Raw genomic sequence first — 72,089 nt, forward strand, 5'->3', positions numbered from 1 at the left:
TGTTTTTTTTCTAGCTCTATTACAGCAGCTTGATTTGGCCCAATTAGGGTGTTTTTTTAATTTCATGCTTGCATGATGTAATGTTCTCTTGTGCTTTCCTCAATGAGTTCTTTCATCTTTGATAGAAGTCCTTTATTGCGAAAAAGAAAAATATGGGGGCTTGGAGGCAGAAATCGTGGAGGTAGACACAGGAGGTGGGGACAAGAGAAGAGGGGCATAGAGGCTAGGATGAAGGACAATCGAAAGGAAGGGAGTAAGGGGATAGAATTGATGGTAGGTGCATGCCGAGCAGTAGGGGGACGAGTAGCAGGAGTGATATTTGGACTCTTTGCAACTATAGAAGTCCAGTAATCATTATACATATAATGACAAATAGCAGAATCCAGGCCCTTCTTCTTGCAATTGTATATTCAAAGGGCCTTTGTTTTGCTAGAGCTTTCCCACATTGTTGCTTATCTAGGTAGGAATTTTTGAAGGTTTGGGTTGGTTCTTTGCCCTTTATCTTCTACATGATTTATTTCTCAATGTTATGTATTTTGGACTTTAGAATTGAAATCTGGATCCAAAGTCATTTTCTAATGTTTGAGAGACTTACGTGGGAGGTATGGATTCTTTTGTGACTTTTGTAGCTGATGTATCAACTCCTAACTGCAAAGGGAGTTGGACAAATGAAATCAGTACATTTCAAGCAGGAGAGCAAGCTACTTTGAGCATACTTTTTGCAGATGCTTTCAACAACCACCTGACCATGCAGACTAAACCACTCTCATTTTACCTATTTACCAAAGACCCACATGGTCGAAAGGATTACACAACAACACATACACAGCAGAAGACAGGGTATGAAATAATATCATTCCCTGCAACTTCTTCAGGAAACTTGTCACTTCACGTTGCAGATGCAGAAGACGTTGAAATCAGTGGCTCTCCCCTTTTCTTAACTGTTATTTCAGGTGCATTTAGTTTCCCATACAATATGTTTATTATGCTTATTCACAATAATGTAGAATATATTACGGAATATTGATAAGTTACATTAGTGAAATATATATTTTAGATAAAGAAAAAATGAATGGGATGTGTGTAATGTCATGCTTTACTCTATAAAAATTGAAGGAAATGCCTCACTCCCACACTCTAAGAGTGTTGCCACAAAACTTTTTTAGCTCATCTGGTCATGAATGCTTGGATCTGCAGCTTCTTCCCTGTCACTGTCACTCTCCCTCCCTGGTTCCTCCACTTCCCTCCTCCTCCCCACTCCCTGCCTCTCTCTTCTTTCACCACTGCCTCCCTCTTCTGCCCCTCCCTTCCTGCCCTTCACTTCCACCCCACTGCGTCTTCCCTCCTGCCGCTCCATCCCCCACTGCCCCCGTCCCCTCTGCCCCTCCCTTCCTCTGTCGCTGTCCCTGGCCCCCTGCTCCTCCCTTCTTCTGTCGCTGCCCTTGCCCCCAATCCCCTCCCTTCTCCAACTGCCCCTGCCCCCCTGCCTCTCTCTCCCCCTTAGCCCATCCATTCCCTCCTCTCTCTCCCCCCTTCCCCTCCCTTCCCTCCTCTCTCTCTTCTCATCCCCCCCCCCTTCCTGCCTCTCTCCCTTCTCAGCCCCTCTATTCATCTTGTTTCTTTCTCTCAAGGGACGGGGACACATCTTCAATTTGTTTGAATCAGCCTTCCACCCTCGATTGGAAAACGGATACCCATTCATCCAATCCTCATCCACTTCCATTGGCTGTGAGAACATGCATATTTTCCACCCTCGATTGGAAAATGGATACCCATTCATCCAATCCTCATCCACTTCCATTGGCTATGAGAACATGTGGCTTCAAAAGGATGTGGAGTTTGACAGCTCCACCACCCTCTTTGAATGCATCCATGGGTACCACCCATCCACGGCATAGGTTAGGGGCTTGATGCTTGTTGCCTTACCTTCAAATAGGTTCGAGCAATTGGGACAAGGTTTTTAAAGGTGGTTTTTGATACTCCTGGAAGGGCGAGCACACTGTTCAAGGAAAGCCCCTTGGCACTTGGTTCTAGAAAAATCTTATTCACACCCTTTACTTTGGGTTTTGTCCTTACGGAGGAAGAGGATAGATGGGTCAAAATACATCAAGCTGTGGTAACAAAAAATAGATATCTTATGATAAGAGATGTCCTCCAAGTAGCCACTGCACACGTGTCCACATCCCTGTGAAACGATGGTGATGTCGAAGAAGCGCTAGGCAGGAATGTCCCAAAAGATGTGTCGGTGAAGTCCATGGAGTAGCTAGATGGAGCACTCACATAGTGACTCTCAAAATGGATAAGGGAGACTCACCAATGTCAAAGTAGAGGCCGGAGGTGTTACAAACACTCAGAGAGTCGGAGCTCAGGAACCAAGGACAATCGGGTGGTAATCAAAGAAGTCGGGAAGTGTTTGGAGCTCACATCAAACTCGGAGCAGCTCTAATAGAATGTCGGGAAGAAGGAGCAAATGGTGGGCTGGAGCAGAGGTTGGAGCATAGGTCAACAATGAAGAGGATGGACAGCTCCACGTTAAGCTGGCTGCATCATGCTTGGGCTGTCAAATCATTGAGCTCCGGAACAAAATTCGCGCGCAGAAATAAATTTCGTCACTTCTTGTTGCGAGGGCTGTAACTTTTCACAGAAAATTCGGATTGCAATGATGTAGAAACGAAATTTGTAGTACTCGAGTTCCTCTATAACTTTGCTGAAGACACAAAACTGTGATTCTACTTCTAGCTTCGGATAGAAGCGTCACATCGTTCGCAAGCCATAGAAAGATGTAGCTGAAGGAAGGAGGAGAGGTGGCAGATCATGGCATGGAGAAGAGAGCTCAAGGAAGGAGAGAAGAGGGAATCCTTCCAAGGAGGAGGGGTTAGAGTAGCTTCATTGGCCTCCCTCACCTCAACCTCTTGGAAGCGAAAGGGAAAGAGAGAGCACGGCTAGGAACATGGCTATGATACCATCTGAAGAGACATGGCAGTAGGAGAATGCCAAGCTAACTAGGAATGGAATGGAAATATGGAAAGCATAATGGAATGGCAAAATGGAAAGAAAATGAAAGAACAAGTGCTAGACAATGATAACCAAAATACTCACATGTAGATAGCTTGATGTTGATTGATGTTTTTGGACAATAGACAAGTACAACCCTATATCGTGTGCCACTAGACTCTAGAAAGTCACAATGTCTATGGGATATCTCCCAATATGACACGTGGCATGTCTAGGACTCACTAGACTATAAAACCACACCTAGACCACCTAGAACACTCATTTTAGACTCACTTTGGCTTCATATTCCAACAAACACTTGTTGCACATCTTGCACTTGTTGCTGCTCATTGGGTTATGTTTAGAGTTGGTCTTCATCCACCATCTACAGATCGGAAGCCCCTTATCTTGTCCTTGGCCCTACTTTTTTTTTCAGACTTACATAAGTATGAAGAAAACCTGCAGAGCATGCTCAAAGCTGAACTACATCATGCAACGTATGAGAAAAAGCACACCGTAATAGGAGGAACAAAACAACCAAGGTTGAGGATGAAAATGCCATCTCAAGCCTGTAGTAGTCTCAGAGAAGAAGGGGGAGGCCCTCCATTCTCCAAAGAACGTAGACCTCCTAGCAGAAGCTCCCCAAGAAGACCCTTGCATGGTCGCCCAAAAGACCTGACCACACTTTGGCCATGGCCTGTGATGAGTTTCTTCAACTCTACCTCCAGATCCTGTAATTTCTTCTTCTTCTGTGCAGCCACCTTCCACCTCAGTACTATAGGCACCTCTTATTAATCAAGGGAAGAATGTGGCTTCTACCTCTGCAACTCTCTTGCAAGTAGGGATCTTAGGGACTCAGGTGCTATGTTTATTTTAGAGAAACTCCTCCTCTCCTTTGGATGGAGAGTTTGTGCCTTCCACCTTTAGTGACATTGTTCTTCCCCTTTCTACTGATAGAGCATCAACTTCCACAAGTGTGGAGTTTCTTTCCCTCCTTCTGTGGACTTTCCTCCTCCCTACTACTCCAGGAGATCTTCACAGGAGGGAGATGTTTCCATCCCTATGTCGGCGGCTAAGGTGTGTAGGAACTTTATAATGATATGGATATGTAGGACATAGAATAGTCTTCATTATTTTTCTATGTACTTGTGATTGGGTATAAATACCAGTACATTTACTTTCATTCTCGACCAAGTACAACTAAGTGCATTGCACTCCTACATTTGTGTTGCACTCACCTCTTGCTCTCTTGTACCTACATTTGGTATTAGAGAAGTGGTTGCTCTCTAGAGGCAAAATGTATCACCATTGCGGGGAAAATACACAGCCTCCCTAGGCATTTGAGAGCTCAACTCTCTCATTAGCATTGTGCACCTTATCACCTCTCCAGCCTGTTGCAACTCCTATTGCTGCCATTGGGGGCAAGTAATCTAGGTCTCGGAACGAGGAGATCCTTGTAGATGTTGTTTTTTAGCATGTTAGGGTTTTGGCTCATGTGGAGAGCCGTTTCTAAAGTATTTGTAGTGGGATCAGGGAAGTGGAAATGGATTGATATAGGAAACCATGAGAAGAGCCTCCCAATCTTGGTGTAGATAAGATCTTGCCAAGTTGCGATGTGTCGTGGGGATGCTTGAGGTGTGCCGACGGAGCTCCTCACTCTCGTGCTACTCCTTGTGGGAGCATTGCATAGTAAAGCCTTCACTCGAGTGCCTTCCGGATCATTGCAAGGGGGTTTCACCGAGAAGAAGGGGGTGAGAGGACGAGAGAGAGAGAGAGAGGAGAGAGGAAGGAAGGAAGGAAGGGGGATGGAGAAGGAGAAGAAGGGGAAGGGGAAGGGGAATCGTGGCAAACACCAAAGGCAAACAAAGAGAGCAAGAAAACCTCAATCTCAACACGAGCAAGAAGAGAGCTTGTATTTCCCAAAGGTTGCATTATAACAATGAAGACCAAAGTCAACCATTTGGCCTTTTATACGTCACCTTTTGAAGGGAGGGCCAACCCTATTCCTTATACCACTCTCTCTTTTTCGTTAGCTAACCCAGCCTCAGACTAAGCTGAGCCCCTCGCTCAGTTTGAGGTGTTAGTTCAAATAAAGGGGCTGCTGATTGCGTAGGTCTTTTTCAATATGGAGTTCCCAAAAATGAAGCTTTTCCCATCGACTCCAACCACCAAGAAGCCATCCTACGCCCCCATGGCATCGACGTCTTCTCCCTATGCTCTGACTTATCACAGATTTCAAAGTAAGCTTGATCCACACGAACAGATTTACTTTCTACAGCAAGAGCTCAGAGATGCAAAGCTCTGCATTGCTTCTTTGGAGAAGATAATTTCAGAAATGAAGAAGGAAGGCAGACAAGAGGTAATACAAGAAGTCCTACAGCAATGCAACACTGCGGCTCTGACACCACAGCTCATAGTCAAAGGTCCAAGAAATGGTCAACACTCAGCTCAAATCCATGGGACAGGAAATTACAGCAGCAATACACAACAAGATCAACAAATGTGATCTCTATACTGAGGTAAGAGAGCAGCAAAACATAGTAGTAACAAGAAGATTTTACGCATTGGAGGATTGCAAGACGGCTGTCTTAGCTGTTTTGGAATGGAAGAGGAAGAGGAACACATTGATGAGAGCAAGATCATTCAACTCAAGAAGGCAGTACCACAAGTCGATTGGGATGAGAATGACATAAGATTCATCACTCGAAAGGGTAACCAGGAACAGATTGACTTCAAAGAAAAAAGCTCAAGGGTCAAGATCCTTAGACAAACCATGGGCAAGCACTGATAAGAGATTTCAAACCTAAACCCAATGACTCTCAATCTTAAACTGATGTTTTTCAGATCACTCTTACAGAATACTTGAATATAGTTATATTATTCTATTATAATAATCTAGGGCTGAATTGTTATACTTCCCCATAGACTCTCAGTCTCTAACTAATGTTGTAGTTTTTTGTTGTGTGTATTTTGTCCCATAGACCCGTGTTGTACTCAAAGTTTATGGCGACCCACCAAGAGTCACACCTGGGTCACCTCATGGTCACCTCAGCAACATGCCAAGTTGTTAGACCTTGGTCATACCTAGTCGCAGTGTGTTCACATATGTTCACATCTTGGTCACTCTGGAATACTTGGACATGACTTGGACATGACTTGACTTGGACATGACTTGACATGAACATGACTTGACATGACTTGGACATGACTTGACCTGGACATGACTTGGGTATGACGGAAGCAATACATGACTGAAGAGTGCCAAACCTCAACCTCGACCCACCATGGTCAAAGTTGATGAGAGGGAAGTACTGGCGCAATGGTACACGGGATACACCTATTGGTGCACATGGGAAGCAGTCCAGCTGGAGCAAGCGCACATGCGGTACTCGTTGGTACACAGGGGAAGCAGTCCAACAGTTAAGAGGTATAGGTAGTGCACCGACCCTCGCAACCAACTAGTGTCAGGAGCGCATGGAATAGACAGGAGAACACATGGAACACGGGATTCACTGACCCAGAACAGGCTGGAGTGTTGCAGAAGACATCAAGGACAGAGCGGCCCACAAACGGTGGAATGGCTAAGGATGGCTAAGGATGCAAGAAGACATCCAATAGGAAGAAGGAGAGGAGATTGGAAGCGGGGGGTGGAGCAAAGGAGGAGAAGGTGAAGAGGGGGAAAGGGGAAAGGGAGACGGACATTCTGGCAGGGGCGAGAGGCGTGAGTGAAGGAGTGAGAGGCTAGAGTCAAGAGCTTGCCTCGTGTGTATCTTCTCGGGGCGTAAAATCCAATCCTCGTGTGTATTTTACGCTCTCCTTCCTTATACGCCCGTCCTTTGAAGCTCTCACATATCACAGTGTCATCACTGTATAAAGTGTTATTACCTCCACCTTGGATTTCCCATAGAGCAAATATTGTTTGGCATATGGATCGTCTAATGAAGTGGTGGAGAAAAAGGCTGCGTCTCCTTTGGCATTACAAAGTCCCTCTTCGACAACAGCTTTTCCTATGGCGAGTTCTCCTTGGCATTTTTCCATCCGGACAGTTACTCGCACACAGACATATTGCTTCAGCTGTTTGTCACAGATGCCAATACTCTACTGAATCAGTGCTTCACATTTTTTGGTTCTATCCAAATACTTGTGATCTCATTGCTCTCATCAGACAGAGGCTTCGACAGCGATTTCCTACTATTACTTTTGGCAAATTTTTCTAGTTGTTTGGTTTTCATCCACAGAGATAGGGTTTTGATTTATTTTTTGTATGGGTGTGCTATTGGACCCTATGGACTTTATGGATGGACAGAAATCATAGAGTCTTTGGTGATCCAATATTTTCATCCTTTCTTTTTTTCAAACGCTCTCTGCAACAATCATTCTACGATTGTCTTCAGACTCGTTTGATTGATCAGGATGTGTATACAGCTTATACTGAGATCTTTAGTTGAGTAGTAGCTACTTCGCTCTTGAAGTAACTATGAATGTAATTATTTTACAGCAATAAAAGATTTCTTCCCACAAAAAAAAGTGTATCTTCTCGGGGTGTATTAGTCATCTTGCTTTCTAATGAGTTATGCTACTCCCCATCTCTGCTCGCTACTCTAAAATCTCTTTCCGTTGTGTTCTCTTCCCCTCCTCTCCCTTCACCTGGTACAACGGACCTGTGTCATGTGGTTGAAGTTCTTTGTCGTTCATGTCGAGGGTTGGCTTTCATGATGTTGTTGCGCTTTGGTTTTCTTCTTGCTCACATCACTTCAGCACTTGTACTGCTTGCACATAGTTGACACCATCGACTAGCACTCGCCTACGTACCATCAATGACACTTATGGCATGTCTTACTCGCTTCTCGCACCAGTGGCCCTAGGCCTCCGGTAATACTTTCGGAAGTGTTAGGACCCCCCCCCCCCCTCAGACAACCCGCGAGATCTTCTAAGGACGTTAATCTCTCTCTCTCTCTCTCTCTCTCTCTCTCTCTCTCTCATTTCTTTGGATCACAGACCCCTTAGGGAAGACGATGTTCCTCATATTTCATATTTTACATTTTGTATCTAGGCATTTTTGGTACTCTATTTCATTTCATTTTGTATCTAGGATTTTTGTAGCCATTTTTGGCATCTTAGCTGTATTACGATGAGGCCACCTAGTTGGCGCATTGTTGATGATGTATTTCCCTTTCGGATGATTTTGTGTCCCATAGGCCATGTATGGCCTTCCGTGGACCTTTAAAATTTCTTTCTTTCTTTCTTTCTTTCTCTTTTGTTACAACCACATGGGCTCATATGGTGCCAAGGCATATGCTGAGTCTCACAACCCTCCCTCTGTCTTCAAATGGCTCTTGTGTTATCCATATATGGGATCCAAATGGCTCTTTGTGTTGTCCTTGCCAATTTGGGTGATCCTAGCAACTACTTCGGTGCTGAGCCATTTGAGACTCAAAACCCGCAGGACTACCTTGATCCTGAGCCATTTGTGGCTCAAAATCCGTAGGACTTGAGCGGGCCAGATCCATCAACATGCTCAATGGAAGTTAACATGCCTCCCTCCCTATTGCTGTGAGCTGTCGTCGGATCAACCATGTTGGAATATGTGAGTGGAGAGGATTGTCTAGAGGACTACGTTGTGGTCCAATTGCCGAGGGGTGATCTACGTGAAATAAGCTTGGTACTTCCAGAAGTGGGTGGCATGCATATCCTCGAATGTTCGAATGTGATGGCCATGGAGGTTGCGGACCCAAAGGTATAGGCATAAGTCCTGGAATTGGGAGGGACTGGTGTCGGGGTTAAAGATGATCTGGTTGTTAAGGTTATGTAGTTTGTCGTCAACAATGGGCCGACTATGGGTGGGGAGATCATGGAGAAGCAAGAGGATAAGGCGGTTGAAGTGTACCGCTACAACCACTGCGGGGTCGGAAATTGAGCCATAGGTATCGTTGAATGGCTGAAGGTGAAAGCAAAATCCTTCTTGGGTCATTTCCTTGGGGAAGTTGTACTTCAAGAATATTGGGATCTTTTTGTTGGAGCTCCCAGAATTAAGACCAAGTCCATCGTCTTTCCATGGGTATGTAGAGAGGATGGATCTACTGCTCGATATGTGTGCTACGATAGTAGTTCCACATTGCTCCTTTTTCAAAAAGGGGATGCGCCAACGGGGTTGAAGGCCAACTTCCGAGTTGGTGTGAGGAAAATGGGCACGTCTGGGGCTAAGTGGTAACCGCTGCATGTGCGCTTTGGGTTGGCTCGCCTCCATCCATTGAAGGACTGTGTGATAAACTAAGTGGGCAAACCTCCATTATCTCATACACGTGGAGAGTAGGGCCTTCAAGTTGGGCCTTCCAGTGATGCATAAGAGCATTGTCAGGTAAATCCTAGAAGGATTAGAGCTCGGGCCACCATTGGACATCTTCGGGTGGTGAGGAGGGGGGTGCTAGAGGGTCATCATCATCGACATTGGGCATGGGATTCTCCTCTGCATTCCCTGCTAGCAAAGGGTCGATGGGCATATGGAAAACTTTACTAGCCGCAGCAGTGTATTGAGAGCCTCGTCTAGGAGGTCGACATGAACGTTAGAGGAGATGGACTGGGAGGTCTCGCGCTATGCGGTGCTAGTGTTGGAGGCATTAGAGGAGTATTCGGATAGGTTTGTGCGGGAAAGAGGAGGCAGGATGGGATTGGCGGGTTGTTGAGGGGGTTGGGCGGGATCTTTAGGGGGTGGCTACGGAATTACTGTGGGGGGAGGGGGGTATGCCACATGAGTTGTTTCAAAATTTCTTACCAAGGACTCATGTGAGTCCTGGAGAGCTTGTAGCAACCCATTGCACAAAATGATGATGCCGAGGGGATGGTAGGCCGTGGAGCGATATGCAACTAAATGCCCTTGCATTTGAACTTCGGAAGCCCGGCCATAGGACTGCATCCAATTGATGTCGGCTTGTATACTATCAGGAGTACAAACCCATGGGCTTGACTACCATCATCATCCTGTGGATAATTGATGGACTCAGTGATTTTACTCGACACCATGTCCAGAAGTTCAGGAGAATGGGATGGGTGGCTAAGGTTTGAAGATTGGAGGGACGGATGAGGGATAGGCTGGCGGACTGAAGGTCTAGGGAGAAGTAAGACATGGCTAAAATGGGATGACAGTGGTCAGGATTGCGACGGAGGATGATTTGGAGTGTATTGGGCGGGAGTGGGGCGGTGAGATCGATGTGGAAGATGAGGTTTTGGACGCAGAGTACTTCGAAGTGCATCTGAAGTGTTTGGGGGACGGTGCATGGGGATAGGGTGTAGGTGGTGAGTTGTGCGGAGACCTCCCTGTACATTGTGAACTCTTGTTGCTCTCTGTCTTTCAGCATGGATTCCTCTAGGTGGCTAGAGATGCGAAGTTGCTCGTTGTCAGCTTGCATGGCAATGGTGAGGGCTCGCTCCTATGCGGATCTGTCGATCGGCGGATCCCCTCCCTGAGCCTAGTGTACTTGGTCCTCAGTCTATGCCCTTCGTTCTTCCATGGTACAGAGGCTGGATTCTGCCTTGTCTAGCTGGCCCATCATGGTTTGAACAAGGGATTCACTGGCAAAGAGCTCATCCTTGAGCTTTGTAAGATTGACCTCTAGCTCTTCGACCTTTGCCCTGTACTCCTCTACTCTGTTGAGGGCGGTTTGACCGGTAGATTGTGCGGCGACCATGAGCGTGTGGTTGTCGCAGACCCTGACTTGTGCTTGTAGTAAAGAGAGGACAGTTGGAAGGCGTGCTTCTGCCTCCGCTGCAAAATTGTGCACACTACCTGAGGGAGCTAGGCAATTGCATCTAGCAGTTGGAGCTCCATGTGGTCTGCCTATGATAGCTGTTCAATCGACATTTCACTATAGCCTCCAGGTGTTTGGTACTAAGGTGCACTGAAAAATTATAGGGCTTCTATGAGCCCGGCCCATGGAGAAGAGGAAGAGCCTGTGACAAATGAAGTGGGCTCTTGGGACTGTAGTGGTGTGGTGGCTGTAGTCTAGGGAGCAGAGGGGGTGGGGGGAATGCTTGTTGTCGTGGGGTGGAGACCAATATTTATAGTATCATCTCTGTGAAACTCTTCTACATCAATGGGGTCCTCGATGGTTGTCTTTCCTTTAGGGTGTCAGGTGGAGGCCTAGAGGCGTTATTGTCTCCTCAGGAACTTAATGGCCTTTGTATTTTTTTCCGCAGTGTTATCAAGTGGTTGTTCAGTGGAACGGCTGGAGGGGGTAGCGCTTGGATCACTTCTCAGCCGTTTGGGATTGGCCATCATCGTCTCTTCATCTGTTAGAGCAGGTCTTGTGGCTTCCTTGTCGGCTAGCCCTCCGATAGGCGGTTGTTGCCCCAACATATGGGAAAGTACGGGCATGTACAACATCAGGTTGCCCATGACATTACCATGTGTCTTTAGGTCTTCCCTCATCTGCGTGCAGAAATAATCTGCCCAGTTGGTGACCTGCGCTCTGCCAACCTTGCAAGGATGTTCGGCATTATCGATTGATGGTGGGCCATGTGTTTTACTTGGGTCAATCACTGGAACACTCTTGCTGATTTATCCAACGCGGGCACTATGGGGCTCGTGTAGATTCTTTTTGTGTGAGTACTTTTTTGCAATGATTGGGAGGCTGAAGGCAGAGCTCACCACATCCACATTTTGTAGTTCAGCTGCTGGGATGTCCGATTGCATTCTGATTGTCCCTAAGGGCGTGCTTTGGGATTCAGAAGGGCTGGTGGGCAATGGATTTGGGGGGTGGAGGCCGAGGTCCCTTCTGAATTCAAAGAATTTGTTATCGGGATCCATGGGGAAGAAAGAAGACAAGTGGGTAACAAATGAGTCGGTGGAGGAGGATGAGCTAAGGATATCCAAAGGATGGCTGGGAAGCAATATGGAAAGAGGCAAGAGGCTATGGAAATTCTGGCAAAAAATTGGTAGAGTTTGATTGTTTTTGCTAAGGTGACAATCCGGGGGGATAAGATGCCTTTCTATAGTTTTCAATATCCCAACGGCTAGGGGGATGGTGTTAAGGCGACGATTTGGTGGGATATGAGCAAGGCGACGATCCGGCAGGATAACTGTAAGGCGACGACTCGGTGGGATGGTTGTAAGGCGACGATCCGGCGAGATAGCGGTGAGGATCCGATGGGATAGCTGTAAGGCGACGGGTCGTCGGGTTGACAGTTGTCAGAGTTGTTGAGAGGGGAAAGAGGAAAAAATAAAGTGGGGGTTGCTGATGTAAGGGTGTTTCCTGGAGGGCAAACGGGGTGGATGGACTAGGTGATGCAGAGACTCGTGAGGTTAGAGTGCAAGGATGCAAAATGTGAAGAAAATACACAAAAATATATTGGCCGTATTCACCTAATTCTGACCGTGAATGTGAGTGGGTGCATTGGAATACCAAGGACTTGTGAGTTGCTAGTGCATGTGGGTGATATGCCTACCGTACAAACTCACCTAGACCTGGACTTGATGATTGCGCACCTTGGGGGGATCGATTATGTGGAATGCAATGGAGTTGAATGCCGAATAGTAGCATACCTAGTCATCAGCCAAGAAGAGCATGTGCTGAGTTTGTGCATCATCCTGGTTGTCAGGTGTGTATTGGAGCTACGGTGCTCACTTTGATGGACCTCTTTCGGAATAAGGCATGCGGGTTCTTATGTGGCTGTAACCAAAGCGGGTACAGGAAAGTTGCAATTTTTATAATTTGAAAATGGAGGATAGGATACAACACTCCTGAGCTGGTGCTCCTCCCCGTGAGCTACTGCCCCCCCTCTCCCTCTCTCAGCCAGCCCCCTCTCCCTCTCCCTCTCCCTCTCTCAGCCAGCCCCCTCTCCCTCTCCCTCGCTGCCCCCCCCTCTCCCCCCCTCGCTGCTCCTCCTCTCCCTCCCCTCTCGCCAGCCCCCTCTCCATCCTCCCTCACCCTCCCTCTCCCCTTCCTCCTCCCCGCCCTCCCTCTCCCCCCCCCGGCTACCCCCTACCTCTCCCTCCCCGCCCAACCTCTCCCCCACCCGTCAGCCCCCCCGCTCCCCTTCTCCTCCCCCGTCCCCTCCCCCGTCATCCCTGTCCCTCGCCAGCCCCCCCCGCTGCCCCTTTCTCCTCTCCCCTCCCCCGCTGCCCCCCTGGCTGCTGTCCCCTTCTCCTCCGCCCTCCCTCTCCCCCGCCAGCCCCCCCGCCCCCTTCTCCTCCCCCGCCCCCCTCCCTCGCCCTCCCTCTCCCCCCCTGCTGCTCTCCCCCTCCCCGCTGCCCCCTTCTCCTTTGCCCTCCCTCTTCCCCGCCAGCCCCCCTGCCCCCTTCTCCTCCCCCGCCCCCCTCCCTCCCCCTTGCTCTCCCCCCCCCCCCCCCCACCCGCTGCTCCCCCCCCCCAAGGTGACCCCCCCCGGGGGAAGGGAAAAAAAAAAACCTCCTCCCTCTCCCTCCCTGCCCCCTTCCTCCCTATCTCAGCTCCCCACGCCTCCCCCTCAGCCTACCTCTGTCTCCCCTCTCTTTCTCCTTCTTCCTGCCCCTCTCTTTCCCTTCCCTTCCCCTCTCTCCTACCCTCTCTTTCTCCTTCTTCCTGCGCCCTTGTTCAGGGCGTCTTGGGCAGTAGTTTCATGGACGGAGCCTTTTCAGTGTTGGAATCGGCCTTTTCACATCGATTGGCGAATGGATCCCCATTCAGCCAATCTCTGTCCACCTCCACCGGCCACGAGAACCATCACTTTTCGCCCGCATCTTTGGGTCACACCCTTCCAGATCACAGGCTAGAGACTGGATGCTGACAGCGTTACAAGCGACCTCGCCCCTCACCTCAGGGATATTCGACTTTTGGGACGTGGATTCTTCCAAGTGGTTTTCGACTCCCACGAGCCCACAGCCCTTGTTCTCAGAGCTAATCCCCTGGCTTTGGGTTCGAGGAGGATCTTTCTTTTTCCCTACGCCTTGGGCTTTGATCCGCCGGTCGAGGACGACAGGCAGGTCACATCACTGTTCATTAGGTTTCCTCGTCTTCCTCAGGTCTACCATCGACTGCTTGCCACTATCGGAGCCACATTCGGAGTGGTCACGGAGATCCCCTCCCTTCCTGGCATGCCTTCTTCCTTGGCAGAGGCAGTCAGTGCAAACGCGATGCCTCGTGTTCAGGTCATTGTCTCTGACCCTAACATCTCAGATGACCACATTATGCTTCAGTTTCTAGACGGCTCTCTCTTTCTACAGAGAGTCGAGATTTCAGGTAGATAGGACCAGTGCAGGATTGGCAGGACTCTTGGCCACTTTGCTAGAGACTGCCCAAGGAAGAGAAAAAGACCCAAGAGGTCTTCTGGTGCGGCTCCTTCACATACTACCACGACTGCACCTCCCAACACCTTGTACCACGCGCTCTAGGACCACCAAGAGCAACAGGGCACCCTGCTTCGCACACCCCAGGACCACCAGGGGCAGCAGGGTGCCCAATGCCCGCAGCACACCCAGTACCACGATTGAGAGCTATCAGAGCGGCTCCCTTACCTCAAGAGGAGACTTTTGATCCTGTTCAGACAGACGCCTTCCAAACTCCAGAGGTGGATGTTGGTGCAGCCCCAGACACTACAGTTCCACATCAGGAGGGGCCTTTAGATCCAACAGCCCCAGTCACTTTGGTCTCTGACCCCTTGGTTTCTGACCACGAGGGAACTACAGGTACTTCTTCCTCGCAGACTGTTCCTGCCACAGTCAGGACAACCGAGAAAGTGCAGGCGCAGATGAGGGCTCCTAATTCCTCTTAACCCAGCCACAGGCCTCCTCAACCCCGAGCTCCAGTTCTGCTGATAGAGGCCTGGCAGGTCCTTCTCCTCCATCTTCCATGAGTGTAGGTCTTCCTCGCACTCCTCGGCCAAACTTGCTTATCAGGAATTCTTTTTCGGCACTGGCAGATTCGGCGATTTTCATGGATGATGAGGAGTTTGTGCGCTCCACCTTAGGGGTCCCAGTCATTGGGATTCCTTCTGACAGGGCCTCCCTTTCAGCAGGTGTGGGGATCCTTTCACCTGTTGAGTTTCCTGCCCTGAGCAGGAGTGTTTCGGCCCAAGGGAAGTTGGTCTCCTCTACTAGGTCGGGTAAGCCTTTCCATCCAGCATCCTCCTGTCGATGAGGATAGTCAGCTGGAACATACAGGGCCTAGGTGGAGTTCCACACCGTCGCCGTAGGCAGCTGATCCGGAACCAGCTTCATCCACGCGTCACTGGAGGTTCTATTGATATTCTTTTTATCCATGAACACAAGCTGGATGCCAGTGATTGCTCTAAGTCTAGCAAACTGCTTTTAGGACATACCTTCTGGTCGCCTGCTATGGGCACAGGGGAGGTACTTGCATTTCGGTCTCTCTTTCTATTCTCCCCTTGGTTGCTGGTCATGGTATTATCTCCCCTTCTAGAGCTCAATGGATCATTATTTTGATTGGAGGGCGTAAGATTGATCTTCTCAATCTTTATGCTCCCAACAATAGAGGGGAGCAGATCTCCTTTTGGAAGGAGTTACTATCTTGGGCCCCCATTGCAGATTCTTGGATCATTGATGGCGACTTCAACATGGTTGAGTTGCCTTCAGACAAAAAGGGAGGCAGACAGGGTGGAATTCATTCTTTGGAGAGGGCAGCCTGGGATGCCTTTCTCTTTCAGCTCAGTGGCAGAGACACTTGGTTGGATGATGCCTTTCATATTATGCCACAGTCACTCCTATACTCTTGGTTGAACAGGAGAATACACATGCCCATTCGTGCACAAATTGACAGATTTTATGTAGACGATTGGGCACTTGATAGAGGAGGATCTGTATGCATTTCTACTGGGGTTTCCACCTCAGATCATTTTCCAATGGTGTTGCAGATTCTTGAGCCTCATCGGAGAGGACGCTCTACCAGTGTCAGGATTCCGGATGCTTTTTATGCAGAGGAGATCCTCACGGAGGATATTTTACAGATTTGGGTTTCTCACATACATGGTGGAGCTGTCCATCCATCTCAGGTAGCTACAACTTGATCCGGAATTAGTGACTATTATCATTCAGTCGCTGATTCTAGTAGACGTGAGATTCTCAGATGTGAGATTGGTATACGCCAGCAGTTAGCGTCCCTTCAAAGGGAAGAGTAGAAGAGGCCCACAGATGCTTGGATTCAGGAGCGCCTTGCTGCAGCAAGGGCTCATTTGCAGACATTGTTGGATCAGAGAGCAGAGTATGCCTTTCATGCACAGGAATCCTTTTGGATTCAGATGGGTGGCAGGGTCAAAAAACACTTTTTCTCTACTCATGGGCCCAGACATAGTAGAGATAGTGTTTCGCAGCTTGTTGACTTAGACGGGGTGTTACAGTCAGATCCTGATGCTGTCATGCGTGTAGCTTCAGATTTTTTTGCATCCCTTCTTACTGCACATCCACGCACATAGGCCATTGATGATGCCAGAGAGGTTATTTGGCAGTGTATCCCTGTATTGGTGACGGATGAGATGTATGTTTCTCTGGATGCACCTTTCACCAATGCAGAATTCAAGACTGCATTACTTGCCCTTCACAAGGGCAAGTGCCCAGGTTCAGATGGACTTACTCCCTCCTTTTTTATTACTTTTTGGGAGCAGATTGGTGATCACATTACATCAGCCCTGCAGGGCATGTGGGACTCTGGTGAGATGCCGGACTCACTCACAGATGGTCTTATTCATCTCATCCCAAAGGGGGGTAATAGGAATCTCGTGTCTCAATGGAGACCCATCTCTCTTTTGGGCACTTTTTACAAGATTCTGGCGAAGGCCATCAGTCTGCGACTACAGGTTTTTCTTCCAGATTTGTATCATGACACGCAGACAGGGTTTGTGCATGGCAGAAGTATTTTTGATAGTATTTTCTCATTTTGGGAGGCCTCAGAATGTGGGCCATGCAGAGCCGCCAGAGATTGGCCATTCTACTCTTGGACTTAGAGAAAGCTTATGACAGAGGAGACTGGGATTTCTTAGAGGGTACTCTATCTCGCTTAGGTTTTTCAGATGCATGGATTAGAGGAGTATCCTCTCTCTACAGATCAGCCCATAGCCAGTTGCTCATTGGGGGGGTAAGAGGGGACAGGTTTCAGATTTTCAGATCCGTCCGCCAAGGATGTCCTCTTGCCCCGTTTCTTTTTCTGTTTGTGGCGGAAGCTATGAGTATCTACATTAGATCTCAAGATGATATTTATGGGCTGAGGCTTCCTATCCGCCGGGAAGAAGAGCTCCTGGATAGTGAGTTGGCAGATGACACGGCTGTTTTTTTGGATGCCTCCCCCAGGACACTCACTTCCTTCCGAACAGCCTTGGATTTGTTTTGCACGGCTGCAGGTGCACACATTAATTGGCATAAATCCAGTGGTTTTTGGATTTGCGAGGATGACACCCTGGATTGGGGTAATGATATTGGCTTCACTTGGGTACAGAGGGGCTTCTCCGTCAGATATTTGGGCTGCCAGGTTGGGGTGGGCATCTCTCCCTCACAACAGTTTGTTGCTCGGGTGTTGGAAAGCATCAGAAGAAAGCTCCTTTTCTGGAGCTCAGCCAAACTTGACTTGGCCTCCAGGGTGGTGGTGGTTAACCAGGTTCTTCTGGCCATAGCATGGTTTGTATGCTCTTGTTGGTGCCACTCTAGGGATTGTATCACTCAACTTAAGAGGCCTGTACAAAACTTTTTATGGAGTGGTCTAGATGGCACAACTGATGTTACAGCCAGGGTGGCTTGGGAGACCTTGATTCTTCCTACAAGAGAAGGGGGTTTGAATATCATCGACCTATATCTACAGTGCAGAGCTTTACTCTGCAAGTTCGTTGTGAGAGGGCTTATGCCAGGACAAGAGCCTTGGAAGGATTTTTTTATCAGATGCATACAGTCTCACATGCCCACTTCAAGAGAGGATTGGACACACAGTACTAGATGGGTTTTCACCACAGCCCACCTCAGGTCTCCCTCTTCCCCTCTTATGGTTGCTATCCTGAAAGCATGGGCCAGCTTTAGGAGTACTCTTCGTAGGATTCCCCCATCCACCCGTGAAGAGATTGAAAGGCAGCCTATCATGTGGAATGACAGGATTTTGGATGAGCTTGGCAGACCACTTGGAGCTTCTCCTTACATGCAGTGGCCAAGATGGGATAGGGGCCCTGCATCTACAGTGGGAGCATGGAAAGCCTTCAGGAAGCTTCCTGCAGACCAACAGGCCCAGATGGTTCTTAATCTCAGAGGGAGTGCAGGGAGAGTCCAACAGATTGATGCAGCCTTGCCCTTGGATTGGGTGGACATAGATGACATGCCTATTACTTGCTCCACCTGGATGGGGGCATTTTCCAAATTGGGAGTTCCTTTACAGGTGATTGCTTTTCTTGACCCACATGAGGATGCCTTAGTATTTGATGTTTCTTCGGGGGGCAGGCTGTCCAGATCCACAGACGATATCTTGTTGGAGGTACCGTTTCAGCCAGTCAGGATAGTGGGCTTCATGGAGCATGGCTCTCTTTCACAGTGGTACTTGGATCTTGACCCGCTTCTCCTCGCCCTTGGCCCATGGAGTCTGTGGCTCTATGGAGGTGTCCCAATTAAGTTTTTGCAGTGAGACCCTGGGGAATGGGAATGGATAGATGAAGGGCACCGAGAGAAGGGCATCCCCTTCTTTCGTTACATGGTCAGTAATCCTAGGAAATTCCAGCTCAGCTCTAGGGGTTGGAAGCCTACCAGAGCTCCTCATTGGGAGAACTTTCAGATTTCTGTTGACTTGCACAGAATTTTTTGGTAGAGGCTCTGAAAATCCCACCGGAATAGAAAAATCACTCTCTTCTTTTGGCTTTTTATTCATGGTGGGATAGCAGTGAACCATTGGAGATCCAAGTTCGGAGCTAACCCTTCTTGCCCTCGCTGCCTTTCTGCTTTGGAGACAATACATCACTGCCTATGTTATTGCAGACAGGCGAGAATCATATGGAAGGGGATTGCAAGACTGTTCAGCACTTTTGTTCATCTACCTTTCTATATGACCTGGGGATCAGTGGCTTGGCTTACTCTTTCAATGCCCCAGGTATTTTTTGAGAGACTTGATTCCTCTTGGGCTCTTCACATCCGATGACACCTTGTGGAGTCGTGCTCTCTAGAGGATGTTCCGGCCACTCTTTTCAGGGCTACTCACTCCTTGGTCGACTCTCCATGGGAGATCCTAGCTAGCATTGCAGCATGGCACATTTGGAGAGCCAGGTGCACTGAGGCTTTGGAGGGTTCTCAGGTTCACCCTTCTCAGATCTTGGCCAGTACTTGGAAAGATACGATACACACTCTGATGGCCATTTGGGCGACCATGCAAGGATCATCTCGAGCAGCCTCCTCCAGGAGAGTTACTTTTCTCAAAGATTGGAGAGACTCTCCCTTCTTTGCTGAGACTTCTACAGGGTTGAGATGGCATTTTCAGCCTCAGCCTTGGTTTCTTTCTACCTCATTCCTCTTAGGTGTTTTTATTACATGCATAGCATGGTGTATTTCCGCATAGAGCCTACTCTAGTGGGTTTCTTTCTTACTTAATAGAAGTCTCTTTTTTGAAAAAAAAATAAAAAAGTGGGTATAGGTTCTTGTGGTACTGTGACCTTTGATTTGATGGGCGAGGTAGGTCCGGATGACACCGCGGGTGCTCCCCTGAGTAAGGTGACTTCTGATGGCGTGCGCACAAGCCTAGAGGAAGGTTCTTGTGTTGCTTTTAGGGGTCGATTTTAGGGGTCAGTTCTTGTGTTGCTTCCTTGATGACCTTGGTGGCCTTCTCATTGAGTTGCACTATATGCGGAATCGTGACATTCCCTGGGTTGGCAGAATTGTTCATCGTGTTGGGCTCGAGGCCAGGTTCTTGTGGGACTACCTTTGGAGTTAACGCAGGTCCTTGGGTCTCTACCCTACGAGTCCCAATGAGTTGAGAGTGTATATTCGACGTTGATGGAAACTTCAGAACCCAAATGTATCGCTCACCTTGATAGTAGCCTTGAGCTTCCAGGAGCCTTGTCACAATCCATCTTTTGTGAAACTTTTGCTTGTGGAGCGTGGAATACGTCCTTGCTGGCGAGGCGATTGGTGACATGTTTTCTGAAGGAATTGCATGTGTTGGCACTGAGCGTGGAGGGGTCTGAAAGCCTTCCACGACTATGGTCTTTCCAGGTTGTCCCCTTTTGAAGTGGCGTTGATGGCCTCATGCACTCGTTGTTTGTGGAATTTTTGGGTAGGGTCCTTGGCATTGGGTGTAGGAAGTAGAGGCGGGATAGTAGTTTGCGGCAAGGGTTTTTGCCTTTATCGAGATTAGGACTTTTGAGCTACATTTGTATGGATTTCCTTCTGAGGATTGGTGGACCAGGAGGCGCTGGAGGCCTCTAGAGCTTTGGAAGGGTTTTCGTTTAAAATTTCCTTGCCTCTTGCGGGTGGTCCTACTATGGGGGAAGTGGAATTAACTTTACAGGTCTGAATCATCGCGGTCCTTCCCTCGTTCACAAGAGTTGCGGTTCTAGCTCTCCAGTCAATTTGGTAGTTTACGGCATAGCACTAGGTCCTTTCCAATATCATCTGTTCGTCGATCATTTCTGTGGGAAGAACATAAAAACAAATCTCTACCACCTAGTGGGCAACAATTAGTTTCAAGTCTACATACCCCAATGTACTTAAGAGTTGACTGTTGATCGTTCGAACTGAAGCAACATTAAGGGTTAGTAGGGGGAAGCAGTCAATAAGCGAGCAAGAAAAAGTGAGCAAGCCCAAAAAAGCGAGTGACAATTAGTTAAAGTGATTGGAAAATCAAACAAGCAAAGAAAGAATCGAAGTTTTTTATAAAATAATTGCTTGAAGTATTAAGTATTCAAAAGAGTGGTTATGTGTCACATTTCTTGAAATTGAGCAGTCTAAAGTTAAGGACTATTGTAACATGACCCCATTTGGGTTTGGCAATTATCCTGGGGGGTCACTCATAAACTTGTAACATACCACTTTTGTGCATTGAGGGGTATTTTTTAGTGGGGGGACTTACATGTTGTTTGTGTGCATGAGGAGATTTATAAAATAGCAACTTAATGTAGTTTATATATGTGGATATTTTAAAATGTAAACACACAAAAAAGCACAGCTTTTATCCCTGGTAGTGATGCCAAAAATGTGTGGGTCAGACTCGACCCCTGGAAGAGAGAGCTGCTGCTCCTCCCCGTTCCCCTGCTGCTCCCCCTCCCTCAGCCCGTCTCTCTCTCCCCTCAGCCTGTCCCTCGCCCCCTCCCTGCTGCTCCCCCCCCTCCCTCCCTGCTGCTCTGCCCCTCCCCCTGCCTGTCCCTCGTTGCCTCCCCCTGCCCTTCCGCCCCCTCTCCCTGCTTCCGCCCCCTCCCCCCTGCTGTTCCGCCCCCTCTCCCTGCCTCCGCCCCCTCCCCCCTGCCTCCGCCCCCTCCCCCCTGTCCCGCCCCCTCCCTTGCTTGCCCCTCGCCTCCCCCCTGCTGTCCCGCCCCCTCCCTGCCTGCTCTCCCGCCCCCTCTCTTCCTCTCACTCCTGCCCTTCCCTTCTCTCCTTCCCCTCTCCTTCTTCTCCTCTCCTTTCCCTCTTAGCCCTCCCCTCCAACGCCCCCTCCCTCCCTCTCAGCTTGCCCCTCTCCCCTCTCAGCCCCAGCCCCTCTCCTCCTTCCCTCCCCTTCCCCCCTGCTTCCTCCTTGCCTCCTTTCCCCTCCCTTGCCCCCCACAGCTTTTTTGGAACGGAAGGAGCCTTTATTCTGTTCGAGTCGGCCTCCTCACCTTGATTGGCGATGGATACCCCGTCAGCCAATCCTACTCCATCTCCACCGGCCGCGAAAACTATCACTTTCTCTAAAGACGAGTTGCAGCAGCTCAAGAAGGATGTAGAGATTGAATGCTCTACCACATTGCTAGCACACATCTTCGGGTCTCACCCTTCCAGATCCCAAGCCAGAGACTGGATGCTTGCGGCTCTCCCCCCAGACCTCACTCCTCGATTGTTAGATGTTCGCCTTTTGAGACGAGGTTTTTTCCAGGTTGTTTTTGACACTCCAGAGGCTGCGAGCACTCTGTGCTCAAGGCCGAGTTTTTACATCTGGGACACAGGAAGATCTTCTTTGAAGCCTTTCACCTTGGTTTCGACCCAGTAGAGGCAGATAAGAAAATCTTCTCGCTCTTCATCAGGTTCCCCGGGCTTCCCCAGGTTTACCATCGACTTCTTTCTGTTATTGGGGAGCATTTTGGCGCAGTTGCTGAGATCCCACCCCTCCCTGGGTTGCCATTGACTGCAGCAGAGGCAACCAAGGCTGATGGGGTTCCTAGAGTTAGGGTCCTTTGCAAGGATCCTAACCTCAAGATGGACCACGTCATGATCCAGCGCCCGGATGGTTCCTTTTTTCGCCAGAGAGTGGAGATTTCAGGCAGGCAGGACCAGTGCAGGATTTGCAGGACCTCGGGACACTTTGTTAGGGATTGCCCCAGGACGAAGAAAAGGCCTAAGAAGCCCTCTGGTATAGCTACCGCCTCAGGGCATTGACAGGGGGGACAGGGGGGGGATTAGACCCGGCACTTGCCCCTCGACCTCAACAGAAGGGTGGTACAGGTCCAGCTCCTGCTCCTCGTTCTTCACGTGGCGGTCCTGCTCAGTCAGGTGGTGGTACAGGTCCAGTACCTATTCCTCGGCCTCGACAGGGGGGTGGTACAGGTCCTTCACCTGCTCCTCGATCCCCACCTCCCTCAGGCACACGCGACGCTTTACAGTGGGTTCCAGTACGTGTGCAGGTCCCTCCTTCAGTTCACGAGGGTACCTTAGTAGACTCTGCTTCACCTCGAGCTGTCCTTCCTGTCTCACCTTGCACAGTTCGAGACGCTGAAGCTTCGACCTCCTCCCCAGTTGCAGCTTCTTCCTTAGATCCAGCAGTGTCAGATGTTCCTCTTGAGGACGGAGAGATCTCCGCGGCTGGGCAGACACAGGGTAGAGAGCATTCCTCACTCCCTCCCTTGGATAGGGGGAAGGGGATAGCTTACACTATTGATCCTCTTCCCTCACAAGGGATCCTTCGTACTCCGGTGTCTGGATTGCTCCACAGGAACTCGTTTTCAGCCTTGGCAGAGAGTTCAGATTTCCCAGAGGAGGAGTTTGTGCCCGCTACTTTTGGGGAGCCAGTGGTTGGGTTTCCTATTGACAGGGCTTCTTCTTCAGGTGCCAGGATTCTTTCCCCTATTGACTTTCCACCACTGGGTTCCTTCTCTCCCTCCTCGAGCAGGAGGTCTTCCCCTATTGAGGGGTTTGTTTCCGCCACTAGGTCGGGTAAGGTGTTCCACTCTACATCCTCCCGTCGATGAGGATTATCAGTTGGAACATACAGGGCCTAGGTGGCGTCCCACATCGCCGCCGTAGACAGCTGATCCAGGATCAGCTTCATCCAGGTGTTACTGGGGGTCCCATTGATATATTATTTATTCAAGAGCACAAGCTGGATTATAGAGATTGTGCCAAGTCAAGCGAATTGCTTTCAGGCCATACTTTTTGGTCGCCTGCATTGGGCACTAGGGGAGGCACTTCTATTTGAGTTTTGCAGTCGGTTCTCCCCTTAGTTGTTGGGCACGGAGTCATTATCCCCTCTAGAGCTCAGTGGATTATTCTTTTGATTGGAGGGCGTAAGGTTGGCTTCCTCAACCTATATGCCTCCAACATTAGAGGGGAACGTGTCCTTATGTGGAAGACTTTGCTCTCCTGGGCCCCCATTGTGGATTCTTGGGTGATTGGAGGTGACTTTAACATGGTCGAGTTACCTTCAGACAAAAAAGGGGGTAGAGAAGGCGGACTTCACTCTTTGGAGAGAGCAGCTTGGGATGCCTTTCTTTTCCATTTCTGTGGCAGAGATACTTGGTGTGATGATGCCTTTCTTATTCAGCCACAGTCCCTCCTGTTCTCTTGGTCGAACAGGAGGCAACAGATGCCTATTCATGACGCATTGACAGATTTTATGTAGATGACTGGGCACTAGACAGAGGTGGATCGATATGAATTGCTGCGGGGGTTTCCACTTCAGACCACTTCCCTGTTGTTCAAGCTATCTCAGAGCCTCACTTGAGAGGTCAATCTGCCAGCATCAGGATTCCAGATGCCTTTTACACAGAGGAGGACCTAACGGAGGCAGCCCTACGGATATGGTTTGCTCATGTCCAGGGTGGGCAGCCACATCCATCACATTTAGCTGCTGCCCTCTCTGGTATTAGCGACTTTTATTGCTCAGTTGCTTCTACCAGGAGACGAGATATTCTCAGACGTGAGATTGGTGTTCGCCAGCAGTTAGCAGCTTTGCAGAGGGAAGAGCAGAAACGGCCTTCAGATGCTTGGATTCAGGAGCGCCTTGCTGCAGCGAGGGCTCATTATTGCTTGATCAGAGAGCAGAGTATGCCTTTCATGCACGGGAGTCCTTCTGGATTCAGATGGGTGGTAGAGTCAATAAACACTTTTTCTCTACTCTTGGCCCTAGACATAGTAGAGAGAGTGTATCTCAGCTTATTGACTCACATGGGGTTTTACAGACAGAGCCAGATGACGTCTTACGCATAGCTTCAGATTTCTATGCCACCCTCCTTACTGCTGATCCTGAGACACACGATATAGAGGATGCTAGACAGGCTATTTGGCAGAGTATCCCAGTGTTGGTGAATCCGGATATGCATGTTCTACTTGACGCACCTTTCACCAACACAGAGTTCAGGACTGCACTTTCAGCCCTTCACAAGGGCAAGTGCCCAGGTTTAGATGGCCTCACCCCGTCTTTTTTCATTGCATTTTGGGATATGATTGGAGACTATATTACTTCAGCCATGCAGGCCATTTGGGACTCTGGCGAGATGCCTGAGTCGCTTACAGAGGGCCTCATCCACCTTATCCCAAAAGGAGGTAGCAGAAATTTATTGTCCCAGTGGAGGCCTATCACACTTCTGGGGACTTGTTACAAGATTCTGGCCAAGGCTATCAGCCTCCGATTGCAGCCACTTCTCCCTGATCTTATTCATGACACTCAGACGGGATTTGTGCATGGCAGAAGTATTTTTGATAACATTTTTTCTTTCTAGGAAGCTTCAGAGTGGGCCATGCAGAGTGGCCAGAATCTTGCCATTCTATTGTTGGATTTTGAAAAAGCTTATGACAGAGTAGATTGGAGTTTTTTGGAGGGCACCCTTCTACGCTTTGGATTCACTGATGTTTGGATCAGAGGTGTTTCCTCTTTGTACAGATCAGCCCATAGCCAGGTACTTATTGGTGGGGTAAGGGGTGAGAGATTTCAGATTTCGAGATCAGTCCGTTAGGGATGCCCCCTTGCTCCTTTTCTTTTTTTATTCGTGGCCGAAGCTATGAGCATCTATGTTAGATCTCAAGCTGACATCTTTGGGCTGAGACTTCCCATCGGAAGAGAAGAGGAACTGCCTGACAGTGAGTTGGCTGATGACACAGCGATTTATTTGGATGCCTCTCCACACTGACTTCTTTCAGGACAGCATTGGATTTATTTTGCTTGGCGGCAGGGGCGCAGATAAATTGGCATAAATCCAATGGCTTTTGGATCAGTGATGAGGACACTCCAGTTTGGGGGCTTGACATAGGGTTCACTTGGGTTCAGAGGGGTGTGCCTATCAGGTATTTGGGCTGCCAGGTCGGCTTGGGTATTTCTACCATGCAGCAGTTTGCTCCCGTGTTGGAGAGCATAAGAAGGAAGCTTCTCTTTTGGAGCTCAGCCAAGCTGGATCTTGCCTCTAGAGTTGTGGTGGTCAACCAGGTCCTCCTGGCCACTGCCTGGTTTATTTGTTCATGTTGGTGCCGTTCTAGGGACTGCATCATTCAGCTCAGAAGACCGATCAGGAACTTTCTCTGGATTGGGCTTGATGGCACAGCAGATGCCTTAGCCATAGTGGCTTGGGAGACCCTCATCCTCCCTACACAGGATGGGGGTCTCAATATTATTGATCCAGATTTACAGTGCAGAGCTTTACTTTGCAAGATAGTGGTGCGAGGACTTATGCCAGGACAGGAACCGTGGAAGGACTTTCTTATCAGCAGCATACAGAGGTGCACACCTTCCTCAGGAGGAGACTCGATGAGCAGTGTTAGATGGATCTTCACCACAGCACACCTCAGATCACCTTCATCCCCTCTCATGGTTGCCATTCTGAAAGCTTGGGCTAGTTTCAGAAGCTCTCTTCGGAGGATTCCTCCTTCCTCCCGGGAAGAGATTGACAGGCAGCCCATCATGTGGAACGACAGTATTTTAGATGATCGTGGCAGACCACTGGGTGCCTCACTCTACATGCAGTGGGCCAGGTGGGAGAGGGGACCTGCTTCTTCTTTGGGATCTTTTTTTTTTTTTTTTTTTGGAAAAAAGAAGGGCTAATTATATTACTTCGAGACAAGGCATACAAGAGACTCAACAGCAATGCTGGAGCACAGGGATAACTCCCACCTGCGAAACTACAAGCCACATAGGGCCAAGCAAAAACTGTTGCAAAAAATGCAGTCAAACCAAAAACCCAAAAACTGGGTTTTCTGAAAACCAGTAAACCACGAAACCAAAAAAGCTACGGATCCCTGATGAAGTGAATCCTGGAAGTACTAGAAAGTCTTCGAGACAGTGAATCATCAACTGATATGACTCCTCTGAGTTAACATCCAACAATCGAGGCCGACCAATAATCCCTGATGAAGTGAATCCTGGAGATACTCGTAATCCTATCATGTATGGATCCCTCCTCCGCTGAGCTCCCGTCCATCGTGCCCGCCCGAGGATGCCAATAGGAAGAGACCTGCCAGCATGAGCAACCACCACCTGACGGGGGGCGAGTCCGCACTCCAGTAGCCCGCTCCACGCACCTGCAGGCCTCAACCCACATGGGGAGCCTCCTGGTACGACAAGAAGAAGTAGAGCCAAAGGAGAAGGGATCCCTGAGGAAGGAGTCGAGGGCCGCCGCCCTGTGGAAAAAGAAACTTCGAGAAAAACTCTGAGTCTTGAGAAGCTTGGAGACCCAAGCAGGGAAGCCACCAGCCGACGCGACCCCTCTGGGTTGTTGTCCAAGGGCCAGGTACATCCAGCTCCAGTGCACCACTCGCCGCCAGGAGATGCTGAGGGGACGAGGGCAGCACAACCACCACCACGGGGAGGGACGAACTGGACTGCTGGGGGATGGCCATGGCCGATGTCGCCAGGGCAAAGCTGCGAGGAGAACTCCAACTCCGGAAGAGCAGGAGAGTGCAGGGCAAACCTCCTTCCGCCAAAGAAATGCCACCGGGAAGGGAGAGACGCTTCCTGAAAGATGAACCTACTGCTGCTGTGAAGGTGCAAATGTGGAGGACCGCCAGGGCAAGGGAGACAGCTGAAGCCGAAGATACTCCCCTCCGAAGAAGTGCAAGGCCCCATGCCACAAGTGGCTCGACACCTCCAAAAGCCCGAACACCCCCGACCCAGACGCGTTCTACTCCACGGAGAGGGAGAAGGGTGCAAAAGACCAGCCTGGAAGACCACACTGCCACGGGAAGGGAGCCACCAACAAGCAGGCCAAGGCTGGGGATGCGCCATCCTGGGGAGGCTCACGGCTGGACCGGAGCAGGGGGGCAGCCAGTCAGCAGGGGAGCACTCAGCCAGTGGAGGGGGCGCGCAGCGAGGCGAGCAGGGCGGCGACCAAGGGGAGAGAAGGGTGGGAGTGGCAGGGCGGAGCCTAGGCAACGCGCGGGGCGAGGGCAGCAGAGGGCGGGGTGAAGGTCGCGTCTCGCACCGCACTACATCTTTGCTCTTCTTTGGGATCTTGGAAAGCTTTCCGTAGGCTTCCAGAGGAAACCAAGTCAAGGTTGACAGGACATCTCAGAGGGAGTGCAGGGAGGATCTTGCAGATTGAGACAGCCCTTCCAGAGGCTTGGATAGACACAGATGATATGCCTCTCACTTCCTCCACTTGGGCAGGTACTTTCTCGAGAGGCGGGGTTCCACTTCAGGTCTTAGCCTTCCGAGATGCACAGGAGGATGCTTTGGTTTTCAGTGTCCAGGATGGTGGCAGATTGCTCAGATCTACAGATGATATCTTGCTTGAGTCTGCTTTTCAGCCTATCAGGGTCGTAGGCCTTTTGATGCAGGGATCAGATTCAGAGTGGTTCTTAGACCCTGACCCCCAGTTACTCTCCACCGGGTCTTGGAGACTCTGGCTCTATGGAGGAGTTCCCATCAGGTATTTACAGTGGGACCCCGGAGAGTGGGAGTGGATTGACGCGGGGCATCGAGAGAAGACCATCCCCTTCTTTCGTTACACGGTCAGTAATGCCAGGAGATTTCAGCTCAGTAGTAGAGGCTGGAGACCCTCCAGAGTTCCTCATTGGGAGACTTTTGGTATTACTGTGGATCATCAGAGGTACTTCTGGAGGAGGCTCTAGAAATCCCACAGGAATAGAAAGAACACTATCTTCTTTTGGCTTTCTATTCATGGAGGGATTGCAGTGAACCTTTGGAGGTCCAGATTCGGAGCCGACCCTACTTGCCCTCGTTGCCTTTCTGCTTCGGAATCTATTCAGCATTGCTTATGGGATTGCAGACAGGCGAGATTGATTTTTTTTTTCATAAAAAAGACTTCTATTAAGTAAGAACAAAAACCCACGAGAGCAAGCTCAAAGCGGAATACATCATGAAATCATGAGGATAATAAAAAACCCCCTCAGAGTGAGGTGGAAAGAAACCAAGGCTGAGGCTGAAAGTGCCATCTCAACCCTGTAGTAGATTCAGAGAAGAAAGGAGAATCCTTCCATTCCCTGAAGAAAGAAGTCCTCCTAGCTGAGGCTGCACGGGAGTCCCCCTGCATACCCGTCCATACGGCCATCAGAGTGTGTACGATGTCTGTCCAGATATACTAGCCAATGTGTGCGAGGGATGAACCTGAGTACCCTCCATAGCCTCTGTGCATCTGGATCTCCAGATATGCCAGGCTGCTATGCTCGCTATAATCTCCCAAGAAGTGTCCATAGAGGCATGTACAGCTGTAAAAGGACGGTGTGGAACCACATCCAACGAGCAGAGCTCAACCCAATGACGTTGAACCGAAATGGCCCGGGAGGAGTCAAGTCCCTCATAGAAAACCTGAAGTCCTGTAAGAGAAAGCCAAGCCACCGAGCCCCAAGTCATAAAGAGTGGGGAATGGGCAAAGTGACTGAAGATCCTCGCTATCCCCATCCAAATCAATCTCGCCTGTCTGCAATCCCATAAGCAATGCTGAATAGACTCCGAAGCAGAAAGGCAACGAGGGCAAGTAGGGTCGGCTCCGAATCTGGACCTCCAAAGGTTCACTGCAATCCCTCCATGAATAGAAAGCCAAAAGAAGATAGTGATCTTTCTATTCCTGTGGGATTTCCAGAGCCTCCTCCAGAAGTACCTCTGCTGATCCGCAGTAATAGCAAAAGTCTCCCAATGAGGAACTCTGGAGGGTCTCCAGCCTCTACTACTGAGCTGAAATCTCCTGGCATTACTGACCGTGTAATGAAAGAAGGGGATGGTCTTCTCTCGATGCCCCGCGTCAATCCACTCCCACTCTCCGGGGTCCCACTGTAAATACCTGATGGGAACTCCTCCATAGAGCCAAAGTCTCCAAGACCCCGTGGAGAGTAACTGGGTCTAAGAACCACTCTGAATCTGATCCCTGCATCAAAAGGCCTACGACCCTGATAGGCTGAAAAGCAGACTCAAGCAATATATCATCTGTAGATCTGAGCAATCTGCCACCATCCTGGACACTGAAAACCAAAGCATCCTCCTGTGCATCTCGGAAGGCTAAGACCTGAAGTGGAACCCCGCCTCTCGAGAAAGTACCTGCCCAAGTGGAGGTAGTGAGAGGCATATCATCTGTGTCTATCCAAGCCTCTGGAAGGGCTGTCTCAATCTGCAAGATCCTCCCTGCACTCCCTCTGAGATGTCCTGTCAACCTTGACTTGGTTTCCTCTGGAAGCCTACGGAAGGCTTTCCAAGATCCCAAAGAAGAAGCAGGTCCCCTCTCCCACCTGGCCCACTGCATGTAGAGTGAGGCACCTAGTGGTCTGCCACGATCATCTAAAATACTGTCGTTCCACATGATGGGCTGCCTATCAATCTCTTCCCGGGAGGAAGGAGGAATCCTCTGAAGAGAGCTTCTGAAACTAGCCCAAGCTTTCAGAATGGCAACCATGAGAGGGGATGAAGGTGATCTGAGGTGTGCTGAGGTGAAGATCCATCTTACACTGCTCATCCAGTCTCCTCCTGAGGAAGGTGTGCACCTCTGTATGTTGCTGATAAGAAAGTCCTTCCACGGTTCCTGTCCTGGCATAAGTCCTCGCACCACTAACTTGCAAAGTAAGGCTCTGCACTGTAAATCTGGATCAATAATATTGAGACCCCCATCCTGTGTAGGGAGGATGAGGGTCTCCCAAGCCACTCTGGCTAAGGCATCTGCTGTGCCATCAAGCCCACTCCAGAGAAAGTTCCTGATCGGTCTTCTGAGCTGAATGATGCAGTCCCTAGAACGGCACCAACATGAACAAATAAACCAGGCCGTGGCCAAGAGGACCTGGTTGACCACCACAACTCTAGAGGCAAGATCCAGCTTGGCTGAGCTCCAAAAGAGAAGCTTCCTTCTGATGCTCTCCAACACGGGAGCAAACTGCTGCGTGGTAGAAATACCCAAGCCGAGACCTGGCAGCCCAAATACCTGATAGGCACACCCCTCTGAACCCAAGTGAACCCTATGTCAAGTCCCCAAACTGGAGTGTCCTCATCACTGATCCAAAAGCCATTGGATTTATGCCAATTTATCTGCGCCCCTGCCGCCAAGCAAAATAAATCCAATGCTGTCCTGAAAGAAGTCAATGTCTGTGGAGAGGCATCCAAATAAATCGTTGTGTCATCAGCCAACTCACTGTCAAGCAGCTCCTCTTCTCTTCTGATAGGAAGTCTCAGCCCAAAGATGTCAGCTTGAGATCTAACATAGATGCTCATATCTTCGGCCACGAATAAAAAAAGGAAAGGAGCAAGGGGGCATCCCTGACGGATCTCGAAATCTGAAATCTCTCACCCCTTACCCCACCAATAAGTACCTGGCTATGGGCTGATCTGTACAAAGAGGAAACACCTTTGATCCAAACATCAGTGAATCCAAAGCGTAGAAGGGTGCCCTCCAAAAAACTCCAATCTACTCTGTCATAAGCTTTTTCAAAATCCAACAGTAGAATGGCAAGATTCTGGCCACTCTGCATGGCCCACTCTGAAGCTTCCTAGAAAGAAAAAATGTTATTAAAAATACTTCTGCCATGCACAAATCCCGTCTGAGTGTCATGGATAAGATCAGGGATAAGTGGCTGCAATCAGAGGCTGATAGCCTTGGCCAGAATCTTGTAACAAGTACCCAGAAGTGTGATAGGCCTCCATTGGGACAATAAATTTCTGCTACCTCCTTTTGGGATAAGGTGGATGAGGCCCTCTGTAAGCGATTCAGGCATCTCGCCAGAGTCCCAAATGGCCTGCATGGCTGAAGTAATATAGTCTCCAATCATATCCCAAAATGCAATGAAAAAAGACGGGGTGAGGCCATCTAAACCTGGGCACTTGCCCTTGTGAAGGGCTGAAAGTGCAGTCCTGAACTCTGTGTTGGTGAAAGGTGCGTCAAGTAGAACATGCATATCCGAATTCACCAACACTGGGATACTCTGCCAAATAGCCTGTCTAGCATCCTCTATATCGTGTGTCTCAGGATCAGCAGTAAGGAGGGTGGCATAGAAATCTGAAGCTATGCGTAAGACGTCATCTGGCTCTGTCTGTAAAACCCCATGTGAGTCAATAAGCTGAGATACACTCTCTCTACTATGTCTAGGGCCAAGAGTAGAGAAAAAGTGTTTATTGACTCTACCACCCATCTGAATCCAGAAGGACTCCCGTGCATGAAAGGCATACTCTGCTCTCTGATCAAGCAATAACTGCAGATGAGCCCTCGCTGCAGCAAGGCGCTCCTGAATCCAAGCATCTGAAGGCCGTTTTTGCTCTTCCCTCTGCAAAGCTGCTAACTGCTGGCGAACACCAATCTCACGTCTGAGAATATCTCGTCTTCTGGTAGAAGCAACTGAGCAGTAAAAGTCGCTAATACCAGAGAGGGCAGCGGCTGAATGTGAAGGATGTGGCTGCCCTCCCTGGACATGAGCAAACCATATCCGTAGGGCTGCCTCTGTAAGGTCCTCCTCTGTGTAAAAGGCATCTGGAATCCTGATGCTGGCAGATCGGCCTCTCAAGTGAGGCTCTGAGATAGCCAGAACAACAGGGAAATGGTCTGAGGTGGAAACCCCCGCAGCAATGCATACCGATCCACCTCTGTCTAGTGCCCAGTCATCTACATAAAATCTGTCAATGCGTGCATGAATAGGCATCTGTTGCCTCCTGTTCGACCAAGAGAACAGGAGGGACTGTGGCTGAATAAGAAAGGCATCATCACACCAAGTATCTCTGCCACAGAAATGGAAAAGGAAGGCATCCCAAGCTGCTCTCTCCAAAGAGTGAAGTCCGCCTTCTCTACCCCCTTTTTTGTCTGAAGGTAACTCGACCATGTTAAAGTCACCTCCAATCACCCAAGAATCCACAATGGGGGCCCAGGAGAGCAAAGTCTTCCACATAAGGACACATTCCCCTCTAATGTTGGAGGCATATAGGTTGAGGAAACCAACCTGGCAGATCGGCCTCTCAAGTGAGGCTCTGAGATAGCCAGAACAACAGGGAAATGGTCTGAGGTGGAAACCCCCGCAGCAATGCATACCGATCCACCTCTGTCTAGTGCCCAGTCATCTACATAAAATCTGTCAATGCGTCATGAATAGGCATCTGTTGCCTCCTGTTCGACCAAGAGAACAGGAGGGACTGTGGCTGAATAAGAAAGGCATCATCACACCAAGTATCTCTGCCACAGAAATGGAAAAGGAAGGCATCCCAAGCTGCTCTCTCCAAAGAGTGAAGTCCGCCTTCTCTACCCCCTTTTTTGTCTGAAGGTAACTCGACCATGTTAAAGTCACCTCCAATCACCCAAGAATCCACAATGGGGGCCCAGGAGAGCAAAGTCTTCCACATAAGGACACGTTCCCCTCTAATGTTGGAGGCATATAGGTTGAGGAAACCAACCTTACGCCCTCCAATCAAAAGAATAATCCACTGAGCTCTAGAGGGGATAATGACTCCGTGCCCAACAACTAAGGGGAGAACCGACTGCGAAACTGAAATAGAAGTGCCTCCCCTAGTGCCCAATGCAGGCGACCAAAAAGTATGTCCTGAAAGCAACTTGCCTGACTTGGCACAATCTCTATAATCCAGCTTGTGCTCTTGAATAAATAATATATCAATGGGACCCCCAGTAACACCTGGATGAAGCTGATCCCGGATCAGCTGTCTACGGCGGCGATGTGGGACACCACCTAGGCCTTGTATGTTCCAACTGATAATCCTCATCGACGGGAGGATGTAGAGTGGAATACCTTACCTGACCTAGATTGATTTGGATGGGGATAGCCAGGATCTTCAGTCTTTTTATGACTTGGGGCTCGGTGGCTTGGCTTTCTCTTACAGGACCTCAGGTTTTCTATGAGGGACTTGACTCCTCTCGGGCCATTTCGGTTCGACGTCATCGGGTTGAGTTCTGCTCGTTGGATGTGGTTCCACACCGTCCTTTTACAGCTGTACATGCCTCTGTGGATACTTCTTGGGAGATTATAGCAGCCTGGCATATCTGGAGAGCCAGATGCACAGAGGCTATGGAGGGTACTCAGGTTCATCCCTCGCACACATTGGCTAGTATCTGGACAGACATCGTACACACTCTGATGGCCGTATGGACGGGTATGTAGGGGGACTCCCGTGCAGCCTCAGCTAGGAGGGCTTCTTTCTTCAGGGAATGGAAGGATTCTCCTTTCTTCTCTGAATCTACTACAGGGTTGAGATGGCATTTTCAGCCTCAGCCTTGGTTTCTTTCCACCTCACTCTGAGGGGTTTTTTATTATCCTCATGATTTCATGATGTATTCCGCTTTGAGCTTGCTCTCGTGGGTTTTTGTTCTTACTTAATAGAAGTCTTTTTCATGAAAAAAAAAAAAAAAAGTAAACACATACATGGGTTCAACCATTTACATGACAAAATGTAAATTGCAAGAATAGGGGTAATTTTTAATACATGGTTGCTTGCACATGCTTTATGGGTTTATGAAGAGTGATTCCCAGAGTGCAATTAAATGGTAGAGGATGTTAAATTTTGTTTTGTTTTTTTCCAAAATAGACAGTGTCTTCTCGCTCCCCATTATGGGAAACCTTGCTTTAAACTTGGTGCAAAAATTGGACAGAATCTCACAAAATTCATATTCTGATGCACACAATTTTTTTAGATGGTGCAAAAAGGCATGATATTGATCTAAATCATGCTTTGTCATTTGATTTGATATGTAACATTATGCCATTTATATTTGACAATAAAAAGATGTAGGGATGTTAAAAACTCATCTTTTGGGCCAAAAAAATCATATGTTGACATCTTGCAACGTGCTCCCTGTTTTGGCCCAAAAGAGGGCATTTTCACATCCTTGTATCTTTTGATTTAAAAGTCCAAACAGGGTCATGTTACATATCAAATCAAATGGCAAGGCGTACTTTAGATGATTATCATAACTTTGTGCACCATCTAGTAAAATCTAATGCACCAAAATATGAATTTGTGGTTAATTTGTTGCATTGGTTAGATTAGTGGGAGCTAAGAATAAATCATTAGGGAAGGATATTTTTCCAATAACAAAGAAACATGGGTTTCATTCCAAGAGTGAACAGAGTTAAAAAAGCTAAGCATTTACATATGCATGGAATCTAGACTAATCCATGCAAGGAGTCCTTGGAAACACCCCACTTGTGTGGAACGTTGAATTGATGATCTCAATGTTGAGATATCGAGCTCCACTCGCGATATGCCAGGGTGACCGTTGTGCATTTATGTCACCGACTTGTTAGCTACAGATGCGGTTGCTACACCGCCCACGAATAATAGCTGGATGACAGCTATCTTTATCTACTCTAGTTTGTGGCTCAGTTAGTATGCCACCTTAGTTAGTTGAGTTTGGTTTGAGACCCACATATAGGGTTCTTCTATTTTCTTTGTACTAGAGTTCTTTTGGCTTTCACAACTAAGAAGAGGAAAAAACTGTTTTCAGCCTCCACCTTTGTGTGTATTCCCCCATTGTGATTGTTAGAAAGCCTCAAGTGAGACTCCTTCCCTCTCTCCCACTATCTTCACTTGGTATCAGAGCCTTGTTCGTGGTAAGGAGCTCAAGAAAGCAAACCAAGTTCGCAGTGTCCTGGTAAGAGGACCAGTGTTGCTTTCCTTTTTCGAGTTTGGGAGCAAATCACTGCAGGTAGCACAGCCGGAAGTGCAAGAGTGTACTGTCTCAGATTGAGACGCCCTTCGCGGTGTGGCGAGAGGGCATTATATGCTGCGGGTGAGGGCGAAGCCCACGGTGACTTTATTTTTCTGATTCAAGGTCATTTCGGAGCCCATTTTGGAGGCGGAAGTTCTCCGCAGGCACTCAGAAAAAGGCCCTCTTTTTGCTGTGCGACCACTGTTCTATAGGTCGGTGAAAAGTTGCCGCAGAAATTGCATCGTATGCCTGTGCGTAGAGACATTGGGAGTTGCAGATTCATGCTTGTTGCCTGTTGATGCAAAATCGTCACTAGGAAGTGACTGTGTGGTGAAATACCACTTTCGTCAGTTTTGCAGATCTGCCCGTGTGAGGCAAAAGCTGTGTTTTTTGCAGTGACAGAATATTTTGCAGTGTTCTGTAATGGCATCTGATTCTCTTTCACAGATTGTCACTGAAAAGCTTCACAACAACAACTTCCAGGCATGGAAGTTTAGAATGACGAATTTCTTGATGGGAAAAGGCTATTGGGAGTTCATTACATGAAATGAAGGAGAACCTGTTCTTCCTAATGTTCCCAATCAACAAGAAATGCAGGCATTCAAAGGATGGCATGAGAGAGCCAGGAAAGTTATGTACTGGCTGTCTATCAGTATTTCGGACTCCATGATTGTGCATATTCAGGATGCAAGTACGCCAAAGGAGGCATGGGATACTTTGGCAAAAATGTACAGCACAAATACGCAAGCCAGGAAAATGCAGCTCAAGCAGGAGCTGCACAATGTGCAGAGAGAAAATATGAGCATCAATGACTACCACATGAAGGTGAAGAAAATTGCGGATGCACTTGCTTCCATTGGGTCGCCAGTGGATGATGACGATTTAGTTTCTATGACCTTGAATGGTCTAGGAAAGGATTATGCACAGTTCCGGACATCCATTGCCGTCCGTGAAAAATTTCCTGATTTTGAGGAGTTGATTGCTCTTCTAATTTCTGAAGAGCAGAGAAATGGTGGTGCATCTTCTTCAGGAGGAACTTCAAAAGAAACTGTCTTCTACTCAAATGCTAGAAGGGGTAGAGGCAGAGGTAGAGGAGGCCGATCTGGAGGCCGTGGTAGAAATCAGAATATGCAGCAAACGCAAGAAAACGAGTCCTATGCAGGAGGACGTGGTAACTCTAGAGGCAGGGGGAGCCAAAGAGGTCGTGGTGGATGGCAGAGAGGCCAAAATGCAAACAACAATGTTGAATGCTACTATTGTGGCAAAATGGGTCATATGGCTAAGGACTGCTATAAAAAGCAGAATGACATTATGAATGGAAAATTGCAGCAAGGCAATTATGCATCTTCTAGTAGGCAGGGTGATGACAGAAATGAGCATCTATTTATGGTGCAGCATATGACCAATTCTGTGACAAGTGCAGAGGAACAAAATGATGTGTGGTATGTTGACTCAGGTGCGTCAACCACATGACAGGTCATGCAGAATGGATGCAAGATGCAAGGAAAATGGAAAAGCCAGGATTTGTGGAGATTGGTGATGATATTGCACATCCTATAGTGCATATTGGCAAAATTCCTTTGTCTATGCAGGATGGGAAAAAGAAATACTTGTCTGATGTATTTCATGTCCCGAACATCACCAAGAACCTGGTTTCTGTTGGTCAGATGTTTGAGCAGGGCTTGCAGGTCAGATTTAATCCTCATGGATGCTTTGTTGAGGATATGAAAAATAATGGTTGCTTGATAGCAAAAGGAAAGAAGAAGGGCAGGATGTTTACGTTGGATGCGGACATGCCTGAATTGAGTGCAACAATGTTTGCACATGGGACCGGTGTAGTTGCAGATATTGATATCTGGCACAAACGCATTGGTCATGTTAATATACAGCGACTTAAATCAATGCAAGCCCAAAATATTGTTGCAGGATTGCCTAAATTCAAGGTTGCAGAAATGCACAAGGTTTGTGAAGCCTGTCAATTTGGGAAACAGGCAAGGAAACCTTTTCATAGGCATGTTCAAGAGAGTAAAAAGCCATTGGAATTAATCCACTCTGATGTGTGGACTACTAAAGCTGCATCTATTGGTGGCTGTCACTATTTTGTCACATTTATTGATGACTTCAGCAGAAAACTTTGGGTGTATTTTATGAAAAAGAAAAGTGAAGTGTTTGGGCACTTCAAAGCTTTCAAAGCTATGGTTGAAAAAGGAACAAGCCTGCAAATAAAATGCCTAAGGTCAGATGGAGGGGGAGAGTACCTCTCAAATGAGTTTGCAAGGTTGTTGCAGGAGCATGGTATAAAGCAGAAATATTCATGCAGTCATACCCCACAGCAAAATGGAATTGCAGAAAGGAAAAACAGGCATATTGGAGAGGTATCTCGGGCTATGCTAAATGAAAAAGATCTACCAGATTATTATTGGGCTGGACCAGTTGCTACAGCAGTTTATATAATGAACAGGACTCCCACTGTAGCAATACATGGCATGACGCCAGAGGAGATGTATACTGGTAGGAAACCAGATATTTCTCATTTGAAAATTTTTGGTTGCATTGCCTATGTCCATGTGCTAGATGAGTTGAGGTCCAAGTTGGATCCAAAAGCTGAGAAGTGTGTCTTTATTGGTTATTCTCTGCAGCAGAAAGGGTATAGATGCTATAACCCCTCTACTCGTAAGTTTACAGTGAGCAGAGATGTTGTTTTTGATGAGATGAGCAGCTGGTATAAACCAGTAAATGTGATGATTGATATAGATGCACAAAATGGTAATGTTGCACAGAATTCACAGCAGCAATCACAAAATATCAGTGGACCTGCAGTGTCCTCTAGTAGTGGTTCACATACCTCGCCATGGACAGGTAGATTGAGATCAGGAGAATCTCCTCAAAGCAATGAAGATAGTGGTACGCAGGTATCACGAAAAGGAAAAGAGAAGGTAGATCAGCCCATGTTTGATGTGAATGCAGGTCACTCTTATGTGGATGGTGAATCCAGTGGCTCAGAGCAGAGCATTGATGATGAGTTGGGTATTCCTTCTGTTGTTACACCTGGAGTAAGGAAGACCAGGGATGTTTTGAGAGCACCTGGAAGTGAGCCTATTTTGCGCAGGTCTACCAGGGTTAGGTATCCTGTGGATAGGCTGAAATATGATGGATTTATAGCCATTCACTATGCCTATATGGTCAAAGTGATACAGGAACCAGAACCCACTTCTTTTGAGCAAGCCATGGGAAATGAAAAATGGGAGAAAGCCATGGATGAAGAAATGGATGCCTTGGATGCAAATGCTACATGGGAATTGGTGCCTTTGCCTAAAGACAAGAATGCAATTGGCTGCAAGTGGGTTTATAAGATCAAGCACAATGCAGATGGTTGTGTGAATAGATACAAGGCAAGATTAGTTGTCAAGGGGTATGCACAGACATATGGCATTGATTATGAAGAAACTTTCAGTCCGGTTGCAAGGATGGCAACCGTAAGAGCAGCCATTGCTATGGCTGCATCAAAGGGATGGTCTTTACATCAGATGGATGTAAAGAATGCCTTCTTGCATGGTGATTTGCAAGAAGAGGTCTTTATGGAGCAGCCAGCAGGTTATGTTCATGCTATTCATCCTGAGTTTGTTTGCAGGTTGAAGAAAGCCTTGTATGGCTTGAAGCAAGCACCTAGAGCATGGTCTGACAAGATAGGACAGTATCTTGTCACTATTGGCTTTCAGATTTCCAAGGCAGATTTCTCACTCTATGTGAGAAAAACAGAGAAAGGGATTATGCTGCTGGTCGTTTATGTTGATGATTTGATCATCACAGGTGATAGTGATGAAGATATCCTTCATGTGAAAATGCTATTGAGGCAGAAGTTTGAGATGAAGGATTTGGGAGAGCTGCGTTATTTCTTGGGCATTGAGGTGATTAGATCACCAAGTGGGATACAGCTCTTGCAGAGGCAGTATGGACTGAACATGCTATCCAAATATGGGATGACAGGTTGTAAGCCTATTTCAGTTCCTTTGGAGCAGAATGTGAAGCTGAGCGCAGATGCAGGTGAGCTTCTGGAAGACCCTACTATGTATAGACGCATAGTAGGAAGTTTGATTTACATGACTATTACCAGGCCAGATTTGAGCTATGCTGTTGGGTTGGTAAGTGAGTTTATGCAGGCTCCAAGGAAACCGCATTTGGATGCGGCTAGACGCATACTCAGGTATGTGAAGTCCACATTGCAGTATGGACTATTTTATGAGGCTGGGGTTCAGATACAGTTGCATGGATACACTGATGCTGATTGGGCTGGTAGTATTTCTGATAGACGATCTATCAGTGGGTATGTGTTCTCTTTTGGGAGTGCTGCAGTCACTTGGAGCAGCAAGAAACAGCCTACAGTTGCCTTGTCAAGCACAGAGGCTGAGTATAGGGGTGCAGCAATGGCTGCATGTGAGGTAGCTTGGTTGCATAAGCTACTCTATGATATGCATCAGTGGGCCAGTTGTCATTTATTGTGACAACATGAGCAGTATACACTTGGTAAAGAACCCAGTCTTTCATGCTAGAACAAAGCACATTGAGGTGCATTATCACTATGTGCGGGAGAAAGTGTTACTAGGTCTTATTGATCTAGTTTATGTCAACATAGAGGATCAGGTAGCTGACATCTTCACAAAAGCATTAGGCGCAGAGAAGCTGCGCAAGTTCAGAGACCTGCTTGGTGTGCAGGAATTGGGATTGAGCTCGAGGGGGAGTGTTGAGATATCGAGCTCCACTCGCGATATGCCAGGGTGACCGTTGTGCATTTATGTCACCGACTTGTTAGCTACAGATGCGGTTGCTACACCGCCCACGAATAATAGCTGGATGACAGCTATCCTTATCTACTCTAGTTTGTGGCTCAGTTAGTATGCCACCTTAGTTAGTTGAGTTTGGTTTGAGACCCACATATAGGGTTCTTCTATTTTCTTTGTACTAGAGTTCTTTTGGCTTTCACAACTAAGAAGAGGAAAAAACTGTTTTCAGCCTCCACCTTTGTGTGTATTCCCCCATTGTGATTGTGAGAAAGCCTCTAGTGAGACTCCTTCCCTCTCTCCCACTATCTTCACTCTCAATTGCTCTAGTGAAAAGAGAGAACTTGATTGCAGTTACTGTAGGGTTTGTCTTCAATACAAACAATGAATTGGAAATTGAACATACAAACTATCTCATAGATGATGTGAAATTAGTGTTAATGGCTCAGAAAGTTATATGCATATTTAACCTTCTAGCATTGAGGAAACATATGGACTTTTGAATAACTTATTATTTTTTGCTACTGAAATGGGGGATTTATAAATCTTTTATTGTTTTTTATTGCTCACTTTTTTTGGCTCGCTCGCTTTTTGTCGCTCGCCTTTTGGTAATCCTCGGTTAGGGATACCTATAGCACTTCCCATACTTTGCGGGAGATGAAGTTATGGCTTGCTCCCGAATCTATGAGTGCCTCAATGCTTGTACTTGGGCCTTGCAATTGGACACTCAACCTAGCGGGATCTACTGTTAGTTCATCGGGCCTAGGTCTTGTATTGTTGGTTTAAACAAAGTAATTTCCTTTCATTGTCTGATTTTGGCATTACATGCCTTGGCTTCTTCGATGGTCCGACGCTGGATGGACAAAAGCAATAGAGCCTAATCCGCCTTCACAACTACCCTCATCCACATTTAAAGTAAGTGAACAACACCATCACCAGGTAAAAAGTATTCATTCAAACTCCTTGTCTCTACGAAAGCTTTAAAAAACTCAAAAAGAACCCAATGGATTACACAACTCAAGACAAGTGGACTTCAGAACTGAATTTCTTTCAACAACTCAAAGAGCATCAACTTCAAAATGCTTTCAATCCACAACCCAAAGCGAGACATATACAACAGCTACAACGATCATGATTTGTTGCCTAGAGCTATTCATTTCCTCGTTGCATCACCCTGTTGCTCATCTATGCCTTCACATAATCATTATCAAGCATTGCGGTTATCCTTCTGCTCACAGAGCGTCCGAAGCACTCTCTCTTGTGATGATAGTAGCCTTGTAGCTTCACTCATGCTCACAGTATATATTGCCCTTCTCCCATCGCCTGGTACTCCCAACCCACAAAGTAGCGATGCCCATAATCCTCCAGCCACAACCAACTGCTACTGCCTCTCAATCGTCAAGCTCCTCTCCCTTCCAGAAGCGACAACCCACGTCCCATGCGTGAAGATACCCAGCACTTGCAACTTCTCTACTCTCACAGAGCACACAAGCTCACAGGCTCCCTTATGTGAAGATACCAACAACCTTCTACAATTGAGACGCCACCTTCAGAAATTCGTCGCCCATCACCTTCATGTGAAGATGATGTTGTCTCGCAGATTCCCTCCTCACGGAGCACTTGAAGCCTTTGGCCTTTCATTGCCCACAGTCCTCCAAGCCTGCATAGTAAGGATACCTTCCTCATTTGCTCCCTGTCGCTCACAAGCCTCTTGAACGTCTCGTAGCCCTCTAGCTCCTAGAAGCTCACCACCACACATGTCATAACAAGCAACCTCTCCAGCCAGATCATAGCGACCACAGCCAACTAAAAATAGATCGTCATCTCTGGGAACCTCCAGCGCTAAGGTCTTCTCAGCATTACCGGGCATCTGCTTAGCCATAACCTTTCTACGGTCAGCCTTGAAGCGAACGCGTACCCTTAATTACAGTCAGCCCATGCCTTTAGATTTCGTGGAGCTCACGGACTCTGTCGCCCAACCTCTCCTTCAACCACACTATCAACACACAGCCAATACTCAAAAAACAGGACCTCGGTAAGCGCCACCTGCACCACCGTGCTCATCATCACCGAGCCCCTAGAGTCCCTCTGCGCCCAGACATGCCATTAGAGATCCCCCCTCCATCACTTATGTCTTTCCGTCTCCCCCGCTCACGGTTCTCCTCTCCTTTGCAACTCCTTTCCCTGATTGCCAAGCTCCTCTCGGAACTCTCCAGCATCCACCATGCCAGCTCGCTCGTCGACCAGAAGCTTGGAGATTAGATTCACGTAGCCACCTTGCATGCATGCTTTTTTTATATGAGCCACATCATCACATTATTTTTACCACTCTTCCACCCATTAATGCCCAAATCATCGACTATGTGCACACAAATGCATGCCACCAACACTTAGTGCCTAATTGCTCAGACCACCATAGCATATGGTGAACACAATCATGACATAATGGATTTACAAGACAACCACGACAAAAAAAATGTCCATGCCCTCATACAGAAATGACTCGGGACAAACCATGAAAGGCATATGTCATCCCACAACAAAACACCGCCACTCTGGATACCATGAAGTACTCGAAAGCTGCTTACACAAAATCTGATTGAATGCCAGCAAGCACACACACAAGTTGAACATCACACATGTACATATGTACAAGACGAGTTTGGGGTTTTTTAAAATCTTCACACAACGTTTCATCTGGGCTACCTCGACCTTGAGCTCCTTTTTCCTATGTATGTCCTGGAGGGTCTGTAGAGTAAGGGGGCCATAGTATCTTTTCAATTTCCTACCATTAAGATAGCCGTCCTTCTCAACTCCATCTAGGGTAGCTATTTGGCATGCGCCTTGCAGAGTAATGTCCACTACGCGGTAGGGACCCATGCCCCTATATTTAAGTTTGCGCTTGGTGTCACAGATGCTATAGAGGAGTGCCAAATCCACCTCCTTGAGGTCCTTGTTCTTGAGGTTGCAGTCAAATAATTTTTTATGCCTTGTGTTCCCCACCACTCAAAGGCAATAGGCTGCGCACAATCTCATCTCATCTAGCCTGATTAAGCGCTCTGCCAACCAAAGCGTTTTCAGAAAGCCTTTCCTTAACCGTAATGGGAAGGCTGGACACTACATATTCCATCGGCATAACTGCTTCCACCCCAAAGGCTAAGCTGAAGGGGATTCAATTTGTTGCCACTTTGTAAGACGTTCAATAGGCCCACATTCTTGCGATTGAGCTTGTGCTCCCAGTTGGTATGACTGCTTCAATTGTGCAAGTTATAATCGTGTAGCACGTTTTGTTGGAGCTCTTGGCCAAGCCGTTTGCCTTGGGATAGTATGGGGTTTATTTTCTATGTATGATCATGAATTCGCTAGTCAGAATCACTATGGTTTCATTGAGGAAATGAGTTCCTTGATCGTACTGACTAATTCCAAGGGACACCCCAACCATGTAATGACTTGTTCATATAAAAACTTAGATGTGGACCGTGCATCAGATTTTCTTGTGGCTTGTCCCTCCACCCATTTGGTGAAATAATATGTGGGCCAGGATAATGTATCTGGCCCTTGTTCCTTTAGCTGCTGGGCTTATAGGACCGATAAAATATATGCCCCATTTCTGAAAAGGTTGATCAGTTAATATTCCCATTAGGGACATCATATCTGCTTTATGTGGGATTTCACTCTTTGGCAGGGATTGCATTGCTTAATAAACGAGGTTGCATCTCCAAAGAGAGTTGGCTACCAGAGGCCTGCTTGTAACACCTTACGTTCCATAATGTCAGTGGCGAAGTGACTACCTGATATCCCTGAATGGGCTTCTTCAAGCAGGTCGATATATATGTGTTTGCACACGCACTTGCACCGCATGATGCCATCCTTGCCCATGCGGTAGAGTTCACTTGCAATTAGCTGGTACGGCACTGTGTCTTTAATGAATTTGTGGGCTCTGTCCCTCTTGAGGGCTTTGTCCAAGGGTGACCCATTTGCCAAGTAGTGGCCTATTTTGGCTACCCATTCCAAAATTATGTCAATGTGAAACAGGGGAGCATCTGGGAGATCATTCTCGACTCCCGTTGGAGCTTCCCCATTGGAAATCCTCAAAAGGTGGTCAGCTAGGACGTGGGTCTTTCCTTTAAGCACCGCGATTGTGAAGTCGAACTCCAAAAGGATTAGCATCCACCTTGTTATGTGTCCCATCATGCAAGGCTTGTTAACTAGACATAGTAATACTTTATGATCAACAAAAAAGACGAGCTTGTTGTCTAGCAAGTAATGCCTGAACTTCTTAACTACGTAAACCATGGCCAAGCATTCCCTCTCTATTATAGTGTAATTAACCTTGGCATAGTTTAATTGCTGGTTGGAAAAGTACACCGGGTAGTCCAAGTTGTACTCCCCTAGTTGGGGGCTAACACGCATTCGATGGCAAAGTTTGAGGCATCTATGTGAACGTGGAATATTATATTTCAGTCCAGGTCCCGCAATACCGGTGCTATGGCCAGAGATAGCTTGAGGGCTTCGAAGGATTTCTAACATTCCTCGATCCACTCAAAGACTACTAACAACTCGGCCGGGATATGTCTGCATAGAAATGATGACCCTTCGATAGTAACCCGTATGTCCTATAAACCGTTGCACTCCCTTGGCGTTCATGAGGGGGGGTAACTCTAGAATGAGCTTGATCTTGTTGTTTTTTTTTCAAAAAGATTACTTCATTAAGTATGAATGAAAGCCGCAAGAATCGTTCTTACTTGTCCACACTCCCAGAGGCAATGTTGAACTGACTCAATTGCTGCGTGGCATCGAGGAAAAGTAGGGTGAGCCCCAAACCTGGATCTCCACAGGTTCAGTGCAATCCCTCCATGAATAGAAAGCCAAAAGAAGAGAGTGATCTTTCTATTTCTTAGGGATTTCCAGAGCCTCCTCCAAAAGTTTTTCTGCACCTCTACAAAATTTGAAAACTATGCCAATGAGGAGTTCTAGAGGGCCTTCAACCTCTACTGCTAAGCTGAAAACTCATGGGATTTATGACTGTGTAACAAAAGAAGGGGATGCTTTTCTCTCAGTGCCCTTCATCAATCCATTCCCATTCCCCTAGTTCCCACTACCAGAACCTGATGGGGGAACCACCATAAAACCAGAGTCTTCAAGACCCAAGTGCCAAGAGAACAGGGTCAGGATCAAGATACCATTGTGAGTCCGTGCCCCACTCCATGTAACTTGCAATCCTAACAGGATGGAAGGCAACCTCCAAAAGAATATCATCTGAAGATCTGAGAAGTTTGCCTCCCGACTGAACATCAAAGACAAGGGTCTCCTCATGTGCATCCTGCAAGGCAATAACTTGAAAAGGAACACTCCCCCTTGTGAAAGCTCCCAACCAAGTGGACTCTGTGATTAGCATGTCATCTGTATCTATCCACTCTACCGGTATGGCTGCCTCTATTTGCTGCATCCCGATTGCACTCCCTCTGAGGTGGCCAACTGATAAGAGTATCCGATCCTTTGGAAGATTTCTAAAAGCCTTTCAGGCACCTATAGTGGAAGCACGTCCCCTCTCCGATCTAGACCACTGCATATAATGTGACACATTCAATATAGATTCATTCCACATGACTCATCCAATATAGATCCATTCCACATGACTAGCTGCCTGTCTATTTCTTTGCGAGAGGAGGGTGTAACTCTCCAAAGAGTGTCTCTAAAGCTGCCCCAATCTTTTAGAATGGAAGCCATGAGAGGGGAAGAGAGAGATCTAAGATGGGCTGAAGTAAAAATCCATCTCGAGCTATCCATCCAATCTCCCATGTGAGAAGGTATACAAGACTGAATGTTGTGTAAGAAAAAATCTTTCCAAGGCTCCTGTCTAGGCATCAATCCTCTCACTACAAACTTGCAGAGTAAGGCCATACACTGCAAGTTTGGATCAATAATATTGAGACCTCCTTCCCCTGTGGGGAGAATGAAGGTCTCCCAAGTTACCCTGGCTACAACATCTGAGGTGACATTTAAACCTACACTAAAGGAAGTTTTTGATAGGTCTCATGAGTTGAGAGATACAACCTCTAGATCTACACCAACATGAGCAAATGAACCAAGCAATGGCCAATAATACTTGGTTTACAACCACTACTCTGGATGAAAGGTCAAGTCTGGAAGAACTCCAAAAAATTAGTTTCCTCTTGATGCTCTCTAACATGGAAGCAAACTATTGTGCTAGAGAGATGCCCATCCCAACCTAGCATCCTAGGTACTTGATGGAAACACCCCTTTGAATACAAGTGAATCCTATGTCAATCCCCCAGTCTGGAGTGTCCTCATCACTAATCAAAAAGCATTGGATTTGTTTCAATTAATATGAGCCCCTACTGCAGTGCAAAACAAATCCAAGGCTGTCCTGAACGAGGTGAGTGTTTGTGGTGTGGCATCCAAGAAAACAGCCATATAATCTGCCAACTCACTATCCAATAGCTCATCCTCCAGCCTCAACGGAAGACTCAGCCCTATAATATCATCTTGAGCTCTAAGGTAATAGCTCATAGCTTCGGCCACAAATAAAAAGAGAAAGGGGGCTAAAGGACATCCCTGATGGACCGATCTGGTAATCTGAAACCTGTCTTCCCTGACTCCACCAATGAGAACCTGGCTATGGGCTGATCTGTAGAGAGATGAAACCCCTCTGGTCCATGCATCTGTGAATCCAAAGTGAGCAAGGGTACCCTCTAGAAAGCCCCAATCAGAAGCCTCCCAAAATGAGAAGATGTTATCGAAGATGCTCCTACCATGCACAAATCCCATCTGCGTATCATGTATAAGATCTAGAAGAAAGGGCTGTAGAAGTAGGCTGATTGATTTTGCTAAGATTTTGTACAAAGTGATTGGTCTCCACTAAGACACTAAATTCCTGCAACCCCCTTTTGGGATAAGATGAATGAGGCCCTCCGTAAGTGAGTCTGGCATCTCACCTGAGTCCCATACACATGGGGTTTCACAGACAGAGCCTGATGATGTTTTACGCATAGCTTCAGATTTCTATGCCACCCTTCTTACTGCTGATCCTAAGACACATAATAGAGAGGATGCTAGACAGGCTATTTGGCAGAGCATCCCTGTGTTGGTGAATCCGGGTATGCATGTTCTACTCGATGCACCTTTCACCAACACAGAGTTCAGGACTGCACTTTCAGCCCTTCACAAGGGCAAGTGCCCAGGTTCGGATGGCCTCACCCCGTCTTTTTTCATTGCATTTTGGGATATGATTGGAGACTATATTACTTCAGCCCTGCAGGCCATTTGGGACTCTGGCGAGATGTTTGGGTCACTTACGTAGGGTCTCATCCACCTTATCCCAAAAGGAGGTTGCAGAAATTTAGTGTCCTAGTGGAGGCCTATCACACTTCTGGGGACTTGTTACAAGATTCTGGCCAAGGCTATCAGCCTGCGATTGCAGCCACTTCTCCCTTATCTTATTCATGACACTCAAACCGGATTTGTGCATGGCAGAAGCATTTTCGGTAACATTTTTTCTTTCTGGGAAGCTTCAGAGTGGACCATGCAAAGTGGCCAGAATCTTGCCATTCTACTTTTGGATTTTGAGAAAGCTTATGACAGAGTAGATTGGGGTTTTTTGTAGGGCACCCTTCTACACTTTGGCTTTACTGATGCTTGGATCAGAGGTGTTTCCTCTTTGCACAGATCAGCCCACAGCCAGGTACTTATTGGTGGGGTAAGGGGTGAGAGATTTCAGATTTCGAGATCAGTCCGTCAGGGATGCCCCCTTGCTCCTTTCCTTTTTTTGTTCGTGGCCGAAGCTATGAGTATCTATGTTAGATCTCAAGCTGACATCTTTGGGCTGAGACTTCCCATCAGAAGGGAAGAGGAGCTATTTGACAGTGAGGTTGCAGATGACGCAACAGTTTACTTGGATGCCACTCCACAGACGCTCACTTCTTTCAGGACAGCATTGGATTTATTTTGCTTGGCGGCAGGGGCGCAGATAAATTGGCATAAATCCAATGGCTTTTGGATCAGTGATGAGGACACTCCAATTTGGGGGCTTCACATAGGATTCACTTGGGTTCAGAGGGGTGAGCCTATCAGGTATTTGGGCTACCAGGTCGGCTTGGATATTTCTACCACGCAGCAGTTTGCTCCCGTTTTGGGGAGCATCAAAAGGAAGCTTCTTTTTTGGAGCTCAGCCAAGCTGGATCTTGCCTCTAGAAATGTGGTGGTCAACCAGGTCTTCTTGGCCACGGCCTGGTTTGTTTGTTCATGTTGGTGCCGTTCTAGGGACTGCATCATTCAGCTTAGAAGACCGATCAAAAACTTTCTCTAGAGTGGGCTTGGTGGCACAGAAGATGCCTTAGCCAGGGTGGCTTGGGAGACCCTCATCCTCCCTACACAGGAAGGGGGTCTCAATATTTTTCATCCGGATTTACAGTGCAGAGCTTTACTTTGCAAGATGGTGGTGCGGGGACTTATGCCAGGGCAGGAACCATGGAAGGACTTTCTTATCAGCAGCATACAGAGGTGCACACCTTCTTCAGCTTGAGACTGGATGAGCAGTGTTAGGTGGATCTTCACCATAGCACACCTCAAATCACCTTCGTCCCCTCTCATGGTTGCCTTTCTGAAAGCTTGGGCCAGTTTTAGAAGCACTCTTCGAAGGATTCCTCCTTCCTCTCGGGAAGAGATTGATTGGCAACCCATCATGTGGAATGAGAGTATTTTAGATGATCGTGGCAGACCACTGGGTGCCTCACTCTACATGCAATGGTCCAGGTGGGAGAGGGGACCTGCATCTTCTATGGGGTCTTGGAAAGCTTTCCGCAGGCTTCCAGAGGAGACCAAATCAAGGTTGATAGGACATCTGAGAGGGAGTGTAGGGAGGATCTTGCAGATTGAGGCAGCCCTTCCAGAGGTTTGGGTAGACACAGATGATATGCCACTCACTTCCTCCACTTGGGCAGGTACTTTTTCGAGAGGCAGTGTTCCGCTTCAGGTTTTGGCCTTTCGAGATGCACAGGAGGATGCTTTGGTTTTTAGTGTCTAGGATGGTGGCAGATTGCTCAGGTCCACAGAGGACATCTTTCTTGAGTCTGCTTTTCAGCCTATCAGGGTTGTAGATATTTTCGTGCAGGGATCAGATTCAGAGTGGTTCCTAGACCCAGACCCCTGGCTACTCTCCACCGGGTCTTGGAGGCTCTGGCTCTATGGGGGAGTTCCCATCAGGTATTTGCAGTGGGACCCTGGAGAGTGGGAGTGGATTGATGCAGGGCATCGAGAGAAGAGCATCCCCTTCTTTCGTTACACGGTCAATAATGCTAGGAGAGATCAGCTCACTAGTAGAGGTTGGAAACCTTCCAGAGTTCCTCATTGGGAGACTTTTGATATCACTGCGGATCTACAGAGGTGCTTCTGGAGGAGACTCTGGAAATCCCACAGGAATAGAAAGATCACTATCTTCTTTTGGCCTTCTATCCATGGTGGGATTGCAGTGAACCTTTGGAGGTCTAGGTTCGGAGCCGACCCTACTTGCCCTCGATGCCTTTCTGCTTCGGAGACTATTCAGCATTGCTTATGGGATTGCAGACAGGCGAGGATGATTTGGATGGGGGTAGCCAGGATTTTCAGTCACTGTGCCCACTCCCCAAAGTAGCATGCACAAGTGTAGGGCAGCTTCAACATGAGGAAGACTCACAACCCATTGGAATCCTTTTGATTACCATGCGCAATCTGTTGTATACCATTAAATTGGATGTGTTGCATCATGTATATTCTCCTTTTGGGCTCATTGAGAGGATTGTGATGCATCAGATTTCAAGAGGTCTCCAAGTTGAAATACAACATGCCTCACAAGCTAGTGCGCTACAAGCACGAAACACCTTGTATGGTCTGTATATATATGATGGTGGTTGTACCACCTTACATATTCAGCTGTTAGATTTGACAGCGATGTCCTATGCTAAATGTTGAGATACAAATGCCATAGAGCAACCTGTTGTTGGAGCTTTGATGCCAAGGGGAGTGATGCCAAAGGCTATGCAAGCCTATAATAGTGGACACCCAACATTTGGGGAGAATGTAGTCAGGTCAATGCTACTTGTAATGCAGTCTAGCCATGTTATGCCACCCTGGCATGCAGCCAAACCATGCTTTAGAGCCATGGATGATGCCTTTGGATGCAAAACAAAACTATGGTCATTGTCAAGTGACTCCAGCTGCAAATACTAAAGGATGTTGTGGGGAGAAGTGTTCTAATGAAATAGCAGCTTAAATGGCTATAAACAGCAAGAATCAAAAGATGTCATTTCGGGAGCACCCAAGGGTATACCTCCTAGCTTTGCAATGCATACACTTGATGGCACAAGGGCTAAATTCATGGATGCTTCATCGGTGATGCTTCAAAGCACGGCGGAGAAGCAGATGGGCCAGCACATTGGCAAACAAATTTGTGAGAAGGTTGGAGAGGTTGTGCACATTGCAATGCAGTCGATGGGAGAGCAGCCCATGCTTCCTCCTATGCACCAAAACGATGGCGATGGGAAGGATATTGATCCACCCAAAGAGTCTCTCGGAGCTATGATGTCTAGAGGAGCTATGCAGCCCAGCCACGCTATGCCTCTCCCTAGTACGTAGCTAAATCATGCTTTAAAGCCGTGGAAGATGCCTGAATATGCAGGACGAAAATCTCGTTGTTTCCAGGCTATTACAACTGCAATTACAAAAGGGTTATGCTGGGATATCTGTTCAAATAAAAGAAACAGCCTACATGATCGAAACAAATATGGACAGCAAGGGGGCTGTTATATCAGTTTGCAGGACTGATACATTGCTCCAAATGATGCCCTGGCAGTTTAGCACATTAATGGAAGAAATGCCTATATTCAGAGTAGCCTACATAATAGTGACAATGAAGCAGGCTTGAGGGGTGAAAATATAGATGAGGCACCAAGCAATGATGAACAAATTCGTGATATTGATCAAGATGCAGATATTGACCAGCAAGATAAGGATGTGGATACACTTACACTCGATCCTTCTAGGCATGCAAACTTCGAGGACAATGTTTTTGAGGAGGACGATGAAAATATAGAAGACCACACAGATGATAGCAAGGGATGCCAAAGTAAACTTACCCAATAGATACATGAGCTCCCGCTGCCCGCCCAGCCTGCAATCACCCTGCTGTTTCTGCCTTCTCTCCGCCCTGCCTCTTCTCTGCCTCACCTCCAGCCCTAGTCTCCTCTCTGCCTTCTGCCTCCGCTTTGGCCTTCTGCCCCTACCTTGGCCACTACTCCTCCTCGTCTCCTCTCCGCCCCTCCATCCCGCACTCTGCCCCTCCGCCTCCCTCTCCACCTTCGCCTCCCCTTCCGCCATCCACTCCACCTCCCTACCTGCTCGCCCTCCCGCCATCTACTCTGTCCCGCCCTCCCTTCTCAACTCCACCTCCCTCTCTTCCCCCACCTTCTCTTCACCACCCTCTCGCCTCCTTCACTCCTTCATCCCTGCCTCCCTTTTCACCCCTCCCTGCCTCCTCCCCGCCCCCCTCGGTGCTCCCTCTCCCTCCGCCTCCCTCTTGTGCCCCCTCTCCCGACCCCCCCTGCTTCTCCATCTCGCACCATCACGATGCCCCCCGCCTTCTCCCACTTCCTTCTTCACCTCCTTTCCCCACCTCCTCCCTCCCGCCTTGTCCACCCCCCCTCGCCCCACCTCCCCCCTTTTTTCCTTCCCTTTCTTCACCCGCCGTAGCAGCAGGAGCATTTGTGTTTGTCAGGAGGAGGAGGAAGATCTTGGTGGTGACCTTTGGTCTGGCCAGAGGGGCTCTATGGCAGCACCCTCGAATCCCACAGCCGTTAAGGTCCTTCTTTCTCTCCAACTGACAAACAACAAGTATAGTAAGCAGTTCAGTCCCTCCAGGACAAGGCGATTGTGGGCAGAATTGTGGGCCTCACACCCACAAGGTGACAGGTGTGAGAGTGGATCCAGGCGCGAGCTTGGCACTAGAGGGTGACCACATTCAGGAGGTCACCTTCTATGGAAGAGTGTCTTCCTCATCCACCCCGATACAGCCTTGACACTTGTGGAGCAGAGTCCCATCCTTATTGGCCCGCATTTGATGTACCTCTTTCCTTGGTACCATGGATTTACAGTGGAGGACATGGACACGACACACCATATTCCCCGCTTCTCGATTACGCTGTGCTTCCCAGGGCTTCCAAAGGAGTACAGAGCCATCCTCCCCTCCATTGGTCAGGCATTTGGCACCGTGCTCGAGTCTTCTTCAGATTTTGCCGCAGCAGTGGTAGCAGATGATGGCGTCTCCAAGATCAGACTGGTGGTTGAGAGTCCAGAGTCCCTACCAGAGTTGATTCTTCTAGAGACCCTTTAAGTGGGTACACTTCGCCAGCAAGTGGAGATTTATGGGTTACCAAGCCAGTGTCTCCGTTGCAGATTGATGGATCACTTAGCCAGATATTGCCCTCGTGGCCATGGCCGAGTGCCTCCCCCCCCACCCCCGTAGAGCAGGCAAAGTCAGCAAGCCCGAGTCCAACACCCTCTCAGATAGGAGCAACAGGAGTCTCAGACCCCTTGGATGACCCCCTCAGAAGGGGATTGGACCCGGGTTAAAAAGAAAAAGAAACCAAGCAAACAAGCCCACAAGCGCTGCAGGCAGAGGGCTAGACGCAAAGAGAGGGACAGGGTTGACTGAGAGGCACCTAAGGAGGAGCAGCAGTAGGAGCCACCCCCCCAACAGAAGGGGCCACCGCCCAGCCAAATGATCCTCCCGTGTTAGAGGTTCAGCGTCCGCATTCACCCTTGCATTAGCAGTGAGCCCCAGGAGCTCCAAATGCAGCGATGGCGGAAGCCGCAGACGTTAGCGCATTATTAGCGGCTACGGAGGAGCATATCCAGAGCCTCAACGAGCCTGATCATCAGCAAGGGGAGCTTGTGGTCGCCCCTATCCCTCCCCCTCCCCCTCTTCCCCTCCACTTCCCCTCCCCCCCCTCCTGGGTTCGCCCCGCCCCCTCCCCTCCCTCGCCCCTCCTACTATGATCACTCTCACCACCCGCCCACTTCCCCTCACAACCCGCCCTCTTCCCTCTCCACCACCCCAGCAGGTTCTTCAGCCTCCCTCCCTCGACACCCCTGCCAGTAGGCAAGGGTAAGACGACGTCACATCCCCTTCTGCTTCCTCATCGCAACAGCCGGTCCATCTGGGGAGGGAACTAGAGGTACGTGTCTCATCCTCCCGCTCAGCGGCTCCCAACCTCCATCTTGGGCGTCTCCTATAACGACACTTTTGGAGGTTAGGACCCTAGAACTATCTAGAGATTCCGGACTCTTATCCTCTACCATTGGAGGTCACGCTTATGGTCCTGCAGCCCCGGAAGGGGGTTTTGATCAGAGCAGTGGGCTCTCAAACACACCCCGTTTGGAGATTCCAATTTTCCCCACAAGGTTGGAGAAGTGGTGTTTGATGCTATTATGGGAGGTTAGATTTCACACATGATGGACGAGTGGATGGGGCCACAGGGACTAGACCTTTGGCATGCCCATGGTGCGGAGGTGAATTTTCAGCTAAGCTTCACGCGAGAGGAGCTAATGTGTGGTTTGGCGGTAGGAGTTATCAGATTGCCATTGGAGGCAAAGGTGGAGCAGGCATACTACTGGCCTCTCCAGAAGTGTGCGGAACTGTTCGGGGTGGAAGTCTCCTTCATGAGTGTAGTGTTTGTATGTCACACCAATGAACTTTGGCCCCTAGTAAACCCCACAAGAGTACGAATCCCCACTTCAAACAAAGCAGTAGCTCATTATTATGTGGCAATTTGATCAATGGTTTCCAACATACTTTGAATCCAATGAAGATTGACAATTTAGAAGGAAAGAATGGTGTAAGAAATTTATTTTCATTCAAGATAGCAAATTTCATTAGTTTTTCTTGTAATTAAGTGTTCTTTATGTTGTTTTTGCTCAAGGTATTTGTATAATACTAAGAAAACCAGTTTTGAATTCAGGACCACTTGATTTGTCAAAGACTACAGCAGAATGGCAATATGGAGTTAAAATATTTCAAGTTTATGGCATAGCAAAACTCTATATCTATCAACGTGATAAGTACTCAAATGCCATCTCTTCGGGCAGCAGCCTGCAAGCAATTGTTTTCCAAAATAACTCAAACGATCCATTTCCTGTTCCAGATTTATCAATTGAAACTCATCCAATGTTTGATTGGATCCAAGTCTTAATGTTCACCGTACAAATTTCAGGACATTTCAACATCTATATTAGAGATGCATCTCTTGGAAACATTGCAATGTGTCCTTATGGCTATGAAGTAGTTGAAGGTAGCAAAAACACATAACTTTCTTGGTTTGAGCAGCTATGTATTATGTTGGCCATTTTTGTTCTTGTTTCTTAAACTTTTAATTTACTTGCATTTAGAAAAAGAAATGTAGGGTGACGAGTTGAGAGGTCCGAACACAGTGGTGAGCCGCTGCTCCTCCCCAACCTTGCTGCTGCTCCCCCTTCTCCTCAGCTGTACGGCCTTCTCTCCCTCTCCCCTTTGCGCTCTCCTCTCCCTCCTGTAGCTCCTCCCAGCCCCCCAACCTCTCCTGTCAGCCTCTCCACCCTCTACCTCTCTACCCAACTACTGCCCTCCTTGCCGTACGGCTGTACGGCCTCCTACCCCACTCCCTCTACTCCGCTCACCTCCCTCTCTTCTCTGCCCTAGCCTCTACACCCCACCCTCTCCACCCTACCCTCTCCTCCCTAATCCCTTCTTCCTCTCCGCCTACCCTCTCCTCCCCCTTCCCTAGCCTCTCCTCCTAGTCTCCTCCTTCACTTTCCCTACCCTCTCCTCCCCCTTCCCTCCTTCCACCCTCTCCTCTCCCTACCTGCTGCCCCCCTCCTTCCCTTGCCCTCACTCTCTCCCTCCTGCTGCCCCCTTCTCCCTCTCCCTCTCCCCCCGTGTTGCCCCTTCCCGCCTTCATCCTCTCCCTCTCCCTCCCTGCTATCCTCTTCTTTCCTAGCCATTCCTAGCAGCATTGTTGGTCGGACGGAGCTTTTTTTTTTGTGTTCGAGTCGGCCTTCACACCTTGATTGACGACGGCCCAGCCTTCAATAAATCCTCGCACGCTTCCACCGGTCGCGAAAACCATCATTTTCTCAAAAAACAAGTTGCAGTAGCGCAAAAAAGATACTAAGCAGGAGAGCTCGACATCGCTCTTTGCTCGCATCTATGGGTCCCACCCTTCCAAGGGGACTGGATGCTCGCCACTCTATCTGGAGACCTCGCAGGGCACCTCATAGATGTTCGACTGCTTGGGCGAGGTTTCTTCCAGGTTATTTTTGACTCCTCGGAGGTAGCACACATAGTGCTGCAGGCTAGCCCATTAGCACTGGGCTCCAGGAGGATTTTTTTGACCCCTTTTTCTTTGGGGTTCGATCCTGTTGAGGAGGACAGCCAGACGACGTCACTCTTCATCAAATTTCAAGGCCTTCCTTAGGTGTACCATCGACTACTACATTCCATTGGAGCTGCCTTTGGAGTGGTTACTGAAATCCCCCCTAACCTTGAGATGCCTACTTCAGCATTAGAGGCAGTCAGGTCCGATGGGGTACCGCATGTTAGGGTCATCGTGTCTGACCCTAACATCTTGGATGACCATATTATGCTTCAGCATCCAAATGGCTCCTTCTTTAGACAGAGAGTCGAGATTGCAGGGAGACAGGATCAGTGTAGGATTTGTAGGACCCTTGGGCACTTTGCCAGAGAGTGCCCAAGGAAAAAGAAAATACCAAAAAGACCCACGGGTGCGTCTCATAGCTTCACCCGACCGGGACCTTTATCACGACTAGTTCCTACCACCTCATGCATTGCTAGACCTTCGGCTCCACAGCCAGGACCATCAGCCTCTCGTCCTGGTACTTCTATAGTGTGGACAGGACAGTCAATACGTCTTGCTTCAATCGTCCACCGTTGGGTGCCTGTCAGAGTTGGGGAGCCAGTACCTCAGGCTACTACTAATGTGGCCCCGGAACCATCTCTTTAGGTAGGAGACATTCTTGACTTGGTTCCATGTGCAGATGAGATTGCTCCTGTCCCTGATCGTGTACAGGAGCGCTCACCTAAGGAGAACCTTGCTTCAGAGACCTGTGCCTTACTTGAGAACAATGCCAAAGTCGTGGTTGAGGTTAGGAAGATTCATGCAGAGGTCATGCAACAACAACCCCCTTCTTCTCTTACACTTTTGTCTTCACCTAATAGAGGTAAGGGGGTTATCGGTTCCACTCCTCCTTCTGCAGGGCTCCTTCGCACTCCTGCACCAGAGGTACTTCATAGGAATTCATTTTCAGTTCTGGTAGACTTGGTTGAGTTTGAGTCAGAGGAGGAGTTTGCACCGTCTACGCTTGGGGAGCACATCTTTCAGACATCCGTGGACAGAATTTCCCCCTCGGCAAGTGTGGATGTTCTTTCCCCAGTTGACTTCCCTCATCTTGATAGGAGGAACTTTTTGCAGGAGAGGGCTTTCTCCGCAACCAAGTCAGGTAGGATATTCCATCTGGCCTCCTCTTCTCGCAATCGAGGATTGTCAGTTGGAATGTTGATGGCCTCGGGGGTGTACCTCATTGTCGCCGCAGGCAGCTGATTCGTAACCAACTTCATCCTGGTGTTAATGGGGGTCCCATGGACATTTTGATGATTTAGGAACACAAATTGGATGTCAAGGATTGTGCCAAGTTGGGTAAGCTTCTTTCAGGCCATACTTTTTGGCCACCCGCCTTGGGCACCAATGAAGGTACTTGCATTTCTGTTTCGTCTTTTATACTCCCCTTAGTGATTGGACATGGGATCATAGTCCCTTCCAGAGCTTAGTGGATTTTACTTTTGATTGGTAGGCATAAGGTTGGTCTTTTAAACCTGTATGCACCCAATTCTAGAGGGGATCGTGTCTTTTTCTGGAAGGAACTGCTCTCTTGGTCACATATTGTAGATGCTTGGATTATAGGGGGCGATTTCAACATGGTTGAAATGCCCTCATACAAAAGGGGTGGTAGAGAAGGTGGAATTCACTCCCTAGAGAGAGCAGCATGGGATGCCGTCCTTTTTCAGTATAGTGGCAGGGATGCTTGGCACGATGATGCTTTTCACACTCAGTAACATTCTCTCCTATTTTCTTGGTCAAACTGGAGGTTGCAGATGCCTATACATGCACGGATTGACAGATTTTATGTGGATGATTGGGCTCGTGACAGAGGTGGCACTGTTCGCATTGCAGTTGGGGTGTCCACTTCGGATCATTTTCCATTGGTTTTGATGGTCTCAAATCCCCATGTGAGGCGCCACTTTGCCAGTGTTAGGATTCCAGATTCTTTTTATACAGAGGAGGGCCTTACAGAGACAGTGTTGAGGACCTGGGTATCTCATTTGCAGGATGGGCAGCTTTCTTCTTTAGACTTAGCTGCAGTCCTCTCTGATATTAGTGATTTTTATCTTTCAGTTGCTCGTATCAGGAGGGGTGAGATCCTTAGGCGTGAGATAGGTATTCGCTAGCAGTTGGCTGCCCTTCAGAGGGAGGAGCAAAAGAGGCCTACAAATGCTTGGATTCATGAGCGCCTTGTTGCAGCAAGAGCTCAGCAACACTCACTCTTAGATCAGAGAGCAGAGTATGCCTTTCATGCCAGAGAGTCATTTTGGACTCAGACGGGAGGTAGGGTCAACAAGCATTTCTTCTCTACTCTTGGCTCCAGACATAGTAGGGAGAGCGTCTCACAGCTTGTTGACTCAGACGGAGTTCTTCAGACACATCTTGATGCCGTCTTGTAGGTTGCCACCAATTGCTATGCCTCCCTTCTTATAGCAGATCCTAACACTCAGGCCACAGATGATGCTAGAGTGACACTTACCGGGGTTGGTGACAAGGGATATGACTGTTTCACTTGATGCACCCTTCACCAATGTAGAGTTCAGAATTGCTCTCTCCGCCCTTGTGAAGGGCAAGTGTCTTGGTTCAGATGGACTTACCCCCTTATTTTTTATTACTTTTTGAGATCAGATTGGGGATCATCTTTCCTCAGCCTTGCAGGGTGTATGGGACTCGGGTGAGATGCTAGATTCACTTACAGGGGGCCTCATTCATTTGATTCCGAAAGGGGGTTGCAGGAATTCAGTGTCTCAGTGGAGACTGATTACCTTGCTGGGTACCTTGTATAAAATCTTAGCCCTTTCTACTAGATCTTATTCATGATACGCAGACAGGTTCTGTGCATGACAGAAGCATCTTTGATAACATCTTCTCATTTTGGGAGGCCTCGGATTGGGCCATGCATAATGGCCATAGGCTGGCCATTCTACTCTTGGATTGTGAGAAAGCTTATGACAGGGTAGATTGGGGCTTTCTAGAGGGCACGCTTACTCGTTTTGGCTTCTCAGATACATGGATCAAAGGGGTGTCAGCCCTCTACAGATCAGCCCACAGCCAGGTTCTTATTGGTGGAGTTAGGGGGGACAGGTTTCAGATTACCAGATCAGTTCGTCAGGGATGCCCCTTAGCCCCCTTTTTATTCCTTTTTGTGGGGCTGAGGCTATGAGCTATTACAATAGAGCTCAAGCTGAGATTGTAGGGCTCAGGTTTCCTCTAAGGCAAGAGGATGAGCTCTTAGACATTGAGTTGGCAGATGATATGGCTGTTTTTTTGGATGCCACTCCACAGACAATGACTATTTTATTTTATTTTTTAAAGAACAATACTTCATTAAGTATGAATAAAAACTGCAAAGCAAGCTAAGTGTGGGAGTACATCATGTCAAGCATGAGAAAAAACAGCTCAGACTGAGCAAACAAAAATCCCGGGTGGCGGCTGAAAATGCCACCTCATCCCTGAAAGAAAGTCAGAGAAGAAAGGACAATCCTTCCAAAAAGCAACCCTCCTAGCAGTAGCAGTCTTGGAGGTTCCTTGTATGTTCACCCAAATGGCCATCAAAGTGTGTATAGTATCTGCCTAGATACTTGCCATAGTCTGAGAAGGGTGAACCTGGGAGTCCTCCAAAGCCTCTGTACAACTGGCTCTCCAAATATGCCATGCTGCGATACTAGCCAGAATCTTCCAAGATGTGTCTACAAAAGCGTGGGAAGCTCTGAATGGAGTAAACGGAACATCCCAAAGAGAGCATGACTCCACAAGATGTTGTCGAACAAAGAAAGTTATGTCCATGTCATGCCCCTCAAAGAAAGCTTGTGGACCAGTGAGTGACAACCAAGCAACTGATCCCCAAGTCATGAAGAAGGGTGCTCTATGTCTGAGGGGGGGGGGGGGGTCCTAACACTTCCGGAAGTATTACCGGAGACCTAGGGCCACTGGTGCGAGAAGCAAGTAAGACATGCCATAGGTGTCACTGATGGTACATAGGCGAGTGCTAGTCGATGGTGTCAACTATGTGCAAGCTGGACAAGTGCTGAAGTGATGTGAGCAAGAAGAAGACCAAAGCGGAACAACATCATAAAATCCAACCCTCGACATGAACGGAGAAGAACTTCAACCACATGACACTGGGTCCATTGTACCAGGTGAAGGGAGAGGAGGGAAGGAGAACACAACAGGAAGAGATCTTAGAGAAGCAAGCACAGATGGGAAGTAGCATACACGAGGCGAGCTCTTGACTCTAGCCTCTCACCCCTTCACTCACGCCTCTTGCCCCTGCTAGAATGTCCCCCCCTTTCCTCCGTTTCCCACTCTTCACCTTCTCCTCATCTGCTCCCCCCACTAGAAATCTCCTTACTTTCTTCCTATTGGATGTCTTCCTACATCCTTAGCCATTCCACCATTTGTGGGCTGCTTCGCCCTTGATGGCTTCTACAACACTCCAGCCTATTTTGAGTCAGTGAATCTCGTGTTGCACGTGTTCTCCTGTCTATTCCATGCGCTCCTGACACTAGTTGGTTGTGAGGGTTGGTGCACCACCTATACCTCTTAACTGTTGGACTGCTTCCCATGTGCACCAACGAGTACTGCCTGTGCGCCTGTGCACTCTACTGGACTGCTTCCCATATGCACCAGCAGGTGTACTCCGTGCACCATTGTGCCAGTACTTCGCTTTGATCAACTTTGACCATGGTGGGTCGAGGTTGAGGTTTGGTACTCTTCAGTCATGTATTGCTTCCGTCATATCCAAGTCATGTCCATGTCCTCTATAAGTCATGTACTGTCAAGTCATGTCCATGTCAAGTCATGTCCAAGTCATGTCCATGTCAAGTTATGTACTGTTTGTTCCAGAGTGACCAAGATGTGAATACATGTGAACACGATGCGACTAGGTATGACCAAGGTCTAACAACTTGGCATGTTGTTGAGGTGACCATGATGTGACCCAGGTGTGACTCTTGGTGGGAGTCCTGGAGACTTAGAGTACAATAGATCCCCCGCCACTATCATTCACCGTCTCGGTGAATGACTGAGGGCCTAAGGATCTGTGTGAGAGAAATTTAAGTATAAATTGCAAATAAGAAAGTGACCTTATGGCTGACATCCTAAAACTGAAAAAGAAAGGGCTCATGGCCTTACAACTCCAAAACTGGAATACAACTAGCTCATGGCCATACAACTGTAAAACTGAAATAAAATTGGCTCATGGCCATACAACTCCAAAATTCCTTTATTTACATGAGAACTGCAGAATCCATATGCACAGAGCTCACAAAAAGAAATGCCGAAATGAAAGATCCAGGAGCTACTGCTTGCTGGATGAAGGTCAGGGAGGGGGAGGGGGAGGGGGAGGGTGTGCTAATGTTCCGGGGTGGTCTTTGCCTCCTCCTCAACTGTGTCCATGAGGTTGCAGATGTCCTTGCATTTGGATTTATATCTATGGTAGCCAGACTTGTAATGATCACATCTAGACTTCAATGCAAAATTTTCAGTTTGCAGCCCATGGAAGTTGTCCTGCAACTTGGAATGTGAAACTTGGAGACCGTCCTTCTCCTCGAGAATCTACTTCATTTGACTCTGCACCCCCTCCACCTGTTGATCCACAGTATGCTTGTCCTCTGCGTGTGAGGTGTATTTGTCCTGTAGGGCTGCAAGCTCCCTATGGATCTCAGCCTGTTGGGCTGAATGACTGTCCTCCAAAACTTTCTTGCTGGCTGTCCACTCTGCCTCCTTCGCTACAAGACACTACTGAAACTCGTCCTATTGAGCTTTCCACGTAGTCTCCCTTTCTTGTAGAGTTGCTCCCCACTTTGCTTCTTTCACCTGTAATGTCGTATCCCATACTTTATGCATGCTGGCTACCTGCTTCTCATGTTCCAAGCGGAGGTGTTGCTTCTGTGACAGAAGCTTGCAAACCTGACCCGTAGTATTAAAGAGGGAGGCACCCATCTGAATGAAGCTGTCATCTATAATGCGCTGAGCCATATGAAGGGATCTTTTAGCCCATGCATACCTGTTCTGATAGGTCATTCGGTCAGCCATGTCGATGAGTTCGCCATATTCCTAAAAGGTTGCTTTCATCCCTTCCTCTTCTGGGTCCTCGAGAGCTACCACCGGACCTAGTGTGTCGATGTCTAGGTAGCAACTTGGAGCTCGGGATGCTTTCTTGTTGGAAGCGATCATCTCTTGCAAGGGAAGTGTGAAAATTTGGTCGAGGTCCTCCTCCTCCATGCAAACGAGAGACCGCTTCCGCTTTAATGCATACAGAAGCCGTTTGTGTTCCTGGCTCTATTCCTCTATCTGGGCCTCATGGGTGAATAGATCTCTTGAGGATAATGCGAAGTAGATATCCAACATATCATTCTGAGGCAGTGGAGGACAACCAACTTGAAAAGGTATCTTACCCCCAACAAAAATAACCTCGCCAGGTCGAGTTTCTAGTGGGTCCTATTCAGCAGCCTCCATACTCAGATCAGGGGTCAGTCGTCAAGACACCCGGGGTGGTGTCTTTGCGTCACCAGTGGCTCCCAAAGTAAGATTCAAGTTCAATAACCTGTGTTGCTCTGATGCCTCTCCACCATGAGATCCCAATGCAGAGGTCCCTGCTGCCATAACTGCTGTCGATGGACCCCCTTGAGCTGTGGGACCAATGCCCGTATCTGTGCATCCTACTGACCCTACCGACCTTGATGAGATCATCGGTGGTCATGACTGCGGGGGAGGTAAGTGGTAATGTCATGCCAGGGTGGGTGAGACCTGAGGAGGGCAGAGGAGTGACCAAGAGAACATCATCAGGGAAATCAAAATCTATCTCGAAGGGGATGGATGGAGAGGCAACTCCTGCATGAGCAACGGATGACAAAGTTCCAAAGGCTGGCCCAAGAGGGGATGGCTCAAAAACATGTGCTGCAGATGTGGGTGGAGCAAGAGTGGGTGTGGAGACGGGAGAGGAAGAGGGGACATAGACTGATGCAGCAGAGGCCGAGGATGCTGGGGCTGCACTAAGAGCCAATGGAGCTGATCTCAAGTGGGGAACCATAGGGGTGGATGGTGGATGGTTAGGAGAAGATGAGGTGGAGGAAAAAGTGCGGGTGTTGTAGCCCGCCACTGGTGCAAGAGGTCGGTGAGGTGAGGTCCACAAGTACATGTGTGTGTGCCTATGCGTGTGCGATTTCAAACAATGGCCCGGAATGTTGAATAGAAGAGGGATGCAAAATCATACTAAGCAATGGTGAAGAGAGCATTTAGAGCAGGTCGGATACCTTTCGTGATGTAGTAATGCTCGGGTGCTGAATAGAAGCAAGTCAAGAAGTAGTGAGTGATCACTGCTTCTCTACTTCCACCTTCCAAAACCTTTTTGCAATCATATCCCATCCTGTCGGGTTTGCACTGTGAAAGGAATGAAAGGAGATGTGGTGAATCGTTGGAAGGAGGCTGAATAGGGAGAGCAGGGAGCCCCATGTATTGTGAGACCAAATTGGGTGTGAGAAGCTGCCTGGAGCTAATGAACTCAAAATTGTTGGTGACGGAGTCATAAGATCTGATGAATTCTGTACACAGTTCCACATCCATGGGAGGGAAGATGACCTTGTCGAACTCAGTTAGATAGAGGGTCTGGATCTCTGAAGATGTCAATACCGAGGATAATTTGAGGTTTGGATCCAGAAGAGGTTTAAACATAATCCGAATGTGGGAGAGAGGAGGGGTGGTTATCGAAGTGCTCTGTATCTTTGTTCGCCCACCTGACCCTTCTGAATGTGGTCTCTGGGTAGAGGGGGTGTAATCTGAGCCCCCATGGTCGGAAGAAGAGGGACTGGAGCTCTAAGAGTGGGAAAGAACCTCCAGCTACTGTCTTGATTGCGGTGGCTCTCCATCCAAGATGATAGAGATGTCCGGGCCAAGATGGGGATGCAGGGTTGAATGCATCACTAATGAAGTAGGCACTGATGATGAAGTCGGCCCTACTGATGAGGTCAGCCCTGTTGATGAAGTCGGCCTGGTTGATGTAGTCGGCGCTGCTAATGAAGTCGGCCTTGCTGTAGAGGCTATAGGCATGGATGAGGTCATGTGCATTGCAAAGGCTGCCTAGGACGTCATGGCAGTATAGAAAGGGATGAAGAGCTTATCTCTGGGCAACCGTGGCTTATACTTGGGCTTCTTCTTGAGCATAAAGAAGGAACAAGATGTGAAGTATAAGCTGATGATGAAGTAGGAAGGTGAGCTGATGACGAAGCTTGAAAGGAAATCGGGAAAGGAAGGAGAGTTGATAACGAAGCAGGAAGGTGAGTAGATGACAAAGCAGGAAGGTGAGCTGATGACAAAGTTTGAAAGGAAATTAGGAAAGGAAGGAGAGTTGAGGACGAAGCAAGAAGGTGAGTGATGACGAAGCAGGAAGGTGAGCTGATGATGAGGCAAGAAGGGAAGCAGAAGTGAGCTGATGACGAAGCAGGAAGGGAAGGCAAGGAAGGAAGGGGAGCTGATGACGAAGCAGGAAGTGAGTTGATGACAGGAAGGTGAGCTGAAGCAGGAAGGTGAGCTGATGACGAGGCAAGAAAGGAAGGCAAGAAAGGAAGGGGAGCTGATGACAAAGCAAGAAGGTGAGCTGAAGTAGGAAGGGGACTTGATGATGGAGCAAGAAGGGGAGATGTTGACGAAGTAGGAAGGGGACTTGACGATGGAGCAAGAAGGGGAGATGTTGACGAAGCAGCAAGGAGACTTGACGAGGTGATAACGAGAGGGGAAGCTGATGTAGGTACAAGGAGACCTTGAATGTAGGAGAAGGGAGATGGAGTGGTGTAGGGTTGGCGCAAGCAGTGGAGATGCCCAAGGAGGAGGTGAGCAAAGATGGCACAGATATTAGAAGGAGCAAGAACCGGAACTTGAGATAGCCAAGATGGCTACCTGGAACAGGATTGGAGATGGCGCAAGAATTTCGTGGAGAAGGAACTGGAGATGTTGTAGGGATTGCAAGGAATTGCTCCCACAGGGATGGCCTGGGAGTAGAGATGGCCCAAGGCATAGTGAAAGGTGCAGGGAGAGAAGATATCGCAGGAAGAACTAGAAGTAGTGCAAGGAGGGAAGATAGCGTAGGAAAAACTGGACGCAGGTGTGGGGGTAGAGAAAGAAGATTGCGCAGGGTGGGGAGGTAGAGGAAGAAGATGGTGCAGAGTGTGGCGCAGTGAGGGGCTAGAAAGAGATGACACAATCCCAGATGGCACCACCTAGGAGCAATTGTTGGGAGCAGATGGCAGATGCAAAGGGAGTGTTTGCGCTAGGAGAAGATGACGAGTTGTGGAGAGTTCAACACAGCAAGCTGATGTAGAGTGTTCAACGCAGCAAGAAACGTAGACTTTATTTAGAGGGATGGCTAATAATAGCAGTTAAGCCACAAATAGCCTTTTGGAAGAAGAGCTGTAAGTTCTAGGTAGCTTTGGAAGGTGGAGGTGTCAGATGGATGCGAGATGGATGCCTAGAGTAGCTTTGGCCACCACAACCCAGAGCGTATTATCTTTCTAGCAGTGGCCTCTGGTGCCATATGACCTCCCCCCATTCCTGAGTGAGACATCTAAAGGATGGCTTGTGTTTCATGAGGGAGCACGCACCTCCTTAAAATGCGGTCCTTCCCCAGCTTGTATAGCTGACCCGCGATCAGTTTGAAAGGAGCAGCCTGAACAATCTGCCTCCGCTTTTGTGCTGGAGTTAACCCTTTGGGGAACTCACATGTAGACAACAAGTGTACAATATTTGCATACCATGGGTGAAAGCAGTCCACAGCAAACAGGCAGTCCTCTTTTGGTACTGTGACAACGACACAGAAGGGGCCCGCATCGGGAAGGTCATCATCAACTCCTATGGCTGCTTCACCTGAAGAGATCCTTGACAAGTGGTCTTCTGGTTGATGCAATCCGCCTACTCTCACTAGGATGTCAAAGTCAAACTCAAAGTATCATACTCTAAAGGTCCTCTGCCGAGTGAGCTGCTCCCCTCCCCGTGAGCTACTGCCCCCCCCCTCTCCCTCTCCCAGCCAGCCCCCTCTCCCTCTCCCTCACCCTTGCTGCCCCCCCTCTCCCTCCCCCTCGCTGCTCCTCCTCTCCCTCCCCTTTTGCCAGCTTCCTCTCCCTCCTCCCTCACCCTCCCTCTCCCCTTCCTCTTCCCCGCCCTCCCTCTCCCCCCCCCCCCCCCCCGCCAGCCCACCTGCCCCCCTCCTCCACCACAGCCCCCTCCCTCTTTCTCCCTCACCCGCTGTCCCCTCCTTCTCCCTCACCCGACAGCCCTCCCCGCCCTCCCTCTCCCCCACCCGCTGCCCCCTCCTTCACCCCCGCCCCCTCCCTCACCCCCGCCCCCTCCCTCCCTCTCCCTCTCCGCCCTCCCTCTCCCCCACCCGCCAGCCCCCCCGCCCCCTTCTCCACCCCCGCCCCTTGCCTTGCCCTCCCTCTCCCCCCCCTGCTGCCCCTTACCAGCTCTCCCCCCCTCCCCCCCCCCCCTCCTCCTCTCCTAACCCGCCCCCTCCTTTCCTCTCCCCTGCCCTCCCTTTCCCTCCCCACCAGCCCCCTCCCTCCCTCCTAACCCGCCCCCTCCCTCCCTCCTAACCCCCTCCTCTTTTCCTCTCGCCTGCCCTCCCTCTCCCTCCCCGCCAGCCCCCTCCCCCGCCCCCGTCCTTCCTAACTCAACTCCCCTTCACCTCCCCCCTCAACCTACCTTCGTCTACCCCTCTCCTTCCCCTCCCCTCTCTCCTACCCTCTCCTGTTCTTCTTCTTCCTGCGCTTGTGTTCCAGGGCGTCCTGGGCAGTACTTTCATAGACGGAGCTTTTACAGTGTTGGAATCGGCCTTTTCACATCGACTGGCGAATGGATCCCCATTTCGCTAATCTGCGTCCACTTCCACCGGCCACGAGAACCGTCATTTTTTCAAAAGACGAGTTGCAGTAGCTCAAGAAAGATGTGGAATTAGAGGGCTCCACATCACTTTTCGCACACATCTTTGGGTCACACCCTTCCAGATCACAGGATAGAGACTGGATGCTGGCGGCGTTACTAGGAGATCTCTCCCCACACCTCAGGGATATTCGACTTTTGGGACGTGGATTCTTCCAAGTGGTTTTTGACTCCCACGAGTCTATAGCCCTTGTTCTCAAAGCTAATCCCCTGTCTTTGGGTTCAAGGAGGATCTTTCTTTTACCCTACACCTCAGGATTCGATCCAGTTGAGGAGGACAGGCAGGTCACATCACTGTTCATTACATTTCTTGGTCTTCCTCAGGTCTACTATCGACTGCTTGCCACTATTGGAGCCACATCCATGCACGCATCGACAGATTTTATGTAGACAATTGGACACTTGATAGAGGAGGATCTGTATGCATTTCTACTAGGGTTTCCACGTCAGATCATTTTCCAGTGGTGTTGCAAATTCTTGAGCCTCATTGGAGAGGACGCTTTGCCAGTGTCAGGATTCCGGATGCTTTTTATGCAGAGGAGAGCCTCACAGAGGATATTTTACAGATTTGGGTCTCTCACATACAGGGTGGAGCTGTCCACCCATCTCAGGTAGCTGTAGCCTTATCCGAAATTAGTGACTATTATCATACAGTTGCTGATTCCAAGAGACATGAAATTGGTATACGCTAGTAGTTAGCGTCCCTTTAGAGGGAAGAGCAGAAAAGGCCCACAGATGCTTGGATTCTGGAGCGCCTTGCTGCAGCAAGGGCTCGTATGCAGACACTGCTGGATTAGAGAGTAGAATATGCCTTTCATGCACGAGAATCCTTTTGGATTTAGATGGGTGGCAGGGTCAACAAATACTTTTTCTCTACTCATGGGCCCAGACATAGTAGAGATAGTGTCTCATAGCTTGTTGACTCAGACGGGGTCTTACAATCAGATCCTGATGCTATCATGCGTGTAGCATCATATTTTTTTGATCCCTTCTTATTGCAGATCCGGGCACACAGGCCATAGATGATGCTAGAGAGGTTATTTGGAAGTGTATCCCTGTATTGATGAAGGATGAGATGTATGTTTCTCTGGATGCACCTTTCACCAATGCAAAATTCAAGACTGCATTACTTGCCCTTCACAAGGGCAAGTTCCCAGGTTCGGACGGACTTACACCTTCCTTTTTTATTACTTTTTGGGAGCAGATTGGTGATCAAATTACATCAGCCTTGCAGGGCGTGTGGGACTCTGGTGAGATGTTGGACTCACTTACAGATGGTCTCATTCAGCTCATCCCAAAGGGGGGTAATAGGAATCTAGTGTCTCAGTGGAGACCCAGCACTCCATTGGGCACTTTTTACAAGATTCTGGCGAAAGCCGTCAGTCTGCGGCGGCTACAGGTTTTTCTTCCAGATTTGATTAATGACACACAGACAGGGTTTGTGCATGGCACAAGTATTTTTGATAATATTTTCTCATTTTGGGAGGCCTCAGAATGGGCCATGCAGAGCCGCCAGAGATTGGCCATTCTACTCTTGGACTTTAAGAAAGATTACGACAGAGTAGATTGGGATTTTTTAGAGGGTACTCTATCTCGCTTTGGTTTTTCAGATGCATGGATTAGAGGAGTATTCTCTCTCTACAGATCAGCCCAAAGCCAGGTGCTCATTGGGGGGGTAAGAGGGGACAGGTTTCACATTTCCAGATCAGCCCATAAGGGATGTCCTCTTGCCCCTTTTCTTTTTCTATTTGTGGCAGAAGCTATGAGTATCTACCTTAGATCTCAAGCTGATATTTATGGTCCTCAGCTTCCTATCCGCTCGGAAGAAAAGCTCCTGGATAGTGAGTTGGTAGATGACACGGCTGTTTTTTTTTATGCCTGCCCCAGGATACTCACTTCCTTCCGGACAGCCTTGGATTTATTTTGCATGGCTGCAGGTGCACACATTAATTGGCATAAATCCAGTGGTTTTTGGATTTACGATGATGACACCCCAGATTAGGGTAATGATATTGGCTTCACTTGGGTACAGAGGGGCGTCTCCGTCAGATATTTGGGCTGCCAAGTTGGGGTGGGCATCTCTTCTTTACAACAGTTTGCTCCAGTGTTGGAGAGCATCAGAAGAAAGCTCCTTTTCTGGAGCTCAACCAAACTTGACTTGGCTTCCACGGTGGTGGTGGTTAACCAGGATCTTCTAGCCATAGCATGGTTTGTATTCTCTTGTTGGTTCCACTCATGAGGCTGTCCATAACTCAAAGCCACCACCAACTAGCTATGTACAAAGCTATGTACCTGCCCATCAGCATGCAACAAGTGAAAAACATTTTTTCATTTTTATCCACACAACGCCTTCATCTTCAAAACTAGATTTGGTGACACTCTTGACCACCTCCTGGTACCTTGAAGGCATAGATTCCTCACTTGGAGTTGAGGTAGTTTTAGAGCTATTGATAGGTCTTGATGGCTGTGAAGCCCTTCGGGTTCTTTCTGATCCAGTTACAGGAGAGGACAAGGGTGATGCATTCCTGTGCCCACTGTCCACCTTGGAGGAAGGAGGTGGAGATGCTCCTCTAGTGATTAAGCTAGTATTAGTTGGTGATGAGGCCTTCGATATTGATGTTGAGTCATCCCTACTACTGTCACCCTTCGTTTGTGACCTTGTCACAGCTCCCAACACTGCACCAATCAAATGGGGTTTGTCACCCTCCCTCGCCACTACCACATCAACCATGTTGACTTGCGATGTTAATTCCCTTATGCCATTGGGATAATCTTTGGTGTAGTGGTCATTTGTGTTGCACTGTGTACAAGACATCTTCGCGGCACAGACCCTCATCCTTGTGTACATCTCTGAGACACTTTTGCCAGGCTTCATGATATCAGTGGATAACTCTTGGACAATCATCTGTTCGGATTTTTCCAACTTGAAAGTGCGTAAGAATTCCTCCCTTTGATCTGTCCACATCTAGAAGTGGTCAGGGGAAAATTGATTGTACCATACATCGGTGGCATCCTCCAATGACGAGGGGAAGATGTGAAGGAGCGCATGCTCATTCTCCACACCTTTAGCTCTACATGCCGTGAGGAATTTCCTCACATGAGCTTCCGCATCCTCATGGAGGTGGCCTTTGAACTTTTGAGTCTTCACGTGGACCTTGTTGAGTAGCTCAAGAAGTCTAGCTCTATCTGCCGGACTGAGAACAGCCATCCCCACCTGAGAAGCTGAAGCAGATGCAAGAGTTGGAGGGAGTCCCGATCCAGCGGTAATGAGTGTGGGTGCTCTAGAGGAGGAGACCACACCGACAACACCTCCTGTGGAGGACCACAATGGGGAAGTCACTACTGATGTAGCCATAGAGGAAGTGTACATAGATGGTCTTGCATACGCGGAGGGTCTCGGTGTTGCAGAGGGAAAGGGTGAGAACATAGAAGATGTGGGGGTTAAAGAGGATGGGAGAGCATTTGGGAAAGAGAGGGATAGAGTTGAAGTCATGGATGAGTAGGCAGTAGGGAAGGAAGGGGGTGGTGGAAAAGGCAGTATCGATGTGGATGGAAAGGGAGATGAAACCATCATGGCAGGTAAAGGCATGGCCGGAGTAAAAGTACCCCCGAGTGGGATAGATGTGAAAGAAATATTAGCTAGGAGCCCGGAGCTATGCATAACAGATGAGGTAGCAGCTTGTCGAGATGAGGTAGGAGCAGATGGATTAGATGGAGTCACCACTCTGGCAGAAGAGGTTGTTGATGAAGACATCATTGCAAGAGGAGGAGACGGGCTGCCTTGACCTTGATGAGTCCCTGAGGAGCCCTCGTCCTTCATAACCTCTTCTTTCACCTGTTCTCCGCTTTGCACTTCTTCTCCGGAGTCCAGATCTGCCTGACCACCAGGGTTCCTGTTGATCCAATTCAATGAGAGTGTCGATGAAGTTACTTGCTCTGGCTACTGCTAATGGGCTCACTTTGTGCTCGAGTTAAGGACTTCGCAAACTTATGTCGCACGTAATGCTTCTTGTACCGTATTTGGTCTGCCAGAAGTCTTTTCTCCACTCTCCTCAAGTACCTCCTAGTTCTCTCACTAGCTCCTTCAAATGTTTCAGAATTACTCGGCATAAGACCTCTCTCTAGGACCCTCGATCACCACTTCACTTGTGCTACTCATCACCAACAGTGTCCCACCGTGATCGCCATAAACTGTCTGGGGGGGGGGGTTCCTAACACTTCCGGAAGTATTATCGGAGGCCTAGGGCCACTGGTGCAAGAAGCAAGTAAGACATGCCATAGGTGTCACTGATGGTATGTAGGCGAGTGCTAGTCGATGGTGTCAACTATGTGCAAGCAGTACAAGTGCTGAAGTGATGTGAGCAAGAAGAAGACCAAAGCAGAACAACATCATAAAAGCCAACCCTCGACATGAATGGAGAACTTCTTCAACCACATGACACAGGGTCCGTTGTACCAGGTGAAGGGAGAGGAGGGGAGGAGAACACAATGGGAAGAGATCTTAGAGAAGCGAGCAGAGATGGGAAGTAGCATACACGAGGCGAGCTCTTGACTCTAGTCTCTCACTCCTTCACTCACGCCTCTTGCCCCTGCTAGAATGTCCCCCCCTTTCCTCTGTTTCCCCCTCTTCACCTTCTCCTCATCTGCTCCCCCCGTTGGAAATCTCCTTTCCTTCTTCCTATTGGATGTCTTCTTGCATCCTTAGCCATTCCACTATTTGTGGGCCGCTTCGCCCTTGATGGCTTTTGCAACACTCCAGCCTGTTTTGAGTCAGTGAATCCCGTGCTGCATGTGTTCTCCTGTCTATTCCATGCGCTCTTGACCCTAGTTGGTTGCGAGGGTTGGTGCACCACTCTTAACTGTTGGACTGCTTCCCATGTGCACCAACGAGTACTGCCTGTACGCCTGTGCACTCTGCTGGACTGCTTCCCATGTGCACCAACAGGTGTACCCTGTGCACCATTGCGCCAGTACTTCCCTCTGATCAACTTTGACCATGGTGGGTCGAGGTTGAGGTTTGGTACTCTTAAGTCATGTATTGCTTCCGTCATATCTAAGTCATGTCCATGTCCTCTATAAGTCATGTACTGTCAAGTCATGCCCATGTCAAGTCATGTCCAAGTCATGTGATGTCATGTCCAAGTCATGTCATGTCATGTCCAAGTCACGTCCATGTCAAGTTATGTATTGTTTGACCAAGATGTGAACACATGTGAACACGATGCAACTAGATATGACCAAGGTCTAACAACTTGGCATGTTGCTGAGGTGACCATGATGTGACCCAAGTGTGACTCTTGGTGGGAGTCCCGGAGACTTCTTTTTTTCAAGAAAATTACTTCATAAAGTATGAATGAAAACCGCGAGAGCAAGCTCAAATGCAGGAGTACATCATGAAATGCATGAAAAAACAGCTCAAAGTAAGCTAATAAAGAACCAAGGCAGAGGCTGAAAATGCCATCTCAACCCTGATGGCAACTTAGAGAAGAAAGGAGATCCCCTCCAAACTCTGAAAAAAGAAACTCTCCTGGTAGTGGTCCTAGAGACTTGA

This window comes from Dipteris shenzhenensis, chromosome 30 (genome assembly GCF_047967505.1).
Source record: "Dipteris shenzhenensis isolate YYH24624 ecotype China chromosome 30, Dip_SZ_1.0, whole genome shotgun sequence".
NCBI lineage: Eukaryota > Viridiplantae > Streptophyta > Polypodiopsida > Gleicheniales > Dipteridaceae > Dipteris > Dipteris shenzhenensis.